Genomic DNA, 72,089 nt, shown 5'->3' with positions numbered 1-72,089 from the left:
CAGGAATTAATTATATGCTTGTGGGAGATTAAGGCAGTTTAAAGATTCAGCACCCCTCCTTAATAGCAGAATCCAAGCAGTGAAGAGGAAAGCAGATGGTTTTTCCTGATTAGCTCTTTTTTTTTTTTTTTTTTTTTAAAGGCATAGGGCCAGGTGATATATGTGATATCACTTAAAATTATCCAGTTTGGCAGATTTTTTGTTTGTTTGCTTATTTGTTTTGTCTGCAAAAGTTATTGCTTATAAATAATGTGCTAATGCTGCAGCATGTCAGCAGAATTGTGATATTATCTTCCTAGATAATATCTAGGTTAAATATCAAGTTATTTAAACTTGAAATGTATAAGAAACCTCATGACTCTCAGCTGTTCAGAATTGCTGTTTTCCGCCTTAGTGGCTTACATCTTCTTAAGTAGTTATACAGCATGCTAACTCCATACTTGTATAGTCTTTGAACAGCRTATGGTTATTATTTTTAAAGCTTGCATAAATCAGTGAGTTGAAAGCCAGCATATGTATGCTGAGTTACAGCACATCAGGATCCAGACTTTCATTATGTACTAAAATGGGCTATGGTTTTCACAATTGATTTTTTTTTTTCCAAATTTGCACCATTTCACAGTGCATTTAAGAGAGAAGGGACTTAAGAGAAGAGCACCTCCGGGAAGGTGCATTAGCCCCATGAAAMCACCTTGGCTGGGGCTTGCTCAAGTTTGATGCCAAACTGCCAGGGGCTTTAGAAACACCATCTCACAAACTGGACAGCTTTAGCACATTGAGTTACATAATTGCATAGGTATTAATCATATATGACCATTCTCATTGCCCTTTTCTTACAGGGATAAAGAGACACATTAACACATTGGAGCACAAAAAAATTATAGTACATTACAACCTTTGGGATGACATTTTTTTTCTGCTCCTTTTATATATTGAAAAGGATTGATGACAGATTGCCTGGATAACAGCATTTTTTTTTCTGCARCTGAAGGGATTGTTACAAATATTAACATTACATCACAGAGTTAAAAGGTTAATTGATTACTGTTCAGTACATTATGAGTCATTTTATATTCACTTTTTTCTATGATCAGAATGCACCTCTTTACCAAGATGAAGATGGATTTTGCTATCTTATTTCCWTTTGAATTTTATCCTGCTCAGCAAGTTCCAGCATCACTGCACTTTTCAGGGTGGGGATTTTTTTTTTTTATAAGCTTCTAAAATGAAAGGTACTTTATTCTCCACACCTTGCATTTGCCAAATCTGAGATTCTGCATTTTCTGTGTGTGATAAACCAGAGCTGACACCACATATGTCAACAGAGAGMAAATTGTGGCCTGGTTTATGCAACTGCATGTGTCAAGGTGCAGTTCAGGTGTCAAGGTGCCAGTCACAATGGCAGAGATTTATCAGTGATAGCAAGATGGGAATTATTTGGGGAGCACACCCTTAAAGGTTTTTGCCTCCAAGTAAAGGAGTCATCAAAGGAGTAAAGACTTGATGATCTTGAAAATCTTTTCCAACCATAATGATTTTAAGGCATGATTTTAAGGCATTAAAGTCTGTTCACTAAAAGCCAACAGATGAATTTCATCTTTGCTGCAACAGCAGTGATATCAAGAAAATGATACTAAGATGCATCCAGATGGATCTTTCTAAAGCTGACTTGATTTGGCCAGGCCACTTATTGAAATTATTATTATTTCCTAAAWTCTCAGAGAGTTTACATTTGCGTCCATAATACATTAAAGGAAAAACACAGAAATATATCTATTTCCATAACGGAAAGAAGCCTACTTTTCTATTTAGTATTTATATTAAATTGTAAAGATCRAGTGTGTACTTCCTATATTAAGGAGATATCCAGGACAGAATAAACTTAAATGACAGGTTACATTTATGATCTGTTTGTCCTTTCCTCAGATTTTGTGTCTTGACATACCCCCTATTTTGAATTCACTGTATTTTTTCCAACTAACTTCAACTAGAAGTGGTCTGATTTTTAGATACATTTGCCATGGGAATTATTTCACTTTTACACAAACAAAACAGATTTTATTCCTGGGATTGGAACAGCTATAAAATTTAATACCTTACAAATAAGTACTCTGCACTTTGTAAAGAGAAGACTTTTTTTTCCTATTTTATAAAATAAACATAGGTGTCTTTAACTGAGAGATGTCTGATTCTGATGAAAACAAAACAGTTTTTTTTCTTCTACATGCAAAAAAGTTGCACAAAAGTCATGCAAGTAATAAAATCTCTCACCCTATTCTTTCCTGGAGAGCTTGTCCTCTGCAGAGAAGATATGTGCCAGGAGCCTACTGGAATAGTATGGTRTGAAGGATTCCTCTCATTTCTGTGGAAAAATTGTTAACTTAGTAGCAGTTTCTCCACCCATCAAAACCGAGATGCTGAGGCTACTAATCATTTGTGAAGCACAGACGATGGTCTGGAGACCATTGGTTGTCTGGTTATATGGCCATTTGGCTGGTCATATAACAATGATAAAATGTCATCTCCTTGTTTTTGCTGGCCAAATTAGTGGTCAGAAAATTACACATAGATACTTTTATAGGTAAGTAGATGAAGTTGTACTCCCAAATGTACTGTGGGATTGCCAGCATTCCCCAACCTCTCTGATACTGCCTTAATGTGCTTTGCACCACAACTACACAAACTAACATGAATTCTCTTTGCATAGGTAATATTTCACATCAGTTGTACAATGCAGATTCACTCTTTTGTATCTGAGGGGGAGAATCCAGTGGTCTAGAATGGTACCCAAAGGCTCTATGAAGACCAGTAGATGAGACCAACAGCTTCCAGGGGCAGCAGGCTGATGTTGGCTGGGGATATGCCCAAATATCTCAAGTGTCGCTAGACAAGTGTATTTAGGCAATTAAGTTGAGTGAGCCCTTATAGCCCAAGCTGCATGTGCCTGTTTCAGTTTTGCCACRGGAAAGGGATAATCAGTTAGGTCAAGATTTTGACTATTTTCATTTAACAGCCCAACTCCCTAAATTCAGAAAATGTCGAAATAAACTGCAACTCTTTCTTATCTCTGGGATATGGGACAATTTATAGTAAAAGCATACTTCTCTCCTTGCATGGAGGGAATTACTTTTGTCTCCAGTGATCTCTCTAGGAAAGTTTCTTTTGCCTTTATTGAGTACAAGAAAAAACATGAACTATTCAGTAAGTGTCTGTCATCTCTAAAGACCATAGACAATGGTCTATAGAGAATGATACTATAAAAAAAAAATGTTACTTTAGTGTTTCCTGAAGCATGATTTGAGAACTGAGCTCCATGTRGATATAATACTCAAGTGTTTCCCTTTCTCATTGATGTTTAACAGGTTGATAGAGCTCCTTCCTTTTGTTACCATAAACTACTACTGGGGAATTATAAGCAAGTGCCTCACCTACAGTAAGGCTGCATCGGATCCATTTGTTTACTCGCTTTTACGTCAACAGTACAAGAAAGTCCTGATCAACATCGTCAATAGGATACTTAAGAGGGATCTGTATCCTTCGTCGGGCTACAACAGCTCTCTCGACACCGAAAATGATTACTGCTTGCACAGAACAAACTAACATGACAATCATTCCCCTCTGATAAGACAGGCAGTTGCTGCTGCTGGAAAACTGCCTTTTTCCTCTCCTACTGAGTAGACAAGGACAGCGACAGAGTCTCCGTTGGGTGAAAGCTGCAGTGAAGCAAAGCTGGTTAGCTGTGGACTTTCATGAAAAGTCCTTTTGTGGTCTTCAGCCAGCATGATAGATGGCAAAGATGGAGTAGGTCTGAAGGATTTAGAAGATTAGGGAGCCCTTAGAGGCTTTAGAGAAGCTTAGATAGTCTTTAATGTCTCATGTATGAAAACTTGGTATTTTGGAGTGTCCCCTACAGTATTTGACCAGCCYACACGGGAAGAGTCTGGTACTACAGGAGTCCCCAACTTGGAAGGAGAGATTCAGAGTCCTCTGTGCTGCACATGTACCTTGGCAGCCCTGGGTTTGTGCTGCTAGTTTTGGACATGAAAAATAAGTCTTTTAATGGATTAATTGCTGCATACATATTTCAGCAGCCTGGATTTGTGCTATTAGTTTCAAATATTAAAAAAGCATTTTATTTGATTGATTTATTGTGTTGGTGCCTCAAGTGAGTGATATGGGTCAGCACTTTGAATATGAAATTGTTATTATTATTATTATCATTAGGCATCATGATTGTAATATAGCCTTTAGGAAGTGGTATGTATATTCAATATGCCAGTATTTTATCAAGACTAACCAAAGTCCACATATCTGAGTTACAAATATTTAGCACTTCAGTGGTATGTGATTACAAYAATTGCAGCTAAAGTAACAAAGATATATATGGAGTTTAGTTAAATAGCACTGTAGTTCCATCACTGAGCTAGTCCTATTCAAACAAGCTTTCATAAAAAAAAATAGACAGTAGAAGTGACAGATAGCACTGTATTTAAGATATATTATTTCAGAAGCTATCTGTTTTCAAAGARCAGGCTAAAATATGTTAATTAATTTTAAAGGGATATATAACATGTAAAATATTTCATGCAATGGCTACATTTGGTGGATTGTAATAATATTGTACAATCTTTTCTTTTTTATTGATCTATTATTCTGGTGATTTTAACTGACACCAAGAGATGTCTGGGAGATATTGTAACAGACCTGCTGCCAAATGCCCAGAAATACAAAGCTGCTTTATTACTATATGTATTTTTCTCTTTCATTTATTTTTAAATCTAAACAGACACTGGAAAAATAGTGAAATTATTTTTGAACAGTATTTGTTTGATTATAWAAGATATGAATCAAAATATTCTATGGCATTCAAAACTACTATTTTCTAAACAAACACATAATAGAAAAATGAAAGCAATTCTAAAATATATTTTAAAAATAAAGAAATACTACAGTAAAGGACACTTATTTTTATGCAACTATAGGCTCAACCCTATTAAATATGGGGAAGGCTTTTCCTCATCCAACTAAGTATATTAAGCATGTGATTAGGCACAGGTATAATTTCTTTTGAAGTTATGGCTCCTATTCCCATGCTGAAAATTAAGCACACTCTTAACTATTTTGTAAGATCAASCTTAGAGTGTTCAGCATATCGTATTGAGAGGGCTATTCCCACAACAATAAGGAAGAAGAGCCCTATTGCAATCCCATTGAAGTCAAGGAAAGAGTGATGCTGCATAACAAATACTTATCTCTCTTATATCCAGCTTTTAATCTCTGAGGCCTTTCTGAGGCTTTATTTATTTATTTTATTTTATTTTGCCAGGCAAGTACCTTAGGCCTCTGTGTTTTGCATCTATAGTTCTGCCTGTGTTAAAACTGAATGTACTACAATGGTTTTGTCTTCTTAGTAAAGTATTTGTACTCTCTCCAATTTTGTGTAAATACAGTATTTCAGAAAAAAAAAATATATATGTGGAATCTTTCCAGCTTTATTATCTTCCTTTCTGCCTACACATACTTCCCCCCTACTGCCATGCTGCTACAAAATCTGATGCTTCAGTCTTTCATCACTGTTGCAGCATAAGGATCAGATATATCTGTGGGGAGAAGAATGGTAAATTTTGAGTTATTTTATAGTCAATTCTGTGCCAAAAAGTTTTGATAGACTACAATATTTATCTGTTAATAAACATGAGTTAATGATACAATAGTTAGCTGATCTATAGTTTTCTAAGCAGAGTTGCTCTCTTTAATAAAGGAATATGCTAGCATAGTCAAATGTCTTAAACCATCCCCTCCAAAACACTCAAGCCAAATAAGTCTTTGCTTTATGTATCTTTCTTTGTACAGAGAAGAAATTAGAGAAGGAAAAAGTGTTTCATAACAAACTTCTGAAGCCATTAAACTTCTACAGTCTTCTACAGTCAAAAGCTATAAAACAGAATATAGTTAAAGGGCTACATCTGCTATTAAGTTAATTAATTAAGCTGATTCATGGCAGGTGAGGGCATACTCACATTATAATCAGAGCTSAATCCTGCAAAGCATAGAGTATTTTTGGAGGTGTTTAAATTCTCTATGAAAATGAAGGGGAAAAAAAGGGATATTGAGCCTGTCCTGGGTGTTGCAGAATCCTGTTTGGGTTCAATTTCCGTAGACAATTAGGCTGGCAAGCCCTACAGCATGCTCTAAATGAAAAGTAAAGACCCTGGCATGTAAGGAAGAGCAAGGAGTGCTGTGCTCTTCTTTGTCCTAAATCATCCTCCTCAGTCTTGATCTGCAATAAGTGCTTTGCTTAGCACTACCAAAAGACATTTTCCTCTACTGGGGATGCAGGGCTTTTTAAATGCTGCAAAAAAGCATCAAAAGGTTACTGGGCTTSTGGAGATGAGAATGTGTATCTTTAATGGTGGGAACATTAACCAGAGGGATCAAAACTGTGGATTCACTCTTGCTGTTGTTTTAAAGGAGACAGTAAGTAGATACATCACCCTGAAATGGTTTAGGTCTGGTCAGAAGACTTCCAGAAAAGCCGAAATGTGATATTCAAACCAACACCTTGTGATTCAAAGGTTCCTGCCAGGCAGCCCTGGGTCATGGGCTGCTTTAGGGCTGTGATATTAGAGACTCGCAAAGGTCTGACAGATCTGCTGTGGAGCTAGAAACCCTGAGATGCGACCATCTGGTCGAGATGGAAGTGCCTATGACTCCCCTGAGTTAAGGAGGACTGACTCTCTTGCAGCTGCTTAGTGAAAGTAATGTGAGCTCTTATTCAGAAATACACATTTCTGCAGTACCAGCAGGCCTCAGAAGGGCCCTGAGTTGTGACATGTCAGCTCTTAGTGGTAGTCAAAATTCAGCAAAAAAGTTTTCTCCTCATCTCTAAAAAGGCTTTTCAGGCACAGCAACTGGAATTCAGAGCTGCATCTTCCCTAGATGTCATTCACATTATGATGTCAGTCAGAGTATAAACCCTGCAGCACAATAAACCTTTAATTAGTTCATGCAAACTGGACTATAACCTTTTTGTCTTCATGTATCTCCACCAAAGTACTTTTAAGCCTGATGATTTAAACATTTCCTGACAAGATCCCAGATGGACTTTTTAATCTACTTAAGCAAGTGTGCCTGCATTGTCCCCTAGCTAAGTGCTATAATTATCAAAAAGGAGAGTTATCTACAGACAGGATCGCTTTTTCTCTAGTGTGCTGATGTTGCAGGTAAAYTTTGAATTGGTCAGATTGAATTTCTGTGGCTACAAACATAAAGGAGYAGTTGGACCATAGAATCCCAAAAGGCTGATTATGAGTTGAATCTCAGACTGCTCAATCCAGACTTAACTCAACTTTGTCGTTAAGTGACTAAATTGCTATTCATCCACTTTAGTGATTTTTAAGATGCTGTTTGATTAAAGACCTCAGATCCTGTGAACTTTCACTCTGCAAGTTTCTTAGGCCCATTACAGAGGGGCATATACTTCAACTGGATAAATTAGCACCCAAAAAAATAGCACCCAATAAACCCTTGTGTATAATCTGCTGAATGATTGCTAAATACAAATTTCACCTACTTTAACATGAATAATAGTATTACTGAGCTGAAGTTTCAGTTATTTGCAATGTTAGGATTATTAGAGGATTAACCATGTGAGGATTAAAGTATTTAATACAACTGCTCTTGTACAACCAGAGAGTGATCTTGCTCTTTACAACAGCAGGGTAATCTCAAACTCTTTGAGAAATTTAGCGGCTTTGATTTTTGTTTTGTTCTAGATTAAATGACCTGTGGCTAAATGTTCAAGTTCATTCAGGTAACATATTTAAAAAAGATCCTGAAGCAAGTAATCTTTTATGAGCACAAGAGTTTGACTAGAACCCAAGGAAGACTTGTTTTCTTATATATGTAGGACATTTCCCCCAAAAAACAACTGCATGCGGTTGTGTGTGCAGAATGAATAATCAACTGTGTCCATTTCTAAATCTCTTTCAGGACTCTCAAGTGCAAATGCCTTGTTAGGTCTAGTTCAGAAGGACACCTGGCTTGTGTGAGGTGTTAATTGCACAAGTAAATTGTAGATTCTGCTTTTTATTTTTGGAAAGCAACTGCAATTAATATTTAATAGCTCAACCGGAGACACAGCAGAGATGACCTTAAGGGAGGCTGCAAATACATGAACATCTTTCAGTGCCAAAAGCTTTGGAGAGCAAAATGTCAGCTGGTGATATATTCAACTAGATCCTTCTCTGAACTGAAACTGCCTTTCCCCCATGTTTCATTAATGTGACACAGCCAAATGACTGGTCCCATCTTCATGTATCTTTGGTTCTTTTCCTTTTACCAATAGATTTTTCTTACTAGGATGTGAGGGTGCATGAAGGTCCCAGAGGATACATGACAGAAGCTAGGTGCCTTCTGCTTTATTTTTTTTCCATAAGTGAGCACAGCATTAAGCATGAGTGGCTCACCGCCAGGCTACTCATGTATTTTCAGTACAAATGAAGCATAGTGTAAAGCACATCATATTTTAAATGTCATGGAGCCCATATGGAGCTCAAAAAAAAAAAAAAACATTTCCACATGTGAAGAAATAAAGAAATATTGGACCACTTCTGCCACATGTTTTTAACTAGATGCCTTCAGAAATATTACAGACGAAGCCTCTTCATCGCTGAACACAATCTATTATCACATATTGTCTGTTCAAGCTGCCGAGCAGCCTCCAAATAAAAAAATCCCCTTTRGGACATTGCCGAAACTTATTGTTGTGCATATGTCATCCATTTCACTGAATCTCACTCTTTGGATATGACATGGGGTTGTCATACTCAGGTCTGTGGAGCATAATGTCTCCTCTGTGTTGATGAAGTTTTCAAGTTTCCATTTCTAAACTAGAACTAAAGTAGGTGAAATCTTGAAACACTCCAGAAAGACTCCTTTTCCTCATGCCATGTTGCTGTAGCTTTGCATAACTGATTTTCTAGCATTTACTCATTTTCTTTCTTTTTTTTTTTTTAACTTTAGCTCAAGGCTTATCACACTAATTGTATTCCAGTGAAGCCTGACCTTAAGCAGCAGACTTATTACCACCTTCCCTTCTCTTTTTTAATTCCTGCTTTTACATATCCAACCCTTTAGTCTTCTTGCTTGCAGCTGTCAAACCTGAGGCACATCTTCAGAATGTTTCACTGAAATGCAAAATACAGCTCAATGTCCTTATTAATGGTCGGGGACTGGATAGTGGAATTGTGTATGTATTTTCACCAGAATATYTAAATGTGTTTTAGGTCTCATGCTTTGTATATTCTCCCTATTCCTATTAGAACAAAATGTTAGTTGGTAGTACATGATGTTTGTTCTGTAAAAAAACATTTCTGATCCCCCCGCTACCACATACATAGCTCAATCTCTTGTCATTTCAAAACTGTCTTTTTGGCTAATCAAACTTATTTTTCCTCCTTCTCTGCTTCTTCTCATGACCAGGGCTACCTTGGTGTTGAGAGTGGAWCTGTATTCACACAGAGCTCTTTAGGGTATAGGACAAGCTGCTTCATCCACTCTGAAGTGTTTGCTCCACCTGCTCCATGTAGAAAGGAATGAGTACCACCATCTTTTCTTAAAAACTAACTATGTGCATTTAAGTTGTGGCTCCCCTTTCTGTCTTTCTATCCCTTTCTATCTCACTATATGTGACTATAAGCTTTTAGCATCTCCTGGGTGTCAGAGAGCTCAATATGAGCTCTCCTACCTCCTTGGAGACAGTGACAGTGGCAGGGCTGAAGGCTGGGAACAAGGGTGTCCTCTTCTTCTTTCCCAGTTGGAGAAGTTTCATCACACAGAAATGAATTGGAGATGACAGCTTAGAGAAAGCAAAAGGATCCATGTATGGTGCTGGAGCTCAGTGGACACTTGCTAGAAAGGTGGGGTGATGCTCTGGTTCCTCTTCTGAGGACTGTTTGTATCTGATTTATGTATGATATCCCACTCACTTTGTTGGTGGGTGAAGARCACGTCTGGAAGGGAAACGTGTTATAGAAAGATCCTAGCCCCATTGACCCCAGGGAAAGATGAGCCAAGATTTTACTTTAAGCTTTTCATCATTACAGAAAAAGCCTGAATTTGCAGAAATCTTTCCAAAAGACCATTTAAGACCAGCTAAGTAAGGAACTCTGTTCAATGAATTAATCATAATTATTAAAGAAAGAGAAGTCTTTGGATTTTAGTATACCCTAGTAAATGGCACTTTTAATATATTTTATGGCACTGATATATAAAATATATTTTATGGTATTGGTGTCATCTTGTTTTTTCTTCAAATTWTAATAAAAGTCTACTAGGAAGACTGAAAATGCAGGTAAGATGCACMCCAGTCCTCTGGGAGTCACACATGTTTCAAGACCTGTTGCTCTTATCATTTCTTTCACCTCTCCAGGGATAGCCATGTGATCTTCTCTTGCTGGAGACCTGGGCTTGTTTCAGAGATGCAATCTCTTCAACCAACTGTATTTGGTATAAAAAAGCTTCTTTCTTCTAGAATCAGAGGAAACTTCAACAGCAATGCTAAAAACTGCTTCAACCCTATTTTTTTATTTYCTTCCTCTTAAAAGCCTTCTTTATTCTTTGAAAGCTACATTTCACACAAAGTGAGGATTAGTAGAACCTCTATCTGCATATTTTATCCATAAGATGTTTTTGCTAGCCCTAATAAATTCACTTTGCCTTGTCACTTTCAGAGYTGAGTTTGGAGAGAGCTTGGCAGAGGCAGGAACAGCAGCATTTTCTGTCTGTATCTCTGCTAGCACGTGCTTCTCTTGAAGCTACTGGAAGCTCCTTTCACCCSTATCCTTCCTGCTTCTTCATCACGAAGTCTCTCCCTTCTCTCTGTTCTCTTTTTGTCTGACACAGGTGATCCCCATTCCAGACACTGTGACTTCCCACCGGTGACTTTTCCTTCTTTTCTTAATRCATTCCCTTAGACTACTGTGTTGCTGTTACTGACACTACTTCTTGCATGGATTTGGTTTTCTGTTTTTTTTTTTTTAATTATTATTAATTTCCCTATTTGGTCTCCTTTAGTGTCTAACTGCAGCTGACTTAGTGTGTGTGTCTGTGTGTGTTTGACAAGGAACACATACAAAAGAATCAAAGCAAGAATCTGATCTACAGAATCACTTTTATTTTTTTTCCCTTGCGATTTAAGTGTGCTAATTTCTATAGCCAGTAGCGCACAAGGGAGTAATATGGCTACTATCCCATCTAACTTCATTTTCATCCTCATATTAAAGATATGCATTTAGGCACCCATTTATGACTGAGTCAAGAAGGAAATGGTGTTCAGCATGAATTCCTCATACAAGTAACATTTTTGGATCTATGAGAAGACTTCCCATCTACTGTACTTGTAGGCTTTGTGGAAGGAAGGAAGGAAGGAAGGAAGGAAGGAAGGAAGGAAGGAAGGAAGGAAGGAAGGAAGGAAGGAAGGAAGGAAGGAAGGAAGGAAGGAAGGAAGGNGAAGGAAGGAAGGAAGGAAGGAAGGAAGGAAGGAAGGAAGGAAGGAAGGAAGGAAGGAAGGAAGGAAGGAAGGAAGGAAGGAAGGGGAAGGGTGAAAAGGTAAGCTCCCTAAAGTGAGGATGCACAATGCGGTTGTCAGGGCTTGGCAATGGTGAAGAGTTGAATCTCTTCTCTTAGTACTGGTGCTCTTGAGTTCAGTCCTCAGAGTTTGCCGGTCACCTGGTTGCTTTCAATTCTGCATGATATGAAGCTGTAAAAAACATAGAAATGTATCCCAGGACCTTTGCCTTGTAATTTCCCATACGATAGATTCCTGTGCTGATTTGATCAGGCTCGAGGGTAGCTGTTGCTTGGCAACATGAAGCTAAACAAGTCCAACCTTCAGTAGAGGATGTAAAAGGCTTGCTCCTAGCAGCGAGGTTTCTTCACATCCTGATATCCTCCGCACAGAGGAATGCTGGAGGTCAGGCTTGCCTCCTGGAGAAATATAGTTTTCCTTCAGGATGAAAGAACGAGCTATTCAAACTATACCTAATACAATTATTTGTAGGAAAAGAAAAAATCATCTCCTGTCAGTATTTCATTGTATATCTGTACTGTAGCAGTGTCCTGTTCAGCAGTGGTTTCGAGGAAGGGACTGACTACTCAGTTCTGGTGGGAAAAACTAGCTATGTGGGTGGGTCTGACGTTCCTTTTTGTTCCTCCCATGCAGGAAGAGAGCGGACATAACTCAGCAAAGTGAGTGGCAGAGAGAAGTTARAAAAATAAATGTCCCCTTGTCACAGGGAGTTCAGAGCCACAGTAGGTCAGGGAGGTAATAGCATGACTTGGAATGAAAAGGCTGAAGCACAAGTGACAGCTTTGGAGACCCTAAAGCCTTATTCCGAAGCCTTTTAGGCTGAAGGAGTGGAGAAGTAACCTCCCTCATGAAGTGTATTCCCATATGTGGATGATGTGGCATTTCTCATCTTCTTAAAAAGGTTGGCTGTTCTGGAATGGACCATGATTACTGGATCATGATGTCAGTATCATCAGATGAATTTACATTGTCAGAGGCTGTAATCCAAAATATTAAGCTTTATCAAAGCACGAGGAAGAGTTTGACTAAATGATGGCACTATTCCCAGAGTTTAGTCCYTGGCTGGTATTGTAGATCTTGGAGCTTTTCTTTTATTCTTTCTGACTGTCCTGRATTGGATCTTTTGATCCTTCATGACTGTGACTTGGCCTGTCATATAAAATCTTTTTTTTTTTTTTTCCAAAAATGACTTGTGTGCTTGAAATACTTGTAGATGACTGGCATATTGAATTAGTCATTATTTGGAAAACAAAACATAGAAACTTAAATTATTTTTCATGATGAATCAGTTCTTTACCCCCCATCCTATTCATATCTTCTCTCCAAATTCCTTCCAACTTAACTTTCTGAAATTAAAACACTGGTATTTTCAATGCAATTGGAAATAACAATGTTATAGAAGTGCATTATAGAGCACTGCTGAGCAGGTCTGTAGCTGAACCCTGGAAAAAATCGCATCATGGCATCCCTGAGCCAGTGACCCAGACGGATCATGTCGCAGACTCCATACCCATATCCCAGAACCAATGAGCTTCAACCAAACGCAGAGTCTGAGTCAGGGGGTCACTGTGCACATCACCGCATTGTGTGGCAAAGCTAATGCAAATGGGTCTGGCTTAAAGCCCATGGGTTGTGTCTTCCTGCACTTTGATAGATGCTGGGAGGGAGAACAGCCCTGAGCTCAACATAAGCTGTGACTAGTTTGCTTTGTACAACTTAAGATGTTGGCTGTGTCGGGTCCTGCATCATCCCAAGGATGGTCTCCAACCTAGTCTTCAGCTTCACTGTACCTACAGCACCTCTGGTCTTGGAAGATGTGCTGAATTGCCCACAGAGCATGACCTGAGTGTTTCTGGTGGCAGAGAACCCCTAAATGCAATAGATGAATATTATGCCAATATCTTCCAAAAGTGTCAGAAAAAAAAAAGRAAAAAAGATATTACAACAATCAACTCATTTGTTTTTGCCCGGGGAAGCTCTGTGTGCTCTCCACTGACGGTGTGTAAAATGGGAGAAAATCAAAACAGGACCGAAGTGCCTCATGATTTGAAGGACTCCCTCCTTACGGGGAATTACTGCAGCACTCTGTGAGTGCCTGACTCTGAAGACTGGGATCCTTGCTGTAGAAATAAGATCTTTGAGATACTTTTTAAAAATGATCTTAAGCCTACGTTTTTGTTGGATTTAGATTCTTAATATACTGATGCGTAAATTCAAAGGTCCTGAGGGCCCTTAAAAACGTCCTATGTTAACTAATTTAGTACCCAAATTGTCCTGACTTTCAGTGAGGTTTGGGCTTTGATTTGACTCTGAAGTTTATTTCTAAAAGTAAATTTGAAATCCTCAGAGCTCTCAGGCCAACATTATTTGAAATAGCTACAGATCCTCTCTGTTCTCATTTAGAACCCATTTTTCTGGAGAGTGTCAGCCAAGAAGGGCCCTATTTCCCAGAAAACACTGAGGAACTGCCTTCCAGGACTCAGGGTCTGCTGAGTATTCTCCTGTTGGGTACCTGTGAACTGAAACACTAAAAGTCACCTTTGCATATGTGCAAAGCAAACCCTGAAGGAGTTCTTTTCAGTCTTCAAGAATATGTGAGTCAGGGAAAAGAGACAAAGTGAAATGAGTCTCAAAATAGGACTGTCAAGTTCTTTTCTGGTAGAGCTGATATTAATTTTTAATACTCCATCTGTGATCAGAAGAAAAGAAAGACCTTTAGTTCTCAGCACAAATCTTTTTTGAGCACACTTATTTTTCATTACAGACATTCTATATTCACTTCTGTGATTCACAGACTTATTTGTATAATTCTTTTCTTGCTTTATGGCAGTCCTAAAGAGTCACTCTTTGGCCTTATCTTGAACTAAGACCACAAAATGCATTACCAGCAGCCCCTCATCAGTAATTCTGCCTGGCTACTTTATGTGTAGGGATGATAAGATAATTCACTTTGGAGCCTTTGACAGGATAAGAAGATCCTCATGTCAGTTCTGTCTTTTTATTGCTTAAGATTAAATAACGATGAGTGCTGATGGTTGGGTGTAGTGATCGGTGCATGCTGTTTTGCATTTGTTTTTTCTGTCTATAGGACTGCATTTATTACAACTTTCATCCCTTTGTGGTCTTGTTCTACATCTGGTGCTAGGTTCTCTTCTAGATTTSCTGTCACTTGTCCTTTGATCAGAGCTGAATTTTAAATACATAAAATTTCTCCATCACCATGAGAAACTTTTCAAGTGGTTTCATGTCTTACTGATTTGCCTGAGCAAGCACAGAGGTCACATGGAGAGTCTGGTAAAAGGAAGGCACATATTAATTGAATCCTTCTAGGATGGCAAGGACTCCTCCTGTTTTAATTGCACTCCTTTACATTAAGATATGATCAGTTCTGTGAATCACTTGGAAGTGCTACAAGGAGCTAATTTTGTGGGTCCGTGGCTTATTTAATCTGTGACAAGTCAGACAGAAGATGAAAACAAAATTTAATTATCACTGGGAGTACCTTTATTGAATTTAAATGATCTTTTAAGTTCTATAATTTATATATTCCCTAAATATCTATTCCTCTTAACAAATGGGAAGCTCTGAATAGTACAAGTATTTTTACAGTAAAATAAACTGTCTTTTATCTGCATGTATGTACATTTTTATCTGATTTTTTTTTTTTTTTTTGGAGAAGCAGCTTTTTTAGCTTTCTAATTTATGTGAATAGATTTTAACCTTTGGAAGCTGAACTAGGAGTCCTGGAGAGCCTTCCTCACATCTCTGCTCATGCATGAAGCACAGTCAAGGCATAGGAGCAGAGGATAGTGCAAAGATGGGTAGAATAGTTCTTTATTTTTCTTTTTTTTTTTTCCCCTAAATGATCTTATATCTTCTGAAGGGCCAAAACTCCTAGATTAATTTAGATTACTGTAAAGTGTCTTAAACCCATACCTGCTGAATTTACACTGAAACTGATGTGATAAACTCAGACTTCCACTCTGTTGTTTCCCTGGGCAGGAACACCTAGTGGGAGAGAACACAAGATATGAGGGAATATTTTCACTTGCAGCTTTTGCCCTTCAGAAAACTGATATTCAGGCACCACCACTTTTGTTTATTATTCTATCTCACATGAACAGAATTTACAGTAAAGGAGATTTGAAATGGAAGAAAAAAAAAAGACAAASAAATAGACAAACAAAAAACCCAGGTAATGAAATTCAGTCTGGATCTGACAGATCTTCAAGATCTCTGGACTAAATCTCCCTGACAGTAGAGAACACAAGTATGTTCAGTGCACAGTATTTAATCCTACTTTAAGTACCTGCCAAAGAGACATAAAAGGAGTAAAGGGTTTTGGTATTTAGTCCTGTCCAAAGATTTATAGAGGGCTACAATAAAAACAACTGTATACTGGCAGAGAGGATCCTGATCAGAAGGGGCTAATGTATAAAAAAAGCTTGTAAAATTATTTTACTAATGTTATTCTAGTGATTCAAGTGCAAATGATTAAACCCAGATCTGCCACTCTTTCCTTAAGGAAACAAGAAAATTTCCAAGAAAGAGAGAGAAGAGCCTAAACGAGCTCCTGGGTATGTACTTATGGTTTGGGGTAAGATGCAAATGAAGAAGGATGAATAAACAGGCAGAGTTTTGCTCCTGTTATCTGAGAACGTGGGACCTTACATAGTTATGGACATGAGACCCTACATAGTTATGGACAGAGCCACAGAGAAATGCCAGGTGACTCCAAAGTGTATGTGTGCCACGTTGYAGCAGGGTGTAAAGGTGCAGATGGTCCTGGATGCTGCCCACCAGGGCAGAGTCCTGGACCTCACCTGGGCATGTGGCCATGAGCATGTGCCTCATGATCCCTGTTCAGATCTCACATCAGCAAGTCTTCACTTGGAGCCGCCTTGTACAGAGTGCACAAAGCATAGTCTCCATGTCCTTCTGGTGAGGATGATGTCAAAGCACAGAAGCCTTTATAAGTAGGGAAAGAAAAATCAACGCATAGACAAGCTACAATTAATACTAAATAGATACAGTAACCTTGCAAAGAGAAATGATGYGATATATGTCCTACATGACTCATTTCATTCATGGAAAAAAACAAACACCTATTCCCAAATGAATCCATATGAGTATTCTCAGAGTGATGCATCATCTATACCTTGTCTCAGTAGTATTTGCAGTTAGGTATGGGCACAGTATTATTGTCCAGTAGGRCCAATGGTGCTGCTGAAGGCAGGTGGCCATGGTTCGCCCTGCTGTGGTTTGCCAGCATGTTTTGGGCTTCCCCACAAACTGGACTTGAGTTTGCTGCCATTCKAAAAACATGATCCTAAAGTAAGTGGTATCTAAACTAGAACTAGGGGCTTGACTTATGGCGGAAGGAAAACACAGAATATAATGTTTAGACTGAAGGATGAGAGGTGGTGAGTGAGACGTCACAGGCACAAACAAAAAGCTAACAACAAGAGAAGACAGAAAAGGGGAAGCTTATTGCATTGCAGCCACTAGAGAGATGTTTCTGAGGTGGAACTCAGCTCAGTGGGATGTATGGTGGATTAGATGTGTCATTCCATTCTCATAAGAGCTGTAAATGATTTCAAGGAAGAAGTCAACATTTTCTGGGAATGTGGGTCAGCTGTTTGTAGGTAGGATCTCCTACATTTTTTTCCAGTGTAATGAATGTATCCATATCACTTAAGTAACATCTAAGTGATTATTGATGAAGGCAGCCTGAAGCTCTCATTTTTTCCCTTTAATGCATTGTCCAGCCACAGAGCAAGGTTTGGTGGTAARTGCAGCCAGAAGGGACCTTCAGAGGTACTTGGGGATGGACTGGCATTCAGAGCTGCTGTTCCCAGGCTAGACTGAAGATGAAGTACCTCCTGCCCTTACAGATATGTGTCTTTACAGTCTTTCTATTCAGGTCTAGGGTTTCTCCTGTGTGATCAGGAAGAAAAAAGGCAGCCAAACTGTACTCTTCTACCCCTAGAATTTTATTTTTGACTCCTGATGAACTTGGCTGCTSTTTGCCTCCTTTGTTGTGCCGAGGATGACTCTGAAGCCTCCAGATCTAGTAGAAATTACTAGGCACAAGAGAAACCACCCACCTTTGCAGATCCTGGCAGCAGGGGACTTCTTTTCTGCTGAGGTGCCCAATCTCAGTGGTGTAACCCCTTCCTTGCACAGCGAGGAGCTGATTGCTTTTCGAGATACACGCGGCATCTTCCTGCCCTGCCAGCCTCTTTTGTRCTTCCCAACAGGGGGTTCATTTGATTGTATTATCATAAAGCACGGAGCGTCTCTGCAGCCACTGTGACAGTGATTGCATGAGACGATGTGCTGGGATGGCAAGGACAGATCCTTTGCTCCTGGGCTGCTGCTGTCCCCAAATGGACATGCACTGCGTGGAGAGGCAGCCTGCTTCCCTCTTTTCTAGCCCCTGAAAATCAAAACAAAACAACCCTTCCCCTCACCCACCCCACAAAAAAAAAAAAAAAAAAGCAAAAAGAACAAAAATCCCTTTTCTGTGGTATGCACAGAAAAAAAAGAGAGTTTTTCTATATGTTGATAAGAAAGGAAGAACTCCTGTGGTTCCTTAGGTTTCCTACCTAAGGAAAACACCTCCCACCATACCTTTTGCAGATGGATAAAAACAAATCTCCTTTTTGAAGTGGAAAAAAAACAATTTAAGGTAAATTCTAATATATTTCTACCCTCTAGTTACCTGTTGTTGTTATCTATATTTGTTTTGGGATCCTCTCTAAGTTTTTGCAAAAAACAAACCTTTTAAAGAACAGGCAGAAAAGATTATTAAATCTCCAGGTTTTCCAGTGGAAAGTGAATATTGTTTTTGAGCAGAATGGCCCGCCCAGGAGGAGCATGTGGAGGGGGAGCCGGGCGGCTCGCACAGTGCTGGAGCAGCAGCAGCTCCGAGTTTCTGCCCCGCTGTGCTGGGCTCTAAACTCACATTTAAGCTGGTTATGAAATAGCAGCAGAAAGTATTTCTACAGGCAGAAAGTTGCTCTTTGCTGCCTGCTTTTCTCTTGCTCTTGTGCTTTGTGTCCTCTCTGTTTTTCCCGGGCAGGCAACGCTCTTGGCGTCAGGAGGCTCTAATGGGAGACACTCTTTAAGGAAGCTCCCGTTCCCCTTGGATAAAGATCAAGCGCATAAGGCCCTTGGTGGGAGCGTGGGCAGATCCCTGCAGGGACCCCCCTTCCCTTGGACATTTAGTGCAATTACAAAGCAGTCTGTGGTGGGGAGGCAGGCGGAGGGGATCTGCTCCTCCCTCCGCTCCCTCTCGGATGCTTTTGCTTTCCAAGCTCAAATATTCCCTGAAATCTGACGCCGGGGCTGCAACCGCTGCGAGACGTGGGCATGCCCTGGCCGCGCACCGGCCTCCTCGGCAGCTCCTGCAGCCAGAGCCGAGCAGCAGCTCCCAGCTGCTCCAGCCACTGCCAAGTGGACCCTGTGCCTCGATCCCCAGGATGCTCCCCAGGATCCTGCTCCTTCTCAGCGGGCTGCTCAGGGCCACTGAGCAGGCCCCTCGCTGCGAGTCTGGCCAGGAGACCCTAGGTAAGGCTAGCAACACCTAAGCCCAGTTTTCCTTTCCTCCACCTCCCTTCRGCTGGAGGACGGCAGGGAAAAGGGCTCCGGCTTGGAGGACAGGGAGGCTGAAGCTCTAGGATGGAGATGAGAGAGGAGCTCTTTGGAAAACTCCAGGAGGACGGGGTTGGTATTGGGGCTGTGTCTGAGAAGCACAGCCAAGAAAAGAAGMGGTGGGGTGACTCTAAAAACAAACCCACAAATTTATGATGCAAGCTGATGCAATGCTTCCTTATTACTGTTTTTAAGGCCATATGTGCCTATCTGGATTTCTTCTCTGTAGGACTCCCCCTTGCTAGCTTGGGAATGCAACAGATCATCCCGGACTCTGGCCCATCCTTCGAGGAATGTGGCAGTTGGATTGCTAGAAGGTGAACTTTCGACCTTGTGTTTTTCTGTTGAAGAAAATCTTCTCCTTACATTCAGCTTTAGGTCACTTATTTCAAGTCCAAAGCACAAAAAGATTTGTCAGGGTCTGACAGCTGTAGGGCGTGTTTTAGCTTGCTATAAGCAATATGGAATTTGTGTGAACTGATTAGCTGGAAAGATAGATTCACCTATTAGAATAAAAGACTCTGTAGGAACGCTTTGGTACCTGCATTAAAAGGTTTTGGTTCAGTAACCAGCTGACTGTTAAAAAGACATTTTAAAAATATGTGATTTTTTTATAAAGAGAATTTAATTCAGGTTTCATTTACATGGGGACAGTGGAAAGAGAAATCCAGAATAATTCTGAATGAAAATATCTAATCAAATATGAAAAGGTCAGTTCCAGGAAAGCAGTATGAGAGGGGTCTTTTACTAGTAAGAATCAAGTTCTCTTACTTTACGTTTGCTGAAAAACCTATTTTCAGAGCGTTCAAATTCCAAATGATTTGGAAAAAAAAAAGCATATTTATAGAAATACAAAAATAGGCAAAGTTAACCTAAAATTGACCTTAATGTTACTCAAGGAAGTTCCAGTATTTGAGTTTTTAAATACAAGTCATAGGGCTGGCACAAAATTTCTACCCAGTGCAATCCGTGTGCCATTTGCTGGGTCTAATTGGAGAGTGCTGTTGCCACGGACATCAAAGCGAGGTCTGCCACAGCCCGCAGGAATTGTATTTTTGGGTAATGCTGCACAAAGAGRAAGGTTGTAGGCTATTTGCAGCCCACTGCAGGAAGAGGCTCTGCAGTTTGCTGCATGCCCTTTCGCTCTGAGGTCTGATCCTACYACAGATCAAGGCGACTGCAGTTTTGCCTTGGGGTATCAGTCATGTGGACCACACATGTATAAATATAGATATGTGATGTGTAGATATAGAGAGTAATTCTGGTTTGCAGAATGTCCTGGAGTTGTCTGTGCTGGCCTTATGGAAGGGCTCAAGGAAAGGCAGGCAGAACAGATGCACCCTCTTTGTGGAAGGGTTGAAGGGCCAAGATATGGCCCTAGAGAGAGATGGCTGGTGGTAGGGAGAACCATCTGCCAATGTATTTCTGCTCTGAAGTAGAGTGCAAGGTGAGGAAGGGGCAACCATCCTCCAGAGGACTGTGTCTGATACTGGATTGGCCTGGAAAATCAGACCTCTCAAGGGTCTGGCTTTAGTAAGGAGGGAAGAATTTCAAGTCACTGCTGTCCCAGTGGTGTTTGTGGGGCAACTGTGTAGGGGGGCTCCTTTCAGTGACATGGGACTGTAGGTAACGACTGCAGCTGTTGCAATGGGAGCTTGTCCATGACTTTYTCCCTTCCAAATGCAGCTGTGAAATAAATTTTGGTGGCTCATGAAAGCTGAGGGGACCTGGAGCAGGAGACAAGCCATGAGCTTCTCTGGGGCATGGGGGAATAGGAGATATCAATGCCTGACACCCAGCTGCTTTGGAGCTGGTTTCTGAAGGTTTCTGGCCTTCTRAGGGATGTTTCCTCTGCTGTGCCTCAATTTCCTCTTTATTTTTGCCACAGGAGCCCCTGCCCAATCCAAAGAGAAATTACTACCTTGCCCTGCTGGGAAGTAACGTATTCCAACCCCTGCTGAGTTTTACTGACCTCTTTTTGGGAYGGAGAAGCACAACTTGGCATGTTGCCTCTCTAGGGTGGCCAGCCTTCCATGGGGGGAGCTGATGGCACAGGTTCCATCTTCAGTACACGAGCCTGTTTCAGGCATGTCCCTGCCCCTGAYTGATGCATCTCATGGGTAATGAGTTAAACACAGCACGTTAGCCACAGCAAAAGCAAAAGGAAGGTAGAGGCAGGCTGACCTCTAAAAGCACCGAAAGCAGATGRCTTTCTTTGGAGTTGGGGCCAACTCCATTGCAGAAAAGCAACTAGCGGTCAGGCTAAGCTTGCAAAATATCAGAGATAGCGAAGTATTTCTCCATTACTCATATTCAGCAGCTTGCAGCAGTTCCCTTGTTGCTCCCACTGATGGATTTCCCAGGAAAGCGTTCAAATGCCTGTGTGAATCCACCCTGGATGTTCCATGGGCGAGCAGGGGGCTGGTAGGGGACAGTTTGGCATGTGGCCTGGCCCCTGTGGAGCCGGGAACACTGTGGGATATGGCCCATGCTGGTGCAGGGACAGCGGGTGCCCGTGCCAGGGTCCTCGCTGCCGTCTGTGGTGCCACCGTGTGGGCTCGCCGGCGCGCACAGACACTTCCACACGGAAGGATTTAGAGGCAGAAGGGATGCCTGCTGCGGGCAAAGGATGTTTGCAGTAAAAGTCATGCCCTGGAGCTTTTGCAAGCTGTTTCAGTCAAAGAGAATATGCTCTCGGAGCATGTCTGAGGTTGTTGGAGGGCTGCTGAGACGGGGAGAGCTCAGATCCTCTCTGCTATGTGCTTCCTCCTYCTCCTCCTCCTCCTTCCCTCCTCCCCCTTCCTCCCCTTTCTCCCATCCCCTACCCCTCACATCTCTTCTCCCTCTGCTCCTTAGCTTGAATTGCCACCCCTGGGGCTTCTGTCTGAGCCTCACGAAGAAGGGGACAGCAAGGAGTAGTGTTACAGTAGAGGGATATAAGAGAAAGAGTTGAGAAAGGAAAAATCACTAGTGTCAGTTCAGAAGAGAGACACTTTATTCCCACTGGGACTGAAAATAACTTTTGTGGCAGTGGATATTCTAAGCTACAGTCCTGTGCGACATTGATTGTATGCTGGATAGCCAGTGACTGCAGAACTGGCCTCACTTATAGATGCTGTATGTTTTCCCTGTCCTCCCACAATTATCCCATTTCCACACTGCACAATGGCTGATTGTGGCTCAAGAAAAGGAAAAGCATCTTCAGGCTGGCCTGATCTTCACAGGACCTAAGCATGTTAAACACACGTTCTCAATGCTTTTTCTGTCAGAAAAAAAAACAAAAGCCAATGTCTCTGCAAGCACAATGTCAKGCAGAGCCTCTCCAGCTGCTCCCATGTGCTGCACTGACCTCCCTGGGAAGGCAGAACTTGGGCTGCTCCTCTGCCTTGGGGACCCTGTGCTGGGCACATCCCTGCCTGCTGGGCTGGCACCAGAAGGAATGTGGTCACAGCACCCTTGGGAAAGGACAGGCTGTGGGAACATCTCCTACTGTGCCTGAGATGGGTGGCTAAACCCTGTCAAAACAAATAAACAAACAAACGAAAGGCAAAATCACTATCTGCAACRTTCACAAGACAAGAAATTCCAAGCATATGAAGCCAAACTCTTGTAAACTCGGCTTTCGKCCCTGATCATGTGAGTTATTCTGGATTCCCATCACTGACTGTGAGGAGCGCTTGCTCTAATTTTTTCTGGGTAATTGTTATTTGAGCAATACTGAKCTTAACTGACATTTAACATAGGACATGGAAAGAGAAACTACTACTAAAGTGGTGAAAGTAAGTTGATGCTGAAAATATAATGTTCAGGTATCTCCTTTTTACCACAGTTTATGACCACTCATTCTTACTGCCACAAAGTCTCTCTCCTTCCTGGATATTGCTGCTATCGGTCAATTGAGTTTATATTGCAAGARCTAAAATGTGATTTTAGCCCCCTTTTCTGTATCTCTGTATTTCTGTATACTGCTGTATCTCCAATTATTTAGTTGGCATTGCTTCAGTTTGTCAGGCATATAGCAAGAAACCTGGCTCTAATATTAGATTAAGGCATGCATATAAAATTCCAGTACTGTTAAGGTATTAGTCAAGGCTGATGGCCTATCAAACTTTTGTAACATAAAAATACCTCATTTGGCTAAATCTCAAATGCCTGCAGAGTGGCCAGGTGTGATACCAAATACAACATCTTGCATATATCTGAACAATGAACAGATAAGCTTATGGAAGGGGGCTATATGAGCTGCCTATAGAGGATGGAATAACTTGTGGCAAAGGCTGTTGGAGGACGGTAGTATCTAAGATAAAAACCTCAGTGTATCAGACTTGAGCCTCTGTCTTGTGAGGTTTAACAGTCCAAACAGTCAAAACCAAGTCTTTGGCTAAACATAAACCTCTCAATATGGCATCCTTAGGTAGTGGGAATTGAACCACAGAGAATATATGGTCACAAAGAAAAGCTGTGCTGGAATCACTRCTCCAGATCTCAGGACAGACTGGTAGTTTCATCCTTCTTCTCCAGTTACCTGAGCAGAAATTCAGTCCTCTAGAGATGATAGGTGTAGAGGGTTCCTGACCTCCTTGGCCCCAGCTGTTGATTAAAACAACAGTATCCTAGTAAATCCTAGAGCCAAGCAGGTTTCTTCTTCTCTCCTAGACCAGATACAAAAGATGATCCCTACATGCCTGCACCTCACCTTGCTTCACAGTGAAAGCATGTTCAAAAGTAACCCAGCCACATGTACAGCCAAGTAACAGCCTTCATCTAGTTTAAAAACACAGGGTGATTCTCTTTCTTTCATTACTTTTTTGTCTTTTGTTTTCCCACCTGGTTGCTTTTCCTCTCACAACTTGGAAAATATCTCATCTGAAGGCAAAAAAAGGTCTTTTTTTTCTGTTCAGATCTTTTGATTGAGGACTCCTTGGAGTGGGACTTACAAATCAAAGCCACATTTGGGGTGGCAGCAAGAGGTCCTGTTTCTGGAGGCACTGAGACTGAGGGTGGGAAGAGATAGGAAGGTGGCATCATTCCTTTGCTCTTCTTAGACTCTAGAACTGTGTGAGTTTCATACAGACAGTTGGAAATAGTGCAGAATTTTTCTGAGATTGGCTTTGACCTTTTGCTGAGGGTCTGCAGATTGTCACCGATTTTGGCCTGTAAGTCTACAGGCCGCATGAGCTCACATCACCTATGAGAAAAGCCTCACCCATTGCCTTATCATAGGACTTCAGACTGACATAGCAAGAGAAACCTCCCTGGAAAAGCCAGGCTGTAGCTGTTCCTGCTGMAGGAACAGTGTTAGGACAATCAGCGACTGGATAAAAATGGGTGTTTAATATAATGCCAGGGTGCTGGTGCATTAGGAAGAAGGATCATTAACAATAGACATTGGTTTCTCCCCACTGTGATCTTGCTCTTCAAAGCAAAGGCAAAAGCAAAAAGATTAATTAGGCATTAATCTCTTTCAGGTGCCTTCAGACCTCTTCATGTGGCCATTTTTATTCCTATTTGTAATCACATCACTTCCTTGGGGGAAGCCATTGCTGAAGCAGATTAGTAGCAGAACAGTCTCTGCTGGGTTCAGAAAAGGAGTTAATCACATGGACTGCCTTCTGCAATCTCTTTTGCATCTCCTCCCTTGCTGGGCTACCTCGCCACATTYTTCCTCTGCCTTTAGCCCTGTCTCTTGTCTGTTCATCTTGCACCTGCTGCTGGAGGTTTGAACACACCAAAACATTCCCTGTGCCCCTGTCAGGCCTGTGCTTGTGTGGTGGCCAAGAGCAGCTTCTGCTTTCCTGTCTGCAGGTGTTGTTGCCTACCTTTTGCCAAGGGGTGCAACCCTGGGACACTKCATGTTGTTATAGAAAATTTTATCTCATCAGTGTTGCACGGCAGGATTTCATTGCAAAGACTGACTCAATGAACCATGCAGAACAGCAGAGAAAGAGTAAAGCTAACTGAATTAGAAACTGAAATGCTTTGCTTGGAAAATCAAAGGTTTTGTCTATAAACCATCTAAGGTTAATATGTGTGTCCTCCAGATTAACATAGGATCATAAGAAACCCAAGAATCTGGCGGTGTGTGTGTTTTTGTACAGCATAGATGACCAAATCTAGTTCTGTCAGTTATAGCAATACAACTGTGTAAGCTTCACTGAATAGTTTACATATTTTGAAATTAAGATTGGCCCTTGGGCTGATGCCATATCCACAGGCACTCAGGTCTCCTTTTGGCGCTTGAGGTGGCTACTAGCCAAACTGTGGCACTGGAAGCAACCGTTGAGCTCAATTGTCTGATGTAGGGTTAATCACAGCAGCCTGGTTCTTTCAGTGCTGAATCATCAAGGGGAAAAAATGTAAGCTTGGCAGTAAAATATGTATGTCCTGCACTGTAGATTTTCAAGCTTGCCTTTGCAAATTAAAAGCAGAAGTGTATATAATAGAGAGGTCTCAGAAAGCTGGAAATGGCTTTTCTCCTCTTCAAGYAGTGATTTTTATGTATAATCTTAAACAGAAACTGTACTAGTGAAAGGAGTTTTGTACCTCTGATGGAATAGAAAAATCATAAAAATTGAAAAGATGAGGAAGAAAAAAATTCTCTCTGTATTAACCTGTCTGTGGATGTGACTATGAGACAGCAACACTCTCATCCTCAGAGCCCAGGGAAATCTCTACTCAAAAAACGGAAGAGGTTTAGGTTCTGCCAAGCACTCCAGAAGCAGGGGCTGTCAAGGAATCTTGATTTGAGAAACTCTGTGATTATTATTGCCTGCTGTTTCTTTTATGAAAGAAAGAGAAGGGGATGATGTACTCCTGCAGCAGGCATTGCTGGAGCTAGCACAGAAGCTGTGGGCATTTTGCAGGTTGCTCTGACGGCCCCAGAGCTGCAGAGGTGGGTGTGCAGCATCATGAGAGCCTCGGTGAGGTCCCTGCTGCACAGGCAGGCAGGCAGTGGCCCAGCTACGTGCATTTATAAGCTACACTTATAAATAAGTACAGGCGCTGGAGAATTATCTTTGGCCCTTGCAGAGCCACACCCTGCAAGACATATGCGTGCATTGGCATTAGGATGCAGGAAACGTCCAAACACCACATCAGCACACATGCACATTTAAGACTTGCTTTATAACAGAGCTTTTCCCTCCTGCTTTTATGTGCATTAACTCCCGATATCCCGAAAGCTTGAGTTGCTTCATTCCTGCACTCTTGCTTGGTAGAGAGGTGGGTGATGTATGGATTATGGATTATGTATGGATTACGGATTATGTAGTTTATACAGGAGTATGGTGAAGTTGGGCTTTCTCATGGGTCTCCTCTGAGGAGAGGTTGCAAATTGGAGCCCTGTCTGAGCAGCAGTGTGATATTAAAGGCTGCTCTGCTGCTCCTTAAGGCCACAGACTATACATTGCTGGCCACAGGGTGGTATGCTGCAAATATACAGGACTTGGATTTAGCAAAAAGGGGAAGGAGTCTACAAGGGAGGCTTGGTAGCTCCAAGCTGGTGAGGAATATCTCAGCACAAAGYAAATAGTTAAGCTTTATTCTTTGTCTTTTGTAGAGCTGTATCAGTTTAACACATGCTGAAGGATATAATTTAAGTTGCTATGGGAAAGATACCTGTGTAATCAAGTGTGGATTTGGTTTCTTCAACTGAAGAATAAATCCATCATCTCCAAGTCAAAGTGTTGTTAGTGGGTATTAGCTGTTTGCCTGATAAATTGCTTCTCCTTACAAATATTGTAAAAATAAACTAAAGGGCTAGGTAGCAGACAGTCTGAAACCAGAGCTGTCTTTACCTCTCCTGTTAATGTCTGCTCCCGCTCACAAAAAGATCCATTTCTGTAGTGAATCCAGCTATGGTATATGACTTAGTGATTTTTCATGTGTCTCTTCCATCAGCTGTCCATTCYTGCATGGCACCTTTCCTTCTAGCCAGCTGGGCAGAATAACTGCTGCTTTTTGGAGCAGAGCAGAGGCAAGAAGCAGGACCATGCCCAGTTCCAACCTGCTGTATTTTCCCTTTGGTTTTCTCTGCTTGTTCCAGCAGTTGTCTGAATATGTTTTCCTCCAGCTGAATAAGCAGAATACTGAGACACCWTTGGGAATAGGTTTATGCCACGTATCAAACTGACTGATGGGGATAGCACTCCTGCACAATAATAAGAGTCTGGAAAATTGTGTATGCCTCACTTGAATTATCTGATCACTATATGTCCGAAAAAAATGAACAGAAAGCACATTTGTAGCTGAGTTGCAGAGCCAGCAAGAGTCAAAGGTGGCGCTCATCTTTGAGGGAATGTGAGCAGTCACAGAAAGACCATTCAGACTCCCTTAATGAGTCCACCAATAACTTCAATAAAAGCACATGACCCCATAGGTAAAATTAGAGTAGTTGCAATGCTGTCATTTTCTGTTGAGGGAAAAGAAAAACCACAAATATTTCTTAGCCACCCTTCGAGATAATGAAGGGGACATGTTGCTAACAATGTTGACTGTAGCCAGAGATAATTTTACCCTGCTGGCTGGGGTTTCCCTCAGCTCTAGTCTTTCCCATCTACACCAATTTTCCTCCTCTGTGAAACATTTGTTTGGATCCAAAAYGGGACCAAGGCAACATGAAGTTGTAGATGTGATAATGCAGGCATAATGCAGGCCCTGGACTCAGGGCAAGAGTCACACCCAACCCATGAGCAGGAATAATTGGAGGAACTCTTACTAATAATTGATCACTCCTTTCTGTGTCCAAGCTAACACTGTACAAAATGGTATTTTCCTGATTATCCTCTTGTGTAAAAGTAGAGTATCCGGCAGAGTTGAAGCCTTTTTAGAAATTCCTCTACCTTAATAACTAGCACACTGAAGGGATTGGGCCTAAGGGAAATGCGCTCAAGTCCTACGATGGAAGGTAATATTGATGAGCTACGTATTATTTAATACCTTTAGCATGATATACCAAGTCATAAAAGAAATCTGGATGGATATAATCTTTTACAGCTTGCTCATTACTAGAACTGCTGTTGTTGGAGATGAGATATTTCTAGCAGTTCTGATCCCGCATGTATTTTATGAGGTAATATGGATCAATGACAATTCAGAACACAGAATCAGACTTATTTCCAGTTAAACATCTCTCTCCAAGATAAGGTTCCAAAGTTAAGTTTGTTCTCACTGTAATGATTTTATTTTGGCTAGAGAATGATGAACTCATTAACAACAGCCATGAAGATGATTATATTTAATATATTGGGATCATAAGTTTAAACTTTCTACAGAGCACATAATAGAAAACATAATAAACGTGGTTTTCTGAGAACAAATGCTCAATTCACTGAGCTGGAAGCYAGCTGCCTGTTCCTCCAGTGAGAGTCATTGAGAATCTCCATACAGCTRGATTTCTAGCACAGCACAACAAAACACATCCTGCAGGTTAAAAACCTTGCATGTAACAGTTTAGCTTCAATGACGCRTTGATGAGAACAGCTCCAAAACTTATTTTAGCAGCAGTATTTTTATTTAGCTGCCAGAATTAGAGAAAATCAATACAGAATCGTTGCCTAAAGTAGTAAAAGAGGCCTCTCCTGGGCATCAGATCCAGCTTCTTCAAAATCAAAAAAGTTTGTTCTATTTGGCCTGGTAAGTAAAGGTCTAAGGAGATCTGACTGCTCTCCATAACCCGTGAAAAGGACAGTCACTAGACTGCTCAGAGGGCTATTTAAGCTAAGGGACAGTGCTGGTACAAGAACATTTGAATATAAACTGATGATGAATACTTTTAAGCAGAAAATTAAAAGGTAATTTCTAGACATTGGAGGGGTGAGCTTTTGCAGAAAGATTTCCCATGAGAGTAGTTGGAGAGGAGAAAATGTTTTAAGATGTTATTAAAATGATTATGAAATGCAGTTACTAGAGAAAGAATGAAATAGGTTGGAGAAGAGATATGTCCCTCATATCCACCAAAAGCCAAATTGCCTCAGAAGACGGAAACACACAGTCTAACATGTAGCTGGTAGATTTGCTAGGCCAAGATCTGTAAAGCATGTTGGTATATACAAGAGGACTCAGGTAGGCTTTTAGATTAAACTATGTTCCTGAACACCTACCCTCTCATTAGTGAAATTTCCTAAGCACCTAACTTACCATTTGCAAGCCTGTCTAGAAATGTTGTCAGCACTGGGCAGGTGTTGTTCTGAAGCAGGGAACCACCTGACCAGTTCCTCAGACAGCTGTAGATATATTGTAAAGTCCTCCCTTTTTAAGGTGCGTCAGGTGCTCTTTTATTTTTTATTCATCTCAATTGATTGCATGGCATTGTGTTGCATTATATTTTTAACAGACAGATAAGATGGTTGGAGAAGGACCTTTGTAACTGTATAGATTACAGTTTTCATATACTATAGTTTTTAGATTCTCCTTCAGCCTAAGGACTTCAAATATGTCTCCATTGTATTTACCTCAATAATACATGTTTTGAAGCTACAGAAGGCAATAGGGAGGAACCCATCTTCTAGCTTGTCTGTGAATATTGAGCCATTTTAAAAGAACAATTCAAGATATTTCCAGCTAGAGAGAGAAAGTTTCTCTCATCCGGACTGAAGACCCATATCTCAGCATCCCTGTTCCTAAAGYCTCTACTGGTGTCAGACCTCTTCTGTCAGTGTTCATACACAATAGAAAAGATTATGAGGAGTAGCTATTCCTGTGACACCAGTGGGATAAAACGGATTTYAGAAAAAAGATATTGGAGACTTTTCTTCTGCTCTGGTTGCAGGTATAGTATTTCAGTTATTTTCCCTTTCTTATTGAAATCTAATAGTTGGTAGACTTTCCTCTTGTAATCCAAGGTCCAAACATGTAATATATGACAAGAACCTAGGTGTTAGGCTGTGTACATGTGTGGTGTGTATGTGCTGCCTTTGAGAGTATTTGCTCAACCATCATACTGGTTGGATGTGGGACACGAAGCGGTGCCAGCCTGGCCTCCTTTGGGCTGCAGGAATTGTCAGCATTTAGCAGCACATGGATATTGCTGATCTGTAATGCTTTTGTTTTGTTTCTATTTGCAGGACARTGCCAAACTGTGCAAAAAGGTATGATGTGACTTTGCTCTCTCTCCTTCTGAAATCTTGAAACCTTAAGTATTCCTTCATTATTGCTTGCCAAGTTTTCCAATGTTGATACTGTAACAGATCTAGTCACTATGGAGAGGTACTCCCTACCACAAGGTAGGATTTTGGTGTTGTGGCATTAGTATCATTTATTACCARTCAAAGACATCAGTAAGAGAATGCAGCACAAACATGGGCCGCTGCTGTAATATCCAGTATTTCTGCAAAAAGAGACATATCACCATTACTTTCTTTTCATATTCATATTTTCATAAAGGCATTATAAAMATTTTTTGTTCCTAATGACTCTTAAACTGATTTCTTAAACTGTAGTTATGAGGTATGTACAAGTGTAAGAACCTGGACATACTTATTTGAGAGTCTGCTGTTTAAACTCTTTGTGTTTAAATTCTTTTTAAACTCTCTGTACATTTTCAGACTTCACAGAGGAGCTAAAGTTTCAGAGCTAATAATTTCTTATAAATTTTGCGCGACAAAGAAGATATATATCCTCATGATACCTTCCCCACTAAGGAAAATGCATCAGCATGATCCCATACTATGATAGGACAAATGCTCTTTATTCAGGCCTCTAAGTTTTTACCATATTAGACACAAACTTTCACCTCAACAAGAGATTTTTCTCTCTTGTGATTTCTCTGTTTTTTTCTTAAAAAACTTCTATACTCTTAATTTTAATCAGATAAGATTTAACTGAGCATGAGACAGTTATCCACTGGACATCAGGATTCATTTTTTTTTTCTGCTCTGCAACATCCATGTTAAATGAACTTCCATGTGGACCAAGTCTGCCTGCACTTTCTGACCAGGAATCTGCCCTTTCATTGGTGTTCAGGTATTGAATTAGCAAAATATCTTGTTTCAGGAGCTGTGCTGATCAGTTTGAAGTTCCTGGTGCTCCATAAAATTGTCAGATATTATTTCAGTTCTCAATGACATCTGCTTGCATCACGCTATTCATACTCAATCTCCAAACCAGGAATAATTTCTAGATATTTTTATACATGATTTGGGGTATGACATTCATTTGTGAATATAGTAAACTATCTCTCAACAGAAGRGAAGAAAGAAGTTTATCAAATATATAATTTGCTAGGTTAATTTTGAACTAATTCTTCCATTCAGAACATCCATGAAGCAAGTTATTTTTCCTGTTTTCCTTCTTATCCTCTTCATAGCAAAATGTGTGGACATCTCCTTAAGTTCTTGTACTGATGTTGCCTATACTCAGACGATGTATCCTAATTTACTGGATCAGAAGTCTCGACAAGTGATAGAGTACAGCTCTGAGTACATTCTCATAAGCGTCCTCCACAACCTTCTCCAGGGGGAGTGCAATCCGGATCTGAGGCTCCTGGGTTGCTCGGTGCTGGCCCCGCAGTGTGAGAAGGACAAAGTCATCAAGCCCTGCAGACATGTCTGTGAGCACCTGAAAAAAAATTGTCTCCCCGCTTTTGACGCAATAGATATGGCTTGGCCATATTTCTTAGACTGTGATCGTTTTTTTGCCGGRGAAGAAGAAGGATGCTTTGACCCGCTGGCAAAGCTGCGAGGTAAGAATGGAGGCTTGGTTTATATGGTAAAATCTTCTCTCACTGAACTTAACATGTCTGTAGCATGAAACCTCTGAGCTTATCGTCTTTATGGACACCTGTAGGATGATATTCATTTTGTCACTCTTATTTGATACACTTATTTAAACTGTGCTCATCATGTGCCTGTTTGTCTCCCTGAAATGTGCACATGGAGTATCAAGATGACCAGCTCAGAGTCAGATATTTAAACTGACATCTGCACGAATGCAGCTACCCTCAGTAGTATTTTACAAAACCTTAAATTTTAAGGCTCTCATAAGTTTAGTGATAGCTTAACAAGCTTAATAACTCATTAAAATCTTATTTGTGATTATTGCAGATTTTTATATAAAGGAAAAAGATCCAGATAACTGAACRCAGATGAGTTATATCAAAAATAAATTTGTTCCATGGGGTTCAAAGGCAAAAATTCATGATTTGTGCCTGAAATGCACTGAGCATTTTATTTAAATGTACCAAGTGTCAAATTACAGTGAGAGACTGAAAAAATAAAGAACATTGTGCATATACATTACTCTGTTTTTTACAAGCAAAGTATATCAAAATAAAAGATGTAAAATGAATTTACAGCACTTTTTGCAGAGATGCAAGGCTTTGTTTGCACATGTGATTTCTATAATTCCACTATCGGAAAAGCGTAKTTTTGGAAAAGTACATTCATTTTTACAATCCTCTTTCTGAGCACCATGATTTTTAAACACTGTTATAATTTTTCCTCGTAGGAGAACCAGAAGTTGAGGAAGAYTTGCCTTCAGACTTGCCAGCAACTTTTATTCAGTTCAAACACCACTCATATTCCCAAATGGTGAGCATTTTGAAGAAGACTGCTTCTAGATGCTCCCATATTGCCACAACTTACAGCATTGGTCGTAGTTTTGAAGGAAAGGATCTTTTTGTGATTGAGTTTTCAACCAAGCCTGGACACCATGAACTGCGTGAGTTATACCAGTGTTGATGAGGTAGACTGCTAATTTATACATCGTAAATCRTTTAAAACTTGGGAGAAGGCCTCAGGTACAGAAGGATATATTGAAAATCGTAATACAACATAGAGAAAAACCTTCTGGAACCGAGCTTCAGGTCCATGCAGATCTGAACYGGTCACACCTAACCTGTCAGATAAATATCAGGATTTAATGTGAGCATGCTGGCCAAGTATCTTTAGGATAGCAGTCCTTGCAACTTTTCTGTGAAGAGGAATAATGTTGTCTGGTTTTGCAGATTCATCACTGAGAGAGAAAGTGACAGACAGAGATTTTTAAATGTACTAAATCCTTCAGAATGCAGACAATTTTCCTGGGGAATATTAGATGTTATTTTCTAGTTACCAGCTCCCAGCTCAAACACCTAACACCTGCCTAAATCCAGGTGGATTTCCTGGGGCCATTTCTACACRCCAAGAGCCCTGGGTTACTTTTCATCAAACCAGCCCCAGAATCAGAGCAGTCTCAGCAGCGTAGCAGAACAGAACTAAATCTGACATTTCTGAGCTTATTATCTGAGGCTAAGCTTGTCACTCCTCCTGTTGCTCTGCTCTGCTGCTGGGGAGTCTGATGCTGATTTATTTACCACACTTCCCTGCCTAGTGTAGAGATATTTTGAGGTCAATTTAAAATTGACCAGGATCATGGAAGAAGTCTTTAAAAAAGCTGGGTTTTGCATTCATATTTTCTGGCCTATAATTCTTTCATTCTTGTTAAAGAATAGAAGTTGCAGGTGTCTTTTTTACATGATACTCCCTTTCATATTGTTAGAATCAGTGTGAACCTCACGAATTAGCAATATTTACCTTTTAAACTAAAAACTGTGATATGGCATGAAAGAAAAGGATGATATTTGAAAATATTACCTAGCATCAGAGGCTCATACTGCTCCGGAGAGCAGAAAGAGAGGTGGAAATAGCTCTAGATGCAGACCTGGAGTAATAGTTCTGTGATCTAGGCTGGGCAGGATCAAAGGTGGAGATGAAAGTTTGTACAGAAAAGGGTGTCTCCACAGCTCATCTATTTTCTACTTTTCATTGGTCTCTGTGGAATACCAGAAATTGAGAGAGTAATTGCAGGGAATCATGAGGTCATATGCTTCCAGCAGTTGCCTTCCAAGGTTATTTGGCCTGGAAGCTGCTTTTCTTGTATGACCTAATTTCTGCTCCAAATGCAGAAATTACTCATCTGCAGGTCATTACTAGGATCTCTGACAAGGGAAGGCACCAAAACCCTASGTAAGTGGCAGGTGCCAGGGATGTACTTTGTCCCTTCCCAGCCATGCCTTGACATTTCTGTTTGCAGTATTCTCTGCTCACAAGTAATGAGTTCAGCCAAAGCTAACTGCATTGATTACTTCATGTGGTTTGGGTCTTGGACTTACTTAATTTCATGCATCCAGAAAGCTATTTAAATTTTTGTGAACTGACTTGAAATGGAGGGAAATTCATCTGCAACTGGCATGCTATTTACAGGAACGTATGTATTAAATTAGTGTAAATAAAACTTTCTGATTCATCAGTAAACTAGCTGGATTGCTCTGTTTTTGGAAGCCATCCAGGTATAATCAATTTAAAGCATTTCATTGCTTCATATTTCACAGTCAAGCCAGAATTTAAGTACATCGGCAATATGCATGGGAACGAAGTTGTTGGGAAAGAGCTGCTGATTTACCTTGCACAGTATCTGTGTTCGGAGTATCTTCTTGGGAATCCTCGCATCCAGAACTTGATTAATAACACCAGGATTCATCTCTTACCATCACTCAACCCAGATGGGTACGAACTGGCTGCAGAAGAGGTAAAAGACATTTTTTATAAAGAAATGCTCAAGTCTTCCTGCTGCTAACATTTGCCATGGAAAAGGAAAAAGGGAGAGGCGATGTTTTGGGCATGGGAAGGATGCTAATAGCGGATAAAATCCCACTCTGATCCGATGGCAGGTTGCTTTCCAGTTGTGGCAAGCATGGAACAAATAGGAAACTGAAGCCACATTTGTTCTTATTGCTCCTTGCATGCTGTGATACAAGAATGACCATGACACCTTTTCATACATTTAGTGTTTTGTGCCTTGAGTCCTAGAAAAATTGCCAACTGTCTCACTTTTGATGATTTTGTAAGGAAATGTTAATAGCATAGAATAGTCGTTCTTCCTCCTGTAGAAGATAAGGTACAATAAAATACTAATATTTTCTCTACTACTAATCTTTCATAATGGATGAGACTTTTCAGAGTGCACTTTGTGTTTGAAGACATATGAAAACAATATTTCTATTACATTTTACTTCATGTTCTTCACCTTGATTTTATCATTTGCACCATTAGTATAGAAACAGGGCCTTGTTTTTGCTGAGCTTGCTCCTGTGGCAAGAAATATCTGTTGGATTGAGCTTGGGATTTTTGCATTCTACCTAATCTTTTCTTTGAGTGTCAGCTATATTCTTCTTTTCTTCTCCTCTGTCACACTCTGCATGTTTCTCTGTGCTGGGTAAGAAACTCCTGAGTTCCACCACTGGTGAGTGAAATGGTTCCTGTGTGCTACTGAGTGCTTCAGGGATATAGGAGTAAAAAAGATTATTATTTTTTTAAACTGTATAGAAATTCTCAGCAAATCTCTGATGCCTTTTAAAACTTGCTAGTATTTTAAAATATTCCTTGGTAATTATAAAATTACTTTGTGAAACTTTTTTTTTTAAATGGAAAATATACTGAAACTGCCTCCTGTGTTGTAAATTAGGGAGCTGGTTACAACGGCTGGGTCATTGGGCGACAGACAGCTCAGAACTTGGACCTGAACAGAAATTTCCCAGATTTGACCTCTGAGGCTTACAGAAGAGCAGGGATCCGTGGGGCACGCCTCGACCACATCCCCATTCCACAATCTTACTGGTGGGGTAAGGTATGAATTACACATTTTATAAATCACATATACTGCAGAGCAGGTCACAGATTAAGAGCTTATTCTCCAGCAAACATATTTTCTAAGTAGGAGTAAACTGGACAGACTCAGTATTAGCATAAAGAAGTCTTAGGTTGGATTTGGTCCACTCCAAGGAGGAAGAGTCTTTTCCTTGTTGGAAGAAACAGGGATCACAGATCACTGGGAAAATTTGTGAAAAATTTGAATTCTGATATTTTAGATAAAAAAAATAGTGACTATTTGGAGGAGTCACCAGTGTATAATGCCTGTTCACTAATGATTTACACAGTGGTAGCATGTTGAACAATCATTTATGCACTTGGATCTCAATACACTAAGCTCTGTACAGATTTGATGCAGGGTTCCTATCCTAGAAACTGGGCTTCCTGTGAAGTTATTTGCCATCAGTTTTCCACAAAAAGAATGGTTAGAAGTGCTCATAAGATACTGGAGCAACTGAACCAGCTGCTCAGGCTCCTGCATTGCTGGGAGGATGACAGAAGATCTACTGTCATCTCCCAGATTGGAAAGTGGGACAGAAAGGGCATTGCAGGGGCTCGTGTTCACCCCATTACATGGTGTCCAGGGATGCTCAGTGTGGGCCCCCTGAGTGGCTAGTATCCCCTGATGCTGGCAACTCACATGGGAACGGGGTTCTCCTAAAAAGAAGAGACACAAGAAACTCAATCAGTAGCTTTGATAGTGAGCACACCTCTTTTCTTTACCTCTTCCATGAAACTATGATTTTAAACTAATAGGTTTTTGTTTTGTTTTGTTTTGTTTTGTTTTGTTTTGTTTTCCATTTCAATTTTGTTCACTAGCAAAAAGCCTCAAATGCATAGGGAACAGGAGAGTTTCAGCAGTTGCAGTTGCTATATTTGGGTTCACTTGGATGGATTTGGGTGCCCACACTTGCATTTTTGGCTCTGTCTCAGATGACCTCATACACAGCCAGGTCTAAATCCCACAGGTCTCTCTGAAACTGTTCCAGTGCCCTGGTATCCTATTTTACAGCAAAAAGTCTGGATAAGAGCAGTGCACTGCCTCAGGACAATGCTGCAGATAAGAGATGCCCAGTATTGTGCAATAGAGCAGACTGCTGATTTTCAGTGTGACTCATCCTGAGAAATTTATTTTACTTCTGCAGTTCTCAGTCACATCACTATTTTTTGTATAAGATTACAGACTTAAAATTTTCTGAATTTTGACTGAGTAATGACTGTTAATAGTAAACTTCTAAGCATAAGGCAAGTGAAGAGCCTCAGACATGAGAGCAAGCATGAAAACATGTGATGCAGAGCCAGAGGCCAAATGAAAACCTAGAAAAGGAATGTTAGCAGAGAAGGCTGCTAGACAGACTTTTGCACTCGGACAGGCTCCAGTGAGGGTCTCACATGCCTGGAAAATGTCTTTTGGCTTTCCCTAGATATATTCAGCTGAGCACCAGTGAGTGAGGATGCTCCATCTGCCTAAGCTCTGTTTCGGCAGGGAGTAGGGCACCTTGGCATCAAATAAGTCCTTGCCTTTGTAGAGGAAATAGAAATGCAGTGATGAATCATCCCTCACAGCAAAGGGCACAGGGAAGTTCAATACCAGCCTCTCCCCTACCATTTTCTTAATAGTGTTTATTACCAGCCTTATTAAAGTAATTATGTGAGTATTGCAAGGCACTGTGCAGAGGTGACAAGAAGATAGAGTGAGTCCCTGGCCAGTCCCATGGACTCAGGAGAGCTCCTGGCCTCCCTCTAACTACCTCCTGCTGAACCATTCATTTTGTTCTCAGTTTTTGTGAATTATTGTAATAGGGRGTCTGAGAGCTAAAATGAAGTCAGTTAAATTGGCTTGATTCAAACAGGGTTTGTGGGCTGACACAGGAGGCTGGCACAGTCTTTAGAAGAATGAGTCCAGTTGTTTCTAAAAGGGAGAAAATCTTCTTTGAAAACTGTGKATGCCTAAATACAATATAACCAACAGAAATGGGATTCAGGTTTAAAGTTGTTAAAGGTCATACATTGTATTTATAGTGGAATAATATAGCTACTTTCTAATTGTGTCCTAAATTGCGCTTGTGAGATAGATAATTTAAGACTAATGTCCTCTGACTAAAAAACAAGAACTCTGGTGAAAACAAAACAGATCAAACAAACCCACATTAAAGGAAATGTCTATGAATAGCCAAAGGCCAGGGTGATACAAATAGCATCTGATATCTTCTCATTGAGTTGAACCAGGATAAGGAGGAATGCACACATTTCAAAGCTTTAATCACTGTACATGATGTCACTGAAATGCTACTAAGATAAAAATAGTGACATTGAAATTGCTGATTTTCCACAACATTGCCTTCAATAAGATGCTGGCTGTGTGACACAGTGGTGTCCTCTGGGTTGTGCAGGTACCTAGCCAGGCCCTGGGCTAACTAGGGGGAGATGCTGATTATAGGGGCTCTCTGAGTAAAATGAATCAGCTCCTTGCCTAGAATTGCAGGAAAAACAGATATTTTCTCATCAACATGTAAGAATCCAGTTTCAAAGGATACTGCCCCAAACAGGACCTCATTTGTTCTGTCTCTTGAAAAAAATGGTCGCTCTCTGGCCAAGGATGTCCTCCAAGCCCTGGCTTGGTGTCACCTGCCGTAGTGCTGGCTGGCACAACCCAAAGCTAGCAGGGAGCAGGTGACCTTTCCCATGACATTGCATGAGGTTTCCAGGACATTACGTGCTTCCCACACATACATAAGCTGCCAGACRCTGGATGGACTACCAGGAACAAACAGACTCATCTGGATCCTGCTAGCCTTGTTGCCAGATGAATAGATGCAGAGAGGGAAGACTTCTTGATGTAATTACACTATTTTTTGGAAAACTCTATCTAGAGATGAGCTTCTCTGAGGTCCTTTGATCTCTGCCTCTCTTCAGGGTGTTTTAATACCCTGATGGAGCAACATGGCTCCATGGATGTGTCTCTGCTCAACACCTAACTTAGCGATGGTCAGCATTCCCAAAGTTGTGGGTTTTTTTTTTTTTTTTTTTTTTTTTTTTGGAACTTACTGAAGAATGATCAAAAAAAACCCCAGGAGTTAGTATTTTCATAACACTAACCTACAGCTCTTGCTATTATTTTCTTTTCCCTACATATTGCTGTTTAAGCTTTGTGAGCACTCAGTTCACACTCATCAGTTATTAACCACTCCAAGCTCCTGGCTGGATAGTTAGCTAATATTTGATGGGGTTAGAGCCGTGGGGGATAAGTTGTGTTAGCAGCCATGGACTGAGTCCTTTCTCCCTTTTTTTTTTTTTTTTTTTTGTTTATTTTTTTTAACTGCATATCTGCCGCTGTGCAAAGCAGTCCACACTGTGCAGTCACTCGCTTGTCCACCCGTGTAAGCTTGTCCACCCAAGCATTGCCTGCTACAAGAGCTGGTTGGGCGTCTGGGCTTGCAAGGAGCGACCACAAGATGACACTGTTGCCCCTAGGAATTAGCGAAGGCTGGAGCAGGACACACAAATTAGGGTTCTGGGGCAAAGCGGGGCTGCATTTTGGGGCTAGAAGGCCAAGGGTCTTGGGAAGTCCAGTCCTCACTCCCTTAGAAGCCATGACTCTCTTGGCGTGACAAATCCTGAGCCTAATTTGTGGCCGTTTCTGAATTTTCTATACGTTAATCTTCATTATTCATCACCTAGGCTAAASTACAGAGAGGGAGGTAGTGCGTTTTCAGTGAGTGCTAAGCATGAAAAATGACTCCACATATTCTGCTTACCCACTCCGGGTTAATCACGCCGATTCAGGAATGGAATTAGAGTAGGAAGAAACTGGCATGCAAGCAATGGTACAATGCCAGAAATCTTCAGATTCAAAAAATGGTATCATCACACTGAATTGCTAAAAATGCTATTGCAATAAAATACTAGTCTTTTGTCAAAGTTTCTCTTTCTTGTAGTTTTTCCACAGTGATTGTCTSTAGTTTATGGCTATCCAGAAGCAGAGTGCCTCCCTTATTTGCAAACCGACTCCTTCTCCCGCTAACCCTTGCGAGTGAGAGGCTGAAGATCAACATCATTCTCCTTTCAGACTTCTCCTCTGGGCTTTATCCTGCCCTGGACTGAATCCTCTCCACATTACAYGAACACTTATAGCTTATTAGATTTTTTTTTAATTATTTTTTTTCCCTCCTATGCTTCAGGTGGCCCCTGAGACAAAAGCAGTGATGAAGTGGCTGAGATCTATCCCCTTCGTGCTCTCTGCCAGCCTGCACGGAGGAGAGCTGGTGGTGACCTATCCTTACGACTACTCGAGGCACCCCCTGGAAGAAAAAATGTTCTCGCCTACCCCTGATGAGAAGGTAGCATTCCTTTCACGGGATGAATATATTATATGCCTTCCACATGTGGAACCATGAAGAATTCTTCTTTTAATACGTAACGAGCCTAACTTTGATTTAKTTAGATTTTATACATTTGTTATATATGTACATAGGAATAGATACATGWTATATGTAATCTATTTAATTTCCTTTTCAATACAAGCTCATTTGCACATTAGCAGCTTTATCTGTAACAATCTACTGATATTTTGTGATGCCAAACATGACACTACAAGGCAAGGTTAGGAAAAAGGCACGTTCTTACACTTAAAGAGCCAAGAATCTGATATTTTTACTTCTACGTGCCAAGAGAAATGGAGCAAGCCTGACCAGCAGTGTTATTTTCTGTTGAAATCCAGGGCTGTAGAAATAAAAAGAGTGGCCGCCATATGGTGGCAGCGTTGTCACATTTATTCCAGGTCAGTTAACGAGAGTGGCTTTCCTGTCTCTCTGTCCCTAGAAAGTTTCTCATTTGGGACTCACTGTAAATCTTCTGTGAATTTTTTTGCCATCTTTCCCATCTCCCTTTGATTTTCTCCATCTAGTATTCATCGCCGACATGCCCGCTAGGAGAACAGCTAGCTTTTTAGCCTTTTAGTGTGTGTTGAAGATGTTTCTGGCCTTTGAAGAAAGAGCAGTTCTTTATGTAGCCAAACAGCAATTAAAAATAGATAGCACTTGCTCTTTAACTTGGTATATCAGTTATCTTCAAGCATATCTTTTGGCTGACTCTCTTATGAAGCGGCAGTTCTCACCAGGAACTATTAAATATTTCAGTATTTATCACTATTAAATGATTCCTATATCAATACATTTCTTTTGAGCTGCACAATACCTATTGATTACATGACTTATGTGAGCAGTAACCAGGGCCAGGCATAGCTCAGCACAGAGCATGCAGAGCAAATGTTTAGTGGATGGCAATGAAAACTGCAGAAGGTSTGGGTCAGGACTAAGGCATCACTAGTGTGAACACACATTCATATCGATTACATTTTCCCCCTGTATCCTTTTCACCTCATAGCCTGTGCTAGAGGAGCCAAAGGGATTTACATTTAGATGGCAGAAGAGCATAGATTTTCTTATGGGACCTGAAGGACCRTAGACGCTTTACTATAAACCTGGAGTTTACAAACTTCTGCTCCGTGGGGGGAAAAAGAAATACTGTGAAATTCAGTGAGGTAAAAGTGCCACACAAGGGAATGGAGTTTACCTCATTTTACCAAATCACATTCCAAAGTTATGGGAAGTTTACTTTTTATTTGTTTTCTCTCTATCAATCCTCTTCATTATAACAAAGTATGCAAGTTTTTTGAGGTCTATAGGAATTCGTACCTTAGCTTCCAAGTGAGATAGATGTCACTGAGCAAATCTTAACTTGTATTTAAACTTCACTTTTTAATCTAGTTCCCTTGATTTTGGATTTCTTGCTTCCTTTCCCCACTACCACCCRTTTTCTTTTGCTTACTTTAACACCCAGACAAAAGCCTTATGCCACTTGCTATGAACCTGGAGAAGAAAGAATTGGTCATCAGGAAAAAAACATCTGTGGACGTCTTTGAAAAAAAATGAGAAACATATTCCTGAGTCACATAGGSTTTTTTAAAAAAAATATTAGCAAATATCTTCTACAGAAGGCTCAGAACTGGCCACCAAACTCTGTTAGAAGTTAAAGATGTGAGGGCCTGGTCCCTAAATTACTGGCAACAAAATGTCTTTTTAACATGTCTAATTAACATCCATCTCTTTTCAGCAGAACTTTCAAGGAAACGTAACAGCRTGGGGCTGAGCAGTGCTTAGACATATGGAAAATCAAGGGAGGTACAAAACTGTTTTGTAGTTTGAAGTTAGGATTTTTAGCATCTGGTCATCAGGAATATTTTGGAAAGTTTCCTTTAAACTTTACATAACACTTTGTTTGTCATCCTTCCTTGGTCAGCTACTTGATCCCAGAATTAGTCTGGCTTTGTGCTTATTAGAAACATCCCATTATACAAAACATGTCTAAATTGTGTGCTTGGGCATTTCAGGCTTCATGCAGCTTCAGTGAAAACATTTAGTTTTCTTTCATTCCCTGAAGTCAAGGAGAAAACACAGTATAGTCACTCAGTACTGTGCTAGAAAAAAAAAGTCTGAAATGTCCACATTAATGCTTAATTCTCTGTGCACAGGGACAAAACCTCATCTAGTGTGATCTTTTACTTGAACTGCCGAGTGTCTTTTTCTAATATATTCCAGGGTCTGTTAGAGAGGAATATTTAACTACATTAATGRCAATTAGTTACAGTTTCATCATCATTATCATCAAGAATTTCCGCTTGTGCCTGTAAGTATCAGATCGCTTGAAACTGGAGTTAGATAGAAAAATCTACCAGTGCCTTTAAATAAAATTGATAAGCCCTTCAATTCTTGTTGTAAATGACAAACAAATTCTTTGCACTGCAAAGAATAGAGACTGGTAGTGATATCATTCAAATTACCTTCAGGCTTTGGAGAATTTAGTAAATTGCATGAGGATAATTCAAACAGTTTTGTAAAACACTTGATTTCAGATCCTAAGTGCTTGGATTTAACTTCTAAGTCAGTTTGCTGCACTGTGAGGTTTACATAAGCTCCTAATGCTGGGCTGTTATTTTCAGGATCTCATGTAAAAGCAGCATTTAAACTCTTCATCTTCTTGCACATGCTTTCTTAAACAATATACAAAACACTGAGCTGAACCAGTAGCATCTGACAATTGCATCATTTTAGTGTTGAAGTCTGAATTTATAGTTTATGCAGATGAGGTCCAGATTAAGAAGAAAAAGTGGAGTGGAGGAAGTTCAGTACAAATTTGGAATTAACATCAGAGAAAAAATAGGAAGAACCTCATTCAAAGAAATACTCTCCACAGATCTCTGCTGTTTCCTCTGTCTTCACTGCTTGTATCCATCACTTCTCTTGTCTGGGTGGTGACTCATCTGCTCTTCATCAGTACTAATGCTCCTTAGGAAATCGATGGTGACATCCTCCATCATCACATCCTAGTCCTTCATTTTTAGGAATGTTTTCTGCTCCATGAAGAAGCAACGACCATTGAGATCAAGCTGACAGGTTGTCCTGTGCGAGTGATAAGTGCAAAGAAAATCGACACTCTCTATTTTAAACACCAGCTGCCCTTGTAGAGATCTATGGCTGATGTAGAGTRTTTTCCAAAGGGTGAAAAAACATGAACTACAACATAACAGGGAGAGCTAATGTCCAACTYTGAGCCCAGGACTTAAAGCATGACCAAACAAACATATTGCTTTCTCTCTAGATGATGAACCTGAGTCCAAATACCAAAAAATCCACTCGTATTCAACATCATTATTAGGCAGATACACCAAAGTGCAAAGGACGTCAGAGAAGACCGTTCAATACTCCCTGGAGGAATATCCTTGCCAGGAGAGTCGTTCCTGTTCACAGCCYTCAAGGATGCAGAATGGCTCATGGTTAGGTCTTACAAAAGAAAAACTCACTGGGCAAATCATTATCATATGACAAATTCTTCCGTTACAGATGTTTAAAATGCTGGCAAAGGCATATGCAGATGCTCATCCGGTCATCTCCGATCGATCAGAGCTTCGTTGTGGTGGAAACTTTGTGAAACGCGGAGGTATTATAAATGGTGCTGAGTGGTACAGCTTCACTGGAGGTAAAACCACTTTACCATCATATCAAGTGAGGTAAAACCTCTATGTGACCTTTATGAGACACAAAGGCTTGAAAGAAGCAATTTTATTCAGTTCAGTTCACTTTAGTTGAGACGCCTGCAAAAAGGAACTTGAGAGGGATTTAAGAAGTAAAATATATGTTGCTAACACTTATATTCAGACACTGTGAGAGGAAGTCAGCCCTGATACAACCTGAGAGAAGTTAACAAGTTATGCAGGGGTTGAATTTGCTATTGTATCTAATGTTATCCTGCTTTTAATATCTGAAAGGATAGTTGATGAGAAAATAAATGCTTAACATAGTGTTCCTATTCCTTAACAGCAGCATGAATTTTGATCCATCTTCTGGACTCTGTTCTGCTTCACACACTCATACCACACTTTTGATCTCTTTAAATAAAGTTTGTTTGCTAAGGAAAGTGTTTAAGAGTGTGTAAGAGAGTATAAGAGTACTAAGGAAAAAAATAGAGGCAAATGCCACATTCATTTGTGCTTTGATAACTAATTTGATCTCCTTATTAGTGTATTAGATTTTCTTCAGGATTGCTGAAATATTGACATGAATGAAATATCAGTGTTCATAAAATTCTCAGAAGTGCTTATTTTCAAATACAACTCAGCTGGACCCCAAATAATTCTACTGAACTAGGTATTTAGAAAAATTTTAGAGCATGAGTGAGAAATACATTTGAATATCATAAGCCTACATTCTTCTGAAAATTATGATTTTKATCATGTTAAAGGCAAAAGGCCATCATCTTTGCTGGTGACTTTCAGCCACCACCTCTGATAATACTGATTATTCAGTTGCTATGAGTTGCCAGTTCTTATCTTTCTACTGCTGTTTCTGAGTTTCATGAGTAACAAATTAAAAGGATGACTTTTCATGTGAAAGAAGTGTCATGGTCACTAATCAATTCGCAGGTGAGCTAAGTCTTGTGAACTTCTGAATTTGCTAAATATTTTTTATATGTTGGCTGTATACACTCATTACAATATATTCAGCCACATCTGCAGCAGCTGAATTCAGCTAAGTGCCAGAGCAAAGTTTTGGTTAAGGGTTAAATTTTAGATGGGTTCACAGTTTCTCTTTTTTTTTACCTCTAGGTATGGCAGATTTTAACTATCTTCATACAAATTGCTTCGAAATTACGGTAGAAGTAGGATGTGAAAAGTTTCCTTTGGAGGAAGAATTGTTTACAATCTGGCATGAAAACAGAGACTCCCTCCTGAATTACATGGAAATGGTACAGTTCTGCTTTTACAAACCTTAACACTTACTTTTTTTGTTTTTCTTCTTCATTCTTTATTGATTATCCTTTCTTTATTGTTCCCTTGTTTAGTTATCACTGAGATAGTACTCARTCTCCTTCCTCCAGGGGTCCCAGTTCCTCAGTTCGTCTAACAGGACACACAAACACTGTTTTCCCTGTCTTGTGAGAAGGATGGACATTGAGGAGTGTAAAGGCCTTGTAAACAGTGCAAAAAGGACTATCCTGCAAACACTTTGTGCAATATTATGAATCTACTCCTCTAARTTCAATATCTCAAAAAAACCAATACCTATAAAAATGTGAATCACCCTTTCTCTTGAAAAAAATAAAAAAAAAGCCAACAGGGTTCTTGGACCAAGCCTGCATGGTATAGTAACAGGACATTGAGATGGAATGGAGAGGGATTTGGGAGTCCTAGCTGACAACAAGTTAGCCATGAGTCAGCAATGTCCTCATGGGCAAGAAGGTCAATGGGATCCTGGCTGCATCAGGAGGAGTGTTGCCAGCAGGTCAAGGGAGGTGATTCTGCCCCTCTACTCAGCTCTGGTGAGGCCGCACCTGGAGTACTGTGTGCAGTTCTGGGCTCCCCAGTATAAGAGGGACATGGAGCTTCTGGAGAGGGTCCAGCATAGAAAGACAAAGATGATTAAGGGACTGAAGTATCCATCTTACAAGGAAAGACTAAACCAGCTGGGCCTGTTTGGCCTAGAGAAGACCGACAGGAGATCTGAAAAATATGTCTAAGTACCTGAGGGGAGAATGTAGGGAGGATGGAGCCAAACTCTTCTCCACGGTGGCCAGCGACAGGACAAGGGGCAATGGGTACAAGTTGACACACAGGCAGTTCCATTTGCATGTGAGGAAGAACTTCTTCACTGTGAGGGTGACAGAGCCCTGGAACAGGCTGCCCAGAGAAGCTGTAGAGTCTCCTTCTTGGGAGATCTTCAGAACCTGCTTGGATGCCACCCTGTGCCACATGCTTTAAGTGTTCCTGCTGGAGCAGGGGGATTGGACTAGATGATCTCTAAGGGTCCCTTCCAATGTCAACCATTCTGCGATTCTGTGATTTTATGGGGAAGTTCAAGATATCTTTTCAGAAATTCTGTTTCTGTGGTTTTCCACTGAGTGTTTGGACAAAAGTGCTTAAGAAGGAAGTGAATCCTGATATTTTAGAGGAGCAACTTTAAGGCTACAAGCCTGAAAATATCCCTTTTAAGAGTCACTTTTGATAACAAGTTTGAGCTCAGCAAAAACAAATACCTCATTGACAATAAGTAAGTGAACACAGAAGCACAAGTTGCTCATCTTTCTCTTAGCCATTAGTAGATTAGCTTTCTGTCATGCCTTATTTTGATTGAGTATGCAGTAATTTAAAATTGTTAGGAGTGTTTTTATGGCCTTTCTAAGCAACCTCTTGCTACTTGTGGTAAGTATCATCATTCAATAAAGTCTACAATACAGACCACCAAACTCATTTCATTTTAAAGCTGTCTGATGAAAATGAGTTTTAGTGAATCCAAAAGGAGCTGGGTTAAATCCATTTATATTGCAGTTGAAGCCTTCAAGATATAAAGATTTTTACAATGTGAGATACTGTAGAAGTCTATGCTGGAAAAGCTTTTTGAGTAAATGCAGGATAGTAAGCAAAACAACTTTGTAGATAAGGATGAGTGAATTACTTCTGATAAAGATTAAGTCTGCCATAACCAATTCAAACTTTTCTTATTCTGATATATACCAGGATATTTGGTGCACAAGTCTGCTTGGCTTAACTCACAGAAGTAGAATTCATTTTCATAAATGCTGACTCTTCTCACCTTTGGAAGTGACTTCAAAACACTCTCCATAGCTCTGTGGTGCAAACTTGGGGTTAAAACAAAATTTTTTTCACTTAAAGCAAAAAAAAAACAAYATAGTTAAAAAAATTTCAGTTTCGTCATTTTTATATCATCATGTTGTAATGGTGAGATTATTAATGCAGTTGGATGAGGTCATTCTTCTTTGAGTATGTCTACACTGTAAATTAAATTTGAGTCTGAGCTGACTCTTCTGACCAGATTTACCCACTATCCCTATGACAAATCCTCAGGTCCATGCTGAAAAAAATTGCAGTTATTCATCATAATAGTTCTTAAGGGACAATTTTGAAGTCCTTATATACTGAGGATTACCTTAGTCCTRTCAATAACTCTAGTCTACACGGTCTCACCTTAAATAAAAAACTGCTATCATTAGTCTAGATGCTTTTTCCAATCCAATTTCTCCCTAAGAATGACTCTGAAGTTGGATATTTTAGTGCTTGTTTCAAACTTTTCCATTTCTTACCAGAAAAGAAATATATATTTTCTGTATTGTTTTGTGGCTTTTTTCACCTTCTATGACATATAAAAAGGAAAATGACGGGGGGAAAATGAGAATAAGAGAAAGAAGAAGGAAGAAAGAAAACAGAATAGCTCGAGTAAATTCTAGTGATTCCCAATAGAAAGCTTTTTTATTTTGAAGGTTGCACACATACACAAATAGCCTTTAAAAGCTTTGACTCTTTTTTAAATGTCAAACTATTAATATAGTGAGCTGGTCATGCACCTTCTAGTATGACAGAATTCCCCTTGTCCTTTCGTTTGTCACCCGGCACAATTTCCATCAGCTCAAGCACTGCAGCTGAGGTCTCTGCTTGTAGAGAGAAGAAGTCCTGACAGTCTGACACATATTGACACACGAGTAGCAGAAAGATGATGAGTCCAAAGTAGCTGCAGATTTCACTGCAGCATTCCTATTCRCCGGTACTAAACCAGAATATTAGCCAATTAATGTTAACAATTACATCCAATTAATATTAGCAATTATGTGAAATATTATATAGTAATTAATATCAATATTATGCATTGATAATGATTAATATATATTTAAAATATTGTATGATACTAAATGAAAAATATATATTTATATAGAATGATATGTGTCACAATACAAACATTTGCTTTTCTAATTTCTTTTTAAATATGAAAGGGTCTATTTTATTCTTATTTTATTCTTATGCTTCTGCTCTATTTTAAATAGTACCTGTATACCTATTATAGGATAATTGGTCATTTTTATTTTTTTATCTTGAAATATTTTGGAATCTTTTAATATGAGATTAAGAGAAAATGAAATGTATTATAACTAATGTTAAAGACCCAATTTCTTTATGCAACCTGCATTAATTATTTGTTCTGCCATGATGGCTACATATTATTTGATAAGCGATATTATTTGAATGCAAATGACACTACTGAAAGCTAATGATACTACTTTATTTTGATTTATTTCACCCTTCTTTTAATGCTGCACCTTGTTTATATTAAAGGGCCGTTGCTTGGTGCCGAATTGACTTCACTCATTCCACCRGAGTTATGCATAAAATATCTGCCTATTTTTAAAACTCCCAATATTTCACTGGTGGTTCTGAGTCTAGGACAGACATTCAAAAACATTCTTTAAATACCATGGTTAGACAAGCAGTGGTTGCTCTGCACACAGAAGGGACCCTTGGTGCGTGGTCACGTACGTAGCCTGTGAAGGCAATTGTTCAACTCAGCCTTTTCCTAGAGCTCTCTCCAAGAAGGAAGCACCATTGCAGAGCTCAAAAATTAGAGCGTGTGATCTKGAGGCGGCGTGAGCACCTGTGACCCTCCTCAGTGGGTCAAACCTTGCAAAAATCGTTTTCTCTCTAAATGCGTTTCCTGGGAGAAGAWGAGGAGGAGCTATCACAATAATTAACATCTATCTAACTGTGCTTTGCTTTGTCAGGTTCATCGGGGGATAAAAGGAATTGTGTCTGATAAATTTGGCAACCCAATAAAAAATGCTCGGATTTCGGTGAGGGGCATCCAGCATGATGTCACCACAGGTAATATTTTTAGCTGGAGCTCTTTACTGTGATAAGGGTGAAAGCACTGAGAGCTGAATATCACATTAATGGAGAATTCAGCTCTCAACTGTGGGTTTGTTTCTAGAATAGCAGCAGAGAAGACATATCAATGTTCATTGTATATAGGATGTTACACATATAGAGAGCTATCAGATCTAATGTAGCTACATGCAAGAAGATCCACCTTTCACCACTTAGCTTTAGAGTTTCATTAGCAGAACATAACATTTATTACAAATTATACCAAACGTCCTTTGCACAGGCTAAAATTAGACCCTTATATTATTGCTATTTTACTTTTTATATGTATGTATGTGCTGCTGTAGATATGTTAAAACCTTGTGCAAATGAAGACTTACTGCCATGAATAATCTCTTCTTTAGGCTACCTACATGCCCTAAACCTCATCATCCTCCCATATCTGGGTGTAAAGACAACACAATAACAATCCCATCTCATTCCTTATGCATTTATTGATTTAGTATTCTTTCAGGCTTAACCCCAAGCTGGAGAAGAAATTCCTGATACTTTGTTCTTTTAGCTTAAAAAGAAAGAGCAARCACAGGAAGATGCTTGTGCCTTCCAGTGACCTTGTAGAGTAAGGCCGAGGTAACTCACCAATACACTGCCTGTAAGGTTCAATCCTGGTAGAGTGGCCTCATTCTCCTGCAAGACAAACCCAAGAGTTCTCTCTGCTGCATCTCTCTTGTTCTAAGGATTGCCCTGTTGGTTGTGGGTGCTCAGGAAATAAATACCATCCCAGACCGTTCTTACTATTTTTGGGTGCTCAGGAAATAAATACCATCCCAGACCGTTCTTACTATTTTTGTTAGGCCTGTTAAAATATATTATACCCCTATCATCTCCTAATAAAAAGAATGTGTCTTTCAGAGGCTAATTCTGCATTACTGTTTGAGAACCTCACATAGATACCACCAGTCATAGTAGGCATTACATGAGCAACCTGCTATACCACAAGAAAGGGGATGCCCATCATTTTTAATTCACGAAATAATYGAATTACACTGATCTTGACAATATCACCTAATAATAACCTTACTTTCTATGAACAAACAGTAACTTCTCATTTTTTTCTGGCAAGAGAGTCAATTGTCATAAAAGACAATAGGTCATTAAACAAATTCAGCAGTTCGTTATCAAGGACATGTTTCACATTGAGGAAATGTGGCATTAGCTCTGGAGAGAGGACAGAGGTTACTCTGACCATCCTGTACTCATATTGAAGCACGGAGCTSTCATAAACAAGCTTAGTTGAAATACTGAGGCATCCATATTAGGGTGGAAACCACACTGACTTTAACCATCTGAATAATAGCAGTGCTTGAGGGTAAGCAACCTTTATTGTTAATATGGAAAAGCATGAGTAAATAAGCATGATTTATTGACAAAACTTATATCAAATATAAAAAGACTAGAGCATTGAATTACAACCAGCATATACCTGTCATCAGATGATAAGCATGTACCAATGCATATGCAATTGTTAATTTTCACAGTCATAAAGTTTTGAGCTTTTAGGCTCTCACTGAAATCGATGCTCTCATTTTATTATTGATTTGAGGGAGAATAGGTTGCTGTATGAGTGCTAGACAGAAGACATGAATGGTAACATTTTGCTTTAATGGTAGCTGTTGAATCAATTTGGAAAGCCAGRACAGTTTATAATATAGTGGATGCTTTCCAGCTTTCAGGAAAAAATTGACATTAGAGGGGACACAATAGCAGAGATGATGCAGATTCTTGAGGTTGGTGGGAGACTCTGGCATGAATTAGGGTCTCTTTCAAATTTCTTCCCAGACAATGACTTTCTACTTGCAGAAGACYTTTAAAGAATTAAGAATGAAATAAAAAATGTGTTTACATATGAAGGAAAAAGGGTTGTTTGTTCTCATTTTAGGTGGAGTGAAGAGTGTCACAAGACTGAAATGGCTTTTAATCTTTAATATTAAAAAAAGACTGAGAAATTCCATGAGAAAATAACATTAACGCAACATTAACTGAGTTAAGAGACTTTCAATTCAAAATAAAGGAAATAGAAAATGAAGAATAAATATTTCACTTTAAAATACCCTACTTTTGCCTGCAGGCTGAAATCTTCATCTGGTGGAAATTTGCACCCATTTTACACTAATGGTAATTTATACCAGCTACAACTCTGATTTCATCATCTGATACTCCATAATATCTGCARAATAACTGAATGTAGCATAAGAAAAAAGAGAGATTTCTTAGATTCTTAGAAATATACACTGTAGATTGGATTTTGCTTGTGCTTTCTTAAGTTTCACATGGATTTTAACTCGCTACATTTCTTTGGAATTATTCCTCATACCTTGCATGAAGGAAAGCTTCCCTTCCTTGTGATATAGATACATCAGTTACTGAAAATTTTGCATTTTACTACAAAGGCAAAAATTTTGCATTTTTGTGAATTTTACTACATTAGCTCCTGAAGGCCACAGTTTCACAGGTGGGGTTCCTTTTCATAGTTAAAGGGTTATATATCTAGTCTATTTTTTTTTTCTCCAAAAATCAGACCTGACTAGATYTCAGAATCTGGTCAGAACACTTGGGCATGCAGGTGGATACAAGTACATATCCGTAAAGAACAAAAGACTGAATAATAAGTTCTGATTTATTGTATTTTCCTTTTTTTAAGCTGCCGACGGAGATTACTGGCGCCTCCTGCCCCCAGGAACATACATCATCAGTGCCCAAGCTGTGGGCTACAGCCGCGTGATGAAGAGGGTCACCCTACCCACCAAGATGAAGCAGGCCGGCCGTGTAGACTTCGTACTGCGACCCGTTGAGGCCTGGCCCAACAAGCTGCTCCGCCGGCCCATGGAAGAYGCCTACGACCAGTACGACCCGCTGGAGCTGTTTGACCCCCACGCACAGCCCGAGACACGAGGGAGATCGGCGCAGGCGAGGGAGAAGCCGTGGTGGTGGTCCTACTTCAGCTCCTTGGACCTCCACAAGCCACTGTGGCTGCTCAAGCACCCCTAAAGGGTGTCCTCCCTCTGCTCTTTTCCTTTTCCTTTTCCTTTTCACCAAAACTCCGGGTGCCTTGGTTGCTCTTGGCAATATTTAAGTCAGTTTCACTTGAAAATACAATGTTAATTCACGCTCACTTACTTCTTCTGTTTTTCTTCACACACAACTGACTATATTCAAGTGCTTTTATGCATTAAATATAATAGTGCACTCTTGTTCAAAGGCCAGGTTTTATGTATCTTTTTTTCTTAGTAATGTACTGTGCTTATGCCCATGTAGTTAATCACCACATTCATTATTTATTAGGTTCTAAGTACCTGCAGGAAAATATTCCTGATCCTTTAATGCATTTTCATACTTGTCTTAACACATTAATGACTACATATACTAAAAACAACTTCTAGGAAAATTTAGAAAACTCTGTTTCTCTTTACCCATTATCTTAACATATTAAACTCAGTGTGATATTAGCATTGATTTGCCACGTGATATTAGCTTTGATTTTCAGAAARTGAAACTCTATTCTAAGAAGTTTGAATACTCAACCCCTGTGATTTCTAAATATGAATATAATTTGAGGTTAGTTTAATTTATTAAGTAAAAAATAGTAATACGAATTTCCTGCTAGATATCTATGAAGTAGAAAAATACATGAGGTAATCAATGAGGAATAACTTAAAAAGTGACATATTATGCTAAAGATATTAACATCAGCACTGCTTTGAGTCCAGACTCTCATTAATGGAATTAGTAGCTATCAAATGAATATTACACTTTTTTTTTTCCAAAACAATTGAGAAAAGCTGTGTAACTAGCGGTCTTGTGAGATATGACCCTCTGTTAGATGTCAAATGCAACTGTCTTTTGGGGAGATCTGAAAAATATCTTTAATTTTGATAAAACATGTAGGCCTACATTTAGTTTAGGACTGGTTAATGTATCTTTATCTATTCAGGGTATTTCCTCACCTGTGTAAATGTCATGGCGTGTGAATAAGACAGCTGTTTGGAGCTGACATACTTTCTGCAAGAACTGCTATATTTGTTGTCTGGACTGCCCTCTGATTTCTGTAAATTAATTTCCTCCTCTCAGGTAAAGGAGCCTGTACTGCAGGAATCCTATGTGCACATAGCTCATATTATGATTGCATAAGAAGACTCGAGAGATGAATGGTCTTAATTCTGCAACCAGATGCTGCACGTGCCTAACTATCCTATTCCCAGTTGGRATCTGATTGAAGTTAGGAGTCTACTATTCTTGTGTGTGAATGCTTATTTGCTGGATCAGGCACTGCATAAAAATGAAAGAAAACAATCTCTTAGCCTTAACAAAAATATGGATGTCAATATTCTGCATATTGATAGGGATTTCTTACATAAGCTAGTCAAGTTAAAGAAATTCTGAATCCTAAACATGTGAGCAAGAGATTATACCTCTTGACAATATTCCCTGTAGTAGGCATTACTACTGTTTATTTTGGTCTTATTTTTTTTTCAAAGCCACTACCCTGTGAAAACAGTGGTAAAACTGACAAAATGAGAACAACATGCTGAACTGCTGGCTATTAGTTGTTTTCTTTTTTTAATGCACTTAATGTCTCACACACTTAGAGAGATGCTTTCTATAAGTATTTACCAAATTCTCACAGGGCTATTTGGAAAATTTTCAAGTAATCACAGTAAACCCAAGCCAGCAGCAATGCAAAACAGAATGACTGTGCAGAAAAATGCACTTCTTTCCTAGAGTCCTGCGTTGAAATAGCAGGCTCAGCCAAGACTGTAGCAAGATAATTTGCTGAGCAGATTGCAAGAAAGTGCCATGTTTGAGAGTGTGAAAAGAAACTGTTCTTCACTACTATGCTATTGATGTAAAATATGGTATGAAAATATCTACGGTGTGAAACAGCAAGAATAGCCTTTTTCCATCCACAAAAGAGGTTGTCTAGCCAAAAGGAAGGTAAGACCAGACTTCTGATGGTTCATATAAAGCAACCTGTATAGATGGGATGTAACCTAGTGCATTGAAGCTGCTCTGAGAATTTTGACAATAGGGATACTTCAGTCTTCTGCAATTACTTCATTTTTCTGGGAGATAAAATCTTCAGTTTTTAGTTTCAGCATTACTCCCTGGAGATGGAAAAAAAAAAAAAGAGAATTCTCTAGATGACTCAAAAATCCATTTCTATTTAGATTAGCTTTAGGACACCTTCAATGGTGTTTCGAGGTAAAACCAAATGAAAGTGTTGGTCAACACCAGCCAAATAGCAATGCCTTATACAGTCAAAATTAATTACCTTCCTGTTTTTATTTGAGATTAATATAGATCCAGTTCTACTTTACCTGGGAAAGAAAGTAACTGATTACATTTGTGCCCTGGACTGGATTATGGGAACCTTCTTCACTTCTCACTTCAGTCAACAATTGTGTAGTTAATCTCAGATTAGATACATTACYTCTGTTCACAAAAACACTAAAATGTGCTTTGAAAATATTGTTAGCAGTTATTTCATTTAAGCATCATAGGACCCTTAGGCATGTCTTGTAAATGTATGAAAATCAACACAGTGACCAGCTTCCTCAGGSACCACTCAGGGAGTTATTCAAATGCAGGGTTTAATGGAATATGAAATTAGGTGCATATTTAAATACTCTCTGAATAGGAACTGATTTAACATGCATTGAAATACTTCGGTGAAGCATGTCCTCCTACTCTTCAGTGCAAGTAATGTAGGATAGAAGYGAAAACCAACCRAAGTTCTCTGGTATTTTCCACTGCGCTTAACATTATTGGCTTGACTTGTCTTGGCTTTTCTCCAATTTATCAGTATTAGTTTGGAGTGTGACATACTCTGCAGCCAGACTGTATTGTCAGGCTAATTGTTGCTTCTCTGTCTAGGAATTATAGTGTGTATTCATGAGACTCTCTCTCCTTTTAAGTCAGGGTCTACATAGTTTTTTTTTTCAATTACATTCCATCCACATATTGAACAGTATTGACATATGTTTTTGTAACATCCTCCTGAGTAATTAAGTTCCTAGTCTCCACAGTCTCTTCAGAGTGCATCTTCTCCACCATGGAGCCAAACATTTTCCATACAGAACAATTGTATTAATAAACGTTCTGACCTGCCAGCTTTCTAGAGAAGCTTATCTGTGAGCCAGTAATGAATCTCCCCAACAGGTCAAAGTTTGCATATGTAATTAACAACATCGCAAAGATAAAGAGCAGGAAGAAATGCCTGCTTACATTATACTTGCAATGACTTTTCTTCATATAGCAGAAAAAACTCAAGAACACACACAAAATATCAGGAGGTAATTCACAAGGCACATGTGTRCATGAATTATTACAGACTAGCATGGAGTCTGTTTGCTCCATTCATAAAGACTTAGAGTAAAAAGACTTATAAACAATGGGACAAAAATATACATCTGTCAACATTTTCATCTCCTGTAAAAAATGATTCTCCAGCCCTGGGCCAACCACATTTGGGAAAGAGCATCTTTTCTTTTCTTAGGGATGGAAGAGAAAGATATCTGAAATTAAATGCCTGAAAAGACAAATGAGAAGTGTCAAAATTACTTAGTAATGAAACTCTTCCTGGTATCGTTTCTCACAGCGCTTAAACGGCTCTTTTCCATTCCATGCCTCAGTTTAAAGCACTCCCAAACAATATTGCAGGCTGTTTTGAAGTGCAGCTGTGGAGCAGAGCTTGGCAAGTAGACGAGCCGAGAAGCTGATGCCCCTCTGTACAAAGCTCCTGACAGAAGGGTCCTCATGCTGCTTTCTTTCCCAGCACAGGATGGGTGCACTGAAGCTGCCCAAGTTTAACAGGAGCGGATGGGGAGGTAGCACTGAACTTACCTGCTGCCTTTGTCTTTACAGTACATGGATGAGGGATTACACTTGACATTTGTCTTTTCCAACGTAATGTAGTTTCAAGTCATGCTGCCACAGGATTTCATGTAGGTTCCTTTGACAGGGGATCTAAAGCTCTGCAAAGAAATGGGTATTTTTTTTAGCCATTAATTGCACACTGAGAGTGCATGGAGACTCTGCAAGAAGGGTTTTTTTACAAGACTTTTAGGTGGCTGTGATCAGTCCCCGGCACTCAGTCAATTCCAACTGAGCTGCTGTTGAACTGGGATTCCTCATAAGTCCATCAGAGCAACCTAAGGGAGCTTGAACCCTTAAAAATAGTTTTTCTCTTGCCTACACCACTTGATTGGAACTGGGATGGAAAAAAATCCCACATGTGGCTTTGCAAACCTTGACAGGACTGCAGTTTCTGCTGAAAGAGAAACTACCCCACTCATGGGTGCTGCTTTCACATGTGGACCTTCCTTGTGGCACTACTGAGAGGGGGCCCTGCAGCATGCTATAAGCAAGCATGTCTCTTCAATACTCTATCTATAATACAGATGTACAGGTCCCAATTTCAGAAGGAGGAGAGAAGAGGATTGCATCAATGTACACCTGTGATTAGCTTCTTATTGCAGCGTAGTTTGAATGTTGAGGGAAGAGACTTAGAAGCTAAGTAGTTTTTTAGGGCCTGTATTATATTCTAACAAYGGAAAAAAAATTCATTAAGGCAAAAAGAATAGTGATAGCTGTTGGGATGTTGTTCTTTTTTTCTTTTAACTTCCTTTGTTCACAAGATACTTTGTGCATTTGTTAATGCAAGGCACACTCATGTCTTTCAGCTTTCTCCTTCTTCTCCCACAAGAGACATGTTCTTTATTTTCATGTAATTAGTACCGGCATTACTCTATGCTGTATCTGATTAAGGATTTTTGTGATGTTTTTGCTTTTAAAAATACTAATTTAGTGAAATTGTAACATGTTGTTTTAACAGAAATTGGCAAAAAAGAGAGAATGGAAAGTTCTGTTCTGATGAAGTCAGGATATTCTACTCTTCCTGGTGTGCGTAGCAACAACAGTCTGAATCTGGTTCCGGCAGGATGGAAGCTTCATTTTTCATCTGGAGTCTGGTTATGTTTTACAAAGAAACTTTATTTCCACTCCTTTCCTTTTATGAACAGTGATTCAGTGAATTGAACCTTAAGGGCTGTTTTTCTGCAACTTAAGTAATTGTTATTATGAATAATTTGACTGAAGTCTTAAATTACAATATTTGGTTTCTTTTATTCTTTTAAGGAAATGATTTTTTTTCCGGCCATAATGCAAAAGCTGTTAATTTCTCATTAAAAATTCACTGAGCAGTCTCAGATCCATCCATATAATATATGCTATGCACTACCTGCTTAAGTACTACAATTTACATATATAGCTGTAGGATGAGGATAAAAATGCCAGTAGTGTTGCATTCAGAAATGAAACCTTAAAGAGATTAAAGGCTAAATTCRCAAAGTCTGAGAACACGTAACTTTWGGCAGAAAAGTTCAAAATGTAAAGCTTCTAAATCCCTGCTTACCTTTGAAGGGTATATATTTCTTATTAAGTGGCAGGTTTCCTGACCAGCTAAGRGGCTGCTCCACATCACACAGTCAGCAGTGCTAGGTGCAGATGTCCCACCAGAGGAGCATCACCCGTGTTGGGCAGCGGCTGACCCACGCTCAAGGTCCTTGTCTACCCTATTGGCTTTGAATAGGGATGATGCAGTTCCTTGCAAGAGTGCTCCTGATCGATGGTGATCTGTGACTCTTCTGCTCTATAGTTTTAATGTTATTGTTATTTCTTAGCAATTACATGCTTACAAATGCAGGAAGCAGGGCCTGTAATCCAGTTCTCCAGCTCATTCAATGCAAACACTCAAGTAAAGACTTGGGCTCTTGTTTTTCCTTCCTCTTACATTCTGCATGGCCAGCTGAATTTTCCACTGACTGAAGCAGTCTGTATATTATGGGTAGGTATTTAATTTGGRAGCTTGCAAAAGAGCCTTTCTGTGTGTTTGCATGTGTGATGTAATGATGAGATTGAAGTTTTCTTGTGAATCTCCTTCTGCGGGCCAAAGAGGTTTCGTACTGAATTGGTAACTGTTATTTCAGAAATTGTCTACTGATAAAGCCAAGMGAGTATTTAAAGCTAGGTATAAACGTGCTATTCAGATTGTGGGGTTTTTTTTTTTCTTCTTTTTCTTTGCTGCATCTGCAGGAAAAAAAAAAAAAAACCCCTTTAATTTTCTAATCTAATTCACTGTAAAGACTCTGCTGGATGGAAACCAGTGGTTCTTCATCCARCATGTATTTCCTTTAGTTTTTGCTTGACTATTGATAGTTGATAGATTAGCTGAAACAGCTCTATGCTTGTATTTCATTCTAGTATGCCCATTGCTTACTGTAGTCTCATTTCATGTACAAAATGGTATTAATTCAGACCAATAGCAGCAATCCATTTTAAAGTGAGAATTTGTATGAAAGCTACATAAACAAGAGCTAATGCAGGGGACAAATTAACATGATTAACAATAAATAGACTGATGAAACCTACATAAATTTTATTAATAAAAAAATTACTTCAGGACTCACTGCTTTATTCATTTTAAGAGAAGTAAAAATAACATTTTTCATTAGAAAATTAGATTTTGTAGATAAAACTCACAGACAAGTATGCAGCAATTATGATGTAGAAAACAATATACCATTAATTAGAACAAAAAACAAGATAGCTCTTGCACTGAAATTTAGTATTTTAGGCTTATACTAGTGTTGCAGCTAAATATTTATTTGAGACATATAGTCCAATATTTAACTGAATGCTATTAAATTATATGCTTGATGTCTCAGATGATCTTAACATCATTCACAAATATAATTATATATTTCAACTGCTAGCCTATGGTAGGAGCGAGTCTACGGGAGACATCATATACATGTCAAAAGGAAGAACTGTGAACATGGCATTTATACATGAACATAATTCAGGGAGAAAGTGACTTTTAAATACAATGTGCATTGAAGGGTTGGATGATACAATTGCTGCTCAGGCTTGGATAATACTTATCTTCCACTCAACTGCTATGCAATCTAACAATAACTATATTACACACTTCAAGGAGAAATGCAGAAACTAGAGTTTGCTATGAAGGACATCATTAGCAGCAAGAGGTAGAGCAATTTTTATTAATTTTATTTTTCCTTTATTTTATTAATGTGAAATATTAAACTTAATTCACCAAGTGTAACTCTTCAGTAAGGATCCTTTTTCCTCTAGTGAAATCAAGGAAGAGAAYGGAGGTTAAAATAGCACCACAGCTTTGTGTTTAAGGCTACCAGGAAGCAGGGATATGTAGCAACCTAAGACGACATTATTGCACAGCAAACAGGATGCTTAAGGACAATCTCCTACCATTTGGTAAAACTGACAGTTTATCTTGACAAAATATGTTTTATTTTTCTTTCACTAAAGTTAACAGAGAATTGGGAAAGGGAGAAAAGTTTTTAAAACCTCAAACATCAACTATTGTCTACCAAATATATCGGTGCAATTGGCTAAAATCACTAAGAATACTTTTATTAGTCCTGCGTGTGCAGAGGGTATGTAAAAAATCATTTCTGATCAGAAAGCCATTTTAGATAGACACAGGAGCTAAACAAGTCCAGACTTTAAAATCCCCAAACCGTTGCTCAGGAGCTCCAGTTTCTGTATCAAAAGTGTGCAGATTACTTCTGATGTTAACAGTCCTCATTTAAATGTCTACATTTTCGCTTGCTCAAAAGCTCCACTTTCGGCTGTGCTCAGGGATGTGGCTCCTATTTCAGTCTCTGCTGGGATTCACAAGCTGGATTTTCCTCTGACTAGCTTCTCTGAAAGGCTTGGTCCAGTCAGCACTCATGTTGCTCAGCTGAAAAACTCCAGTGGCTGTGTCAGCTTTCATTGAAATTCCAGTTAGAGAAGGCAATAGCCTYTCTATGCAATAGCCTGGTGTTTGTAATATAGCTGCTACATATTCAGATCTTCTCTTCAGGAAAAATACTTCAAAACTATAGTTTTCCTCCAACTAGAGCATTTTCTGATCAGTAGGCTATTCTATGAGCATCTGGGCTATCTGTGAGGATCCTCTCAGGTCCAAGACATGCAACCTTCTCAGCAGGACCTTAGGCAGGACCTAGTAGGATTTCTTTCCTGGGAGCTCTTTATCTCTCTGTCAGATTTTGTATGCAATTAACCAAAACTTGATAGGGAGTAGAAAGGATGACACAGACGCACACAAGCCTGCACACCCCAAACGTAAACCTATTTTCCTTTAGAAATCAGATTGATCTTGCAAATGCAAATGTATCTGTCCTAGACTAATAGGGTGAATTGTTTATTCGTGGGTACAAGGGTGCCCAGCTGCCAGGAATCTCATACTTATCATGATGAATCCATATGTCCTAAACTGCTTTGCCAGTGATGAAAATAAAAAGCTGGAATGAGTTTCTTCRGTTTATGAGTAATGATAAATGCACTACAGCCCACTTCATTAGTCCATGATAAATTGCATGCCCAATTAATTATGATGATTGCCTASGGGGGAAAAAACAAATGGAGGCAGACTTTAAACAACAGGCTAATGGAACACTTTAGTGATCATTGGAGAATCTCTTTCCATGTCCCTCTTGCAGTTGCCTGTCACTGAGTCACAGCAGTTAAGAGCCACGGATGTATTTGCTTGTACCAGCTTTGCGCCTGTGTGCCCTTTGCTTCATTTTACGCTGGGGAAGTGAATCAATATTATCTTAATACAGCATTTCCTTTCCGCGTACCAGTAGCAGAACGTGGTTATGCTGTGGACTTAAATGCAATTAATGAAATATTAAATGAATGCAATGGTCGTCATTAGCCCTCAGAGCTGTAGGTGGGAATTGAGAGGAAGCACATTAAAGGCAGAAGAGCTAAATGAATCAGCACAGGTGTGAGCGCTATGCTTCATAAATTTATCTATGGAGCCTGTGAAGCATGGCCATTGCAAGCAGAATTGTACCAGTTTAAGTAAAAAGAYGGTTTTAAAATGATTTTGCTAAACCAGTGACAAAGACCATGCAGACATTGCTCTTTCTGTTTTAAAACAGTAAATGACTTCACAGGGCAGAGTCAGGTCCCGAATGTGCCATCTGCTTGTTTGCGGTTTGTTTACTYTATACATGATTGAGTTTAGCGCTTCTCTTGGTTCCTTTTATATAAGGATGTTATCATAACCACATGTAATTAATGTTGTTAATGTGTTGCAGATGAATGAGATGCAACCAAAGAGACAAAAATATCTGATGTATAAATGAGATTTCTCAAAAAATACCCTGTGTAACCAAGCTCTTTTCTATAATTTTTTATATATAATTTTAATTTTTTTTAATTTAATATTCTTAGTTTTCAGAAATAAAAAAGGTAATTTAACATTCCACTCCTGGAATGTTAATGAGGTAATTTAACATTCCACTCCTGGAATGTTAATGAGTGACAGAAAGAAATATTTTTGTCTATTTGTTTCCTAGCAGTTTTTCTCTGCTAGGTATGAATTTCCAAAATTTTGTGTGACTTCAGTAAGCACATGTAACGTTGCTCAATTAAGACAGACCAAAGTATTTCCCATTATTTGGGAAAGTTAGAAGGATCTCCTGAAAATCTTATTAAATGCTTACTCTTGAAATTCTTGCCATTTTCTACACATTCTATTCTTGCAAACATCTAAATGCATAGATGAAATAATGTGAAGTTTACACTCTTGCTCTTCCATCTTCGGCAAGTTTGCCCCTCTGTGAATGAAACCAGAAATTGAGCAGAAACACATGGAGCACATATATGTTGTTCTGTCTCAAGGAAAAAATTATCAAAAGGAGGTGAAGAATGTGAGGTCAGTGGGGAAGAGGAGGTCAATGAGAAATTTGTTGCTCATTTAAATGTTTGCCGGTCACAGACTAGGTGAARTTCTTCCTATGTTGGGATCATAGAAACATATCTCCAGTTTGTGATTCTGTACTAGCCTCTCTCCATGSATGGATTTCTGTTGGAAGACCTCATAGAAATGCTTTAAATAGTGAACATTCAGATAAAGAGTCCTATTTATGCCTTTACAAAAATCTAGCCTTACTGATTTCTGTGGCTGTGCACAAAGTTGATTCCTGCTATGAGGGAAGTGCTTTATTGAAATAACTTCTGAGTGGAGTTATGTATTATTATTGCAGACAGATCTGAGGGTGAAGCAAACAGCATTTGACAGCAAGAATATTTAATAAAAAAATCTAAAGTATTTAGACTGTATGCTACCAAGTATTTTGTAACTCTCTCCACTGACTTCTTGGCCTCTATTTTTCTTTCATGTCAGTTAAGTAACATGAGGTGATTGCTGAACGCTGGAACTGAGGAAGTCTGGCTTCTCCCTAATGTTTGTCCAAAGGTTTGTTGACTTTGACACCTAAGAAGAGACCTCTATGCCAGTCTGTCACCACATTTATTGCTTTTAGAGAGTTCCTAAGGATTTTCTTTCATGTAGATTCTATGGTGTCTAATAAGAAACAAGGTTTTTACTGTAAATATTTCTTCAGTAGAGCTGCCTGTAGGTTTTTTTTATCTTTATTACTATCAATATTCACAACCAAGAAACTTTGAAATCTCCTCCAATCTCCCCATGACAGASTGAAATATATAAAGTTTGATTAATGTTACTAAAATTTGTCAGTAAATTATTATGAGAAATGACAGTTGAGTAGACTTTAATACACAGGATGGTACCATAAGACTCCTTTCTTTAGAAAAACCCACTTTAAACAAAAAGCCATATTGAGTACATTTCATCAAACATTAGAATTATTTTTATCTTTTGGAGGAAAAAAATCCAAACAGCTTACAGAGGCTTTTGATGTGGCACCTCTGTTAAAAAGGTTGTGAAGTGAAGGAAGTGAAATGAAGTACTTTTAGGTTTGGAATGATGTGCAGCATCAAAGAACAGCAAACTAGGACAAGAAATCACAACCCAAGTGGCCTCTGGGGTAGAATGAGGAGACCAGCAGTATCTCTACTTTTGCAACCCTCATTTTTATTTTAAAATACTGAACATAACCAGGTTTCTTCCTACCATACAACTGAAGGTTGGTTATAAATAGCTCCAAATATTTGAAATCTGGAAGTGACTAATTGAACTGTAAGAAAGATTCACCTTCAGCAGCTGAAGTATAAGAAGATGACAGTGGAAAAAAAAAAAAAAAAAGGAGACCAAAGGCCTGGCATTGATGTCTGCAGTCACTAAATTTAGGGACCTGGTCTGTAAAGGCTTCACAGGCCTTTATGTCTGAAGCTGGACTTCTTCAGCCAGGCYTGCCCAGAGGATGGCTGTAGACACCATAAAGAGGCTTCAGGGAAGCTTCACAGGAGCATGCAGGAGGAAAGGAAACCTATTCAAGAGAGTTTCCCAGAGGAGTARTTAAGTTTACTCTATTTTTGACTGAGGTACATAAAACTTTGTTATGCCAAAGTGAGAAATAGGGAGCAGGCCATTGCTCAAGTATGGGCATGCACAGAAGCAAGTCCAGATCTGGAACCAACTCCGCCTGGATCAGTCCCATGGGCTGTCTGCACATTTAACATATTTACTCAGCACTGGTAGTTTTCTGGTGTTTGGGAAGCAAAAGCTGCCCCCAAACTCTGCAGACTGAGTTGAGGCTCCCCAGCGTTCAGGTGGCGCAGCCAGACTTGCATCCTAAGCCAAGGTGCTCCAAGCAATTTGCAGGAGCAGAACTGCTGGGACTTTAGGAATTGTTTAAATGTCTCCAATATTAGATGTTTAGGGTTTAAATGTCTCCAATATTAGATGACCAGAAGACAGTGGCTTTGAAGACTGAAATTTCAGTTTGGGTAACTCATTCCAGTCTGCAGTCATTGCAGGAGTTAAAATCCCTCTGTGAATATTGGCCTATACAAAAAGCTGCTGGATTGTGTTTTTATGTAAGATCTTGAATGACTTTGTAAATAGTCAGCAGCATCAAGTCTTTCTCTTTCAACAACAGAGCTCTTTGTACTAAAGCTTTAGTATATAAAGCTATATCATAGACGTCGGTTTGAAAACACGCAAGTTTTGTGTAATGGCATCTTAGTGCCTAGACAAAKGTAAAATTAATATCCTGGCATTCTCCAGCAGCAGAAAAAGAAAGAACAGTAAGCTTTTTATGCTTTTTTTTTTTTTTTTAATAGAAAGCTCTATTTTTGAGACAGGCAGGGGAAAATCTTCTCAAGCTGTAAGTTCAGCATCCCCAGAGTGAATAGGGTTCAATGTAGCATGGATAATTTGTTTGCTTTGCAATTATTTTCCGTCAGTGGAGACAAATTGATTTGTACAATAAAATTGACGGTCACTGCAAGGCAGTTGGCTTTCTAAACTGTAAGAGGATTTGACTGGGTTAGGTGAGTACCAAATTTTTAGAGGACTGGGGTGTCCTTTTGTACCAGTAAAACTTGTACCAATTGTAAGACTTGCCAGTGGTTGCTCTGTGAAATGCAGCATCACTGAATGGTTATTTTAAATACCCTGGTGAACATGACTACAGATTTGTGGTCTGCTTTGAAAATAATTTTCACCAAAACAGAAGTCTAAAAGCAGAGAAAGAGAATGATAGCAGATCAGATGTGTAGGTAGGAAGGAAACAGTAATAATTGCCTCCAAAATGTCTTCCTAATTGTTAAAGGAAATTGGATAWTCAGCAGGAGCCAGAGAAGAGGATTCTGTGCAGTGAGAGTTTCTGCAAGAGGAACGCACACAGCAAAAGCCTTATCTGAAACACAGGAGAATGATCAGCTTGTAAAGTGCATCTTCCCAAAAACTTGGTGGAGGAGACTGAGATGTGGTGACCAGTTTCAGGTGACCAGCTGGTGTACTTGGGCAAGTTTATGCAAGAAAAAAATTCTAAAACGCATTAGAAGTAAATGCAGACAGGCATCCAATTCTTCGCTTTTTTGTTTAAAAAAATTAACTTTTTTTTTGACTCATTGAAAACCCTGGCAAACTTTAGCGATGAATGGACAAATGCTAAGGGCTATGAGGAAGACTGTAATACCAGTCTGTTTTGTGATTCCTGGAATGAAGCCTTGGTTCCACTTTTCACAACATTGGGGATAATCGAGGCATTCTGTCATATTCAATCTGCAAGCAGAATATGACCCAAAAATATGCTGGACCTAAAAGTTCACTAAATTGCTCCGGTTAAACTCCACTTGGACGCTCCAAGCATTAAAGCTCATTGTGGACATCAGGATTAGATTAGCGATACTGTCAGTTTTRCGAAAGTCCAAGATCAGCACTAAATACCAGAGAAGTTTGGCAAGTTTTGCTTTGCACAGACGTAAAGGATGAGGGGAAACGCTGATACTGTACGGTTCAAGCACATTTGACTGCACTTAATGCTTAAGGTAAACAAAGTCCTCCAAGCCTTGATCAAAGTGCAGTCCTCGGGGCCAGTGCCATGATCTCTAGGTGTGAGAAAGAACGTTTTGGGGGAGAAGGTCGCGTGTTTGAAGGCTCAGATGAGCAGGCTTCGGCGTGACCTCGCCGGGAGCCGCTCTCCCCAGCCACGCATGGGAGATGGGTTCAGAGGTGACCAATTCCTTGGGGAGGCTGAGAAAGCTGCGCGGAGCCGCTCGCAGCCGTCGCTTTGCGTTAGCGTCAGGCCCCTTCGCAGGTAGGTTCAGGCTCCGCTTCGGCTCATCCAACACTCGGCCCTGTCGGCGGCCACAACGAGCCCTCCCGCGGCCGCTCGCCTGCCCAGCACRCTCATGCACGCAGTGTCGGCACCACCACTGCTTAGACGCCGCTTTAATTGCTTGGCCGGTTGCATTTTTCTCCCGTTTTCTCCATTCTCAATGCCCCATCCTGCAGTGAATGCATGGATGGCAGCGACAACAGGGTTCCATGCCATATATCACAGGAGAGGCTGATGAAGACTGAAKGCAACCTTCATCAATTAAAAGTTTGCGTGTGCATGGTATCTGCCAAATTTGGAGAAAGCCAATTAGTGCATGCCATATCCCCCATGCTTCTTCTTCAAGCTTTTTGCTGAATATTTCAATCATCCACAGAAATCAGAGAAATGACTTAATTTATTGCAGATATTTAGATGATTAGAATCATTGCTGACATCTTTTTCTTATAAATCTTAAAACACTATGTGCATGAGTATGTGTGTGTGTGTGTGTGTGTGTGTTCACATTTTGTTGCTAACAAATTAAGCAAGCCTGATATCTAGCATGATATACATACTTCCAGTAGAAGTCTTGGAATTTACATTAAATATTTAAAATTTATCGTAAAGGTTTTAATTGAAGAGCCTGTATCATTTTCCAACTTTAGAAGTTAGAATTATCCTCAGAAAATATCTAGAGGAATAAATTGTGTCAAATGAGCTTCCTGAGGAGGCTCTTAGGCCTTCTTCTGAAGTTACTCCCTGCTAGTGACAAACAGGATATTGAGCTAACCAGGCTGCTGGTCTGATCCAGTATGGAAATTCCTATTCTTTCTGTTTCACAAATGGGATTTGGAGGTTTGAAGTTTTTGCTTTGTGCAAGTCACAAAATAAGAATAATCACACTTTCTTAACAGAAGACATATTTTCATTTTAAAAATGAGCCAGTTTCCTTTCAAAAATAAGCCTGTTTTTGATTACACATCCTTTTACTTTCCCTGGAAAACGAGTACATTTCTTTTTGGAAGTGTTTGCGTAAGTCAAGAAATTTTCTAGGAAATACAGAGAGCCACTTTGAATTTACAATGAAAGGCAAAAAGAAACCAGCCTTAGATTTTGAATATACAATTTCACATGCACTGCCATCACATATATTTATAGTTGTTTATTCATAATTTCCTTTATTCAAAAACCTCCCAGAATATTTTGCAGAGGGAAGTAAACTGCAGTTGGGATCACTTTTTCCTTTATTTACATTTCATYATTTTCTTCTCTAATTTACCTCCAGGGTGAAAGGTGGTAACTGTTAAACAATAATCACCAGAATTAAATGTACTGTCCCTGAAACTTCTGATGCGACATTTACAGCTACAAGCTTACTGAAAAGTTTATTTTTCATAAAGCAAGCAGGCAGCTGTAAGTGTTAGTCTTTTTTATACTTGAATAACACAATTCTTGCATCTTGTCACATGTCATGCTGTGTGGTACAGATTTGAGCATATTTGGGGAAGCCCCTGCAACATGCTATGTTTTTTTCAAAAGCAGATCTTCTTTTTATTTGAGATTAACATATTTTCCCCAATAGAAAGCCTTTCCTATCTGGTTTTTCTTCCCATAATTTTTATTTGATCATCCTTTTGAACTCTTCTCCCTTCCACCATGTTGCTTGCTAATTCACTGTAGTTCCTTATTTGCCAGCAGGTRCTATTTGTTGAATAAGTTATACATGCACTATTTTATTTTCTTATTAACAGTATGAGAGAGCTTSTTTCCATGACATTATCTGGTGTGTACAGCCTGAGAATTATAGACTAAGATTTAAATGAAAAATGGAAATAAATGAATAATCTATTGGTGGCAGCTGAGACTTTTAGGCATTTTCATATTTCCAGATAAATGTAGGCAAGACTACATAGCCACTAACCTATTTCCACTAAATGTTCCTGGAGTTTCCCCACTGATTTAACTAGTATCTGTGACTGATAAAGCAAATAGAAAATGTGAAATTTGCAAAGTATATTATACCACAAAATTAGTAACTGGCATTAATTATTTTTAAATACACCAAGTATGTGTTTGAATCCTGTCTTTGACTCAAGCCAAGGACCTCAAATAAGACGTTCTTATTAAATATACACATGCATGGCAAATGTTCCAGCTTGTTTAGTTTGACATTGTTGTTCAGACTTACCCAGGGAGTTTGAATGAGATGTAGCTACATCCTGGTACTGCCCTTTCAGACCTGGCATGACCACCCATTGCCCCGTGTGACCTAAGCACATGCCTCAAAATTATGTTTTGGAGAGTTGCAATTGATCATCATGTGCTACCAATGGACACACATAAATAACTTTGCTCATGCAAMGCCTCCCACAGACTTCATTGGGACCTGTTAAGTAAGCACTTTTGTCCCTAGGAAGAAATGTTTCCAGGTTTAGATATTAAATATCCAAACAATTCAAGACATTGCATAAATTTGAGGAAGATGTGTGTGGCAACATTTGGGAGAAGAATAGCAGGAAAAGATTCCTAGAAAAAAAGGACTTGTAGAGATTTCTCAGCTAATTACTCATTACATCTGGACGGAACCCAGAGCAAGCAGATTGCTGCAAGGAAGGAGAATGGATGAGAATTAGCATAAAATGAGGGTAAAAGAATTCAGAATGGACAAAAGGAGGGAGGGCATAGGAAAAAAAGAGGAAGTACAGGAAACTGAAGTTGAATAATGGAACAGTATTTAGAGACATAGACCATAAGAAATAACAACAAGCAGAGATCCAGTTTAGATTCTTGACAATAAACGAAAGAAATTTTTCTACCTGTTTTTACATGATCCTYTGTTAAGCAGAATGCTTAGCAGCTTAACACTCTACTATGCTAGAACCCAGTATTGAAATTAATGCTACTGTAAAATACTCTTCTCTATTTAACAAAAGAATGTTGTTTTGCCCCTCTATTTATATTTATTCTGTATGTAGATGAGAACTTCTAATCCAGGCTTCTTTCTGAATTGCATGTGAAAAATTTGCAGAATTATAAACACTCTACTATTATTTTTTTTTAAGTTAGTATTGTCAAATGATTAAAAAAAAGGAAAAAAAAAAAAGATGTCCTGTGTGAAATTCWGTGTGAACAAGAACCCTCAGCCAAAAACTCCAGTGCAGTGCATATGCAGAAAGGTGTATTCCAGGGAGAAAAGTTTCTAGATGTGGTATTAGACATACCAATTAGGGAAGATTTTGGAAATCTACTATGATATAGACGACAGGGACTTAAAAAAGGAGAGAAGTTCCTAAATGTTCTAGAAGTTCCTGGAGTAAAAGGAGTTCCTAAATGCACGATTAGATGTAAATGTAAATATTAGAATCGGTTTGAGTCTCATAAAGATTTTGTGATGGATGGATGCTCTGGATGACTGAAGAGAAGACATGGAGCTCAGTGCAAATTGAGGGCTCGACTTTTTGCAATAGTTATTTGATATTTATTCTCTTCCTAACAGTGAAAATTGCAGAWTAAATATTAGTAATATCAAAGTAAACATACTCAACACAGATATTTCYATTGAAATATCTGGAAATCTCTTTTTTCCTCATTCATGGTATTTCGATTTTACTGGTTCATAAAGTTTTACAGATTGTATAATRTGATTTATTTTTTTACAAAATTCTGCCAAAAAGATACTCATTTTTTTCACTGTTTTAAGAATGTAGGTTATTTCAGGGTATCTGAACAGCACTTCTTTCAGGGTATCTTTGAGTTCTGAAAGGCAAACAAGAGAGAGGATTTTGGAAAGATGAAAGGTTTTGATCAAAACATTATAGAGAAAACATGCCATACATTTTATGGTAGACTCCTTATTTCTTATTTTCTTCTTTAAATAATATCTCTTACCCAGATAAGAACTTGGTATAGTGCTACTTTAGATAACCAGTCAATAATGGCTATTTTAATAAGAAATGGCAAATAGCTGAAGTAACCTGTTGCTGAAATACGTTCCCTTATTTATTTAGAGACTGCTTCTGAAGAATAAGCCCTTCCATAGAAATCAAGAGTTCCCTTTGTGACAGGTCTATGGTCAGAGTCAACAGTCTGCTTTGGTCTATCATGTCAGTTTACAGTCCCAAAGAGACCAATGTCCAAGATATTTTAGTTAGATCGTGACACAGAGAGGTGCTATCTCAGTGGTCAAGACAGAAGAAGTGTCTTGAAGGAGGAAAAAAATAAGTTTAAGGTGGTAAAACTCAGGTAAGGGGCTAGGGAGAGAAAGGGAAATAGAACTCAACCCTCATGATGTTACACTATATATATATATATATATATATATTTATGTATATATTTATAGTACCAATAATTGCAAGGGACAATACCCAGGCAAAAACAAAGTCATAGGTTGTTACTCTAGCAGTGTGCTCTTGAATTGTGCCCTATCTTAGATAAGTAAGTGATCCAGAATAGTGTGTGCAGTGCACTGACTCCACTTTCCAGAATCATGAAAATACGAGCAGAGCTACAYCAGAACATCAAAAGCAGCATAGTGCAAAAACAACCATTTTTGACATAAAATGTCAAGGCAGGCTGAGCAGGCTGAAGCTCCTGTATCCCTTTACAAYGTGTATAGAAGGGGCAAGAAATAAGGTCATGAACAGTCAGGCCTTTTCAGTAACAGATATGTATAGAAAATGCAGTAGTTGTTAGTTTTTAACATCTTATTCAAATTTGAAGGTGAATGCAAGAACAATTTCATAGAGACATGTGTCTGTTGAACAACATTRCATCGCTCTGATTTCTGTTATTTTCTATGAACATTATGATGACAGGAAAACTTATTAAAAGGGATAAATGGATCCAAAATAAAGCAAACTTTTCTGCTACAACATTGGAAATCAAGACATCTGGGTTGGGTTCCCAAGTCTGCTGTAATACTAAATGAATTACAGAGAAGAGAATGCCTCTGATACTAATCCATCAAAGTGGCTTGCGATACTTCACCAGTTGCCTTTTCTTTGTTATTTGCCTTTTAAGTAAGATATTTTTGCCAACTCTCAGGTCTTTAAATAATTTGCAGCAGTTTTTTTAATTTACTTGCAGTGCTACAATACASAACGCAAGTTTGACAGGGTCAATGTCCCTTGATATTGTTTATATGTATATATGAACATAAAATATATATATATAATATAAAAATAGAGAAAAGCCTAATAACTGATATGATTGAAAGTAAAACCAAGCTCTTCTGTTGCATGCTTCACCACCATAAAGAAATTGCTCTGTTGAAATATCAACACTCCTCATGACGTAAAAGCTAAACTTACCTATTTAAAATCTATATTAAAAAGTACTTTTTTTTTTCTGTAACTAGCTTTATATTTCATTGTATTATTCCAGAGCAAAGTTATTTTGCTGAAAAATCTTTTTAAAGAGGTGGAGGCTGAATTCAGCCAAAATCTTGGTTCCTTTTGCCGCATGCAGTGTTTCATCTCCAGTGTACTATATGTGTCATAGAGCTTTTATTCTCAGTTCAGTTGTTTCTCACTAGCCGTAATTAGTTACCAAGAAAGAGACCTGTGATGACAATAATCTGTTGCAGTGGGTACTACTGAAGGTGGGAAAGCATCAAAAGGAAGGAGAGGGCGAAGTGAACATGTCTAACTACAGTGCTCTTTTCTGGAGTGCTGCCATGACCAGAACTCTGTGATGGGATCCATTTTGTAAGGCCCCATTTTTTTTGGCCCTGTCCTAGTCAGAAAAAAGCAAAATGTCTCACACATTCTGCTTCCTAAAGACACGTGAGGGAGTTGCAGCTGGTTTCAGCAATTTCAGCATGGACCTGTGAACACCTACAGTGGTGCACAGGCCTTCAGAAGCCTTTTGTTTTCTGGGCATTTGCTCTACTCTGGTATAGCTGCATACATCTGTGCTAACATTTCACTTTCCGTCCATTTGCACCATCTTGTATACTTCCTACCCTCTTCCTTTCTGCATGTTTTGCCATCCCTCCCTCTCTTTCCAGCTTGTCTTCTTCCAGATGTGATCTCATTTGGACATAAAGGATCRGAAGTATCAGGATCCTAAGATTAGTTGGGAGACGGGAAGATGAAGTCACCTAGTGGAAAATCTAACTTCATTAGCTTTTAGTCAAAACAATTTCTCCCACCCTGTCATCTGGAGAATCTACCATCTTTAGCTTCATGACACGGCCACTCTCCTGGACATTATCCTTCTGGTGCAGCCCAGCATCTTGGCCTAGCATGGGCTCTTCTTCCAGCTGAAAGGACCCAAGTCTGCAAGTCCGGCCAATAAACCCTTTTTTAGCCATAGCTGCCTTTGCCATGTGTGATTCTGCAGTGTGCTCC

The 72,089-nt window shown here is 39.3% G+C and overlaps 2 protein-coding genes across 2 annotated transcripts in view; both read left to right on the top strand.

Annotated features, from left to right (window-relative positions):
* GPR78 (G protein-coupled receptor 78) overlaps positions 1 to 5,050 on the top strand; it is a 6,547-nt gene extending 1,497 nt beyond the window's left edge. The window contains exon 3 of the mRNA XM_026034233.1: positions 3,363 to 5,050. Within this exon, the coding sequence (XP_025890018.1) occupies positions 3,363 to 3,600 (238 nt within the window). The 3' untranslated portion in view covers positions 3,601 to 5,050. The remainder of the gene's footprint in view (positions 1 to 3,362) is intronic.
* Positions 5,051 to 18,999: 13,949 nt separating this feature from the next.
* On the top strand, positions 19,000 to 52,259 carry CPZ (carboxypeptidase Z). Its single transcript, XM_026034156.1, has 11 exons — positions 19,000 to 19,162; positions 30,310 to 30,333; positions 31,551 to 31,925; positions 32,690 to 32,902; positions 34,554 to 34,750; positions 35,687 to 35,848; positions 40,053 to 40,211; positions 43,773 to 43,908; positions 45,035 to 45,174; positions 48,994 to 49,093; positions 51,795 to 52,259. The coding sequence occupies exons 1-11, from the start codon at positions 19,075 to 19,077 to the stop codon at positions 52,139 to 52,141; spliced, it is 1,941 nt and encodes a 646-aa protein (XP_025889941.1). The 5' UTR covers positions 19,000 to 19,074; the 3' UTR covers positions 52,142 to 52,259.
* Positions 52,260 to 72,089: the final 19,830 nt, after the last annotated feature.

The sequence above is a fragment of the Nothoprocta perdicaria genome, unplaced genomic scaffold, assembly GCF_003342845.1.
Source record: "Nothoprocta perdicaria isolate Ctin4 unplaced genomic scaffold, notPer1 scaffold_14, whole genome shotgun sequence".
Lineage (NCBI taxonomy): Eukaryota > Metazoa > Chordata > Aves > Tinamiformes > Tinamidae > Nothoprocta > Nothoprocta perdicaria.
Note: the sequence above shows the minus strand (reverse complement) of the source record. Positions and strands in the feature narration are given on the sequence as shown.